A 72,089-nucleotide genomic window follows, 5' to 3' on the forward strand; every position below is an offset into this window, starting at 1 on the left:
CAGCCCCGAGGGTCTTCCAGGACAGGGCCAACCCATTGATACAGACAGACTCCTATCTGTGGGAGAGGTACCGGTTCAGCAGGCAAAGCATAGTGTATCTATGCAGCTTGCTGGAACCACACATTATAAAGGTCACACGCCGCAGCCAGTCTCTGACCACTGTGCAGTCAGTCTGTGTTGCACTGAGGTTCTTTGCTAGCGGTACATTCCTGTATAGTGTTGGTTATACTGAGAGGCTAAGTAAGGCAACTGTTTGCAGAGAGGTGAAAAGGGTCTATTTTCTAATCATTTTGATTATTTCTAGCATCACCATACATCATGCATAGGGCTTGATTTGTTCACATTAACATAGGTTATCTTTTATATTTATGAATTAACCATGACACAAAGCAACCACATTAAAATGGGACACATACCATTGTGGTTTGTCTGTTCCTCATCCTATAGCACATTCCATATATTTAAGGGGATTTTCCTTATTTTGATATAATCAGGGATAGAGCTTACAATTGACTCCCAAATGAGAAATAGATAACTGATTCACTATCACCTGCATTCACTTAATAGTTTTCCTCATCTCCACTGAACTGATAGATTTGCTAAATGGAATTTTCTACAATCAATAGATAAATGTCATGTGATTATTTCCTATAAACTGATCATTTCGGAAATGTCATAATCTACAATCAATTATGTGATAAATGCGATGATTGACGTAAAATAGTTTGATTAAATGCATCATTTGAACTTTACATAGGAATCAGTAGATAAATGTGATAAATAGTCTCTCAATAGGTATTAATTTACACATTTGGTGAATTTCATTAGGCATACTTGAATTGTTAGATTTAATAGGTGTTATTATCTACATACAGTACAGGCCAAAAGTTTGGACACACCTTCTCATTCAATGCGTTTTCTTTATTTTCATGACTATTTACATTGTAGATTCTCACTGAAGGCATCAAAACTATGAATGAACACATGTGGAGTTATGTACTTAACAAAAAAAGGTGAAATAACTGAAAACATGTTTTATATTCTAGTTTCTTCAAAATAGCCACCCTTTGCTCTGATTACTGCTTTGCACACTCTTGGCATTCTCTCCATGAGCTTCAAGAGGTAGTCACCTGAAATGGTTTTCCAACAGTCTTGAAGGAGTTCCCAGAGAGTTCCCACAGAGGTGTTTAGCACTTGTTGGCCCCTTTGACTTCACTCTGCGGTCCAGCTCACCCCAAACCATCTCGATTGGGTTCAGGTCCGGTGACTGTGGAGGCCAGGTCATCTGCCGCAGCACTCCATCACTCTCCTTCTTGGTCAAATAGCCCTTACACAGCCTGGAGGTGTGTTTGGGGTCATTGTCCTGTTGAAAAATAATTGATCGTCCAACTAAACGCAAACCGGATGGGATGGCATGTCGCTGCAGGATGCTGTGGTAGCCATGCTGGTTCAGTGTGCCTTCAATTTTGAATAAATCCCCAACAGTGTCACCAGCAAAACACCCCCACACCATCACACCTCCTCCTCCATGCTTCACAGTGGGAACCAGGCATGTGGAATCCATCCGTTCACCTTTTCTGCGTCTCACAAAGACACGGCAGTTGAAACCAAAGATCTCAAATTTGGACTCATCAGACCAAAGCACATCCATTCCTTGTGTTTCTTGGCCCAAACAAATCTCTTCTGCTTGTTGCCTCTCCTTAGCAGTGGTTTCCTAGCAACTATTTGACCATGAAGGCCTGATTCACGCAGTCTCCTCTTAACAGTTGTTCTAGAGATGGGTCTGCTGCTAGAACTCTGTGTGGCATTCATCTGGTCTCTGATCTGAGCTGCTGTTAACTTGCGATTTCTGAGGCTGGTGACTCGGATGAACTTATCCTCAGAAGCAGAGGTGACTCTTGGTCTTCCTTTCCTGGGTCGGTCCTCATGTGTGCCAGTTTCGTTGTAGCGCTTGATGGTTTTTGCGACTCCACTTGGGGACACATTTAAAATTTTTGCAATTTTCCGGACTGACTGACCTTCATTTCTTAAAGTAATGATGGCCACTCGTTTTTCTTTAGTTAGCTGATTGGTTCTTGCCATAATATGAATTTTAACAGTTGTCCAATAGGGCTGTCGGCTGTGTATTAACCTGACTTCTGCACAACACAACTGATGGTCCCAACCCCATTGATAAAACAAGAAATTCCACTAATTAACCCTGATAAGGCACACCTGTGAAGTGGAAACCATTTCAGGTGACTACCTCTTGAAGCTCATGGAGAGAATGCCAAGAGTGTGCAAAGCAGTAATCAGAGCAAAGGGTGGCTATTTTGAAGAAACTAGAATATAAAACATGTTTTCAGTTATTTCACCTTTTTTTGTTAAGTACATAACTCCACATGTGTTCATTCATAGTTTTGATGCCTTCAGTGAGAATCTACAATGTAAATAGTCATGAAAATAAAGAAAACGCATTGAATGAGAAGGTGTGTCCAAACTTTTGGCCTGTACTGTATATTTTGTCCCTTTGATGCGGGATTTATATAACATGATATTATGCTGAAATGCTGAATTTTCTTTGTCACTTGCGCATTAAGCCTGTTGGCAATATTCCACCACGCCACCTCCCTTGCTTTATTAATTGCTGCAGTATTGCCTTTGTTCGTAATCATGTCCTTATAGTCCTCATACACTTCCATAAGGAGCGTTTGCTCCGCCGTAGAAAAAGCCTCCGCTCGCTCCTTTCCTTTGCTTTTTTGACATTTTGCAACATATTCGGCACTCGACGAGTGTGCGCTTTTTATTTTCCCTGCGCGTGCATGAGTTGAGGCTTAACAGGTGAGGCCTGAATTAGCGTCAATTGGAGCCAGCTGATTTCACTTGATGGAACGGGTTGGAGCTAGATTGGGAGTTGGCGATTAGTCAAACTTCAAGATTACACCTTAGTCTGGATATTCTTAGCTACGCTGATGGAATACCCCCCTGGTCAGGTAAAGGAATAAGACTGTAAGACCCGATTCCAATCCGATCCCTTACAGACTCACTGATTTAGAGGCGCGTTCATGTGAAGTGCGTGAGTGTGTGAGGGCTGTCCCATTGTCAAATCGTCAAGTCAGTGAGTGAGCCCTTTATGCCCCCTTATCGTAGGCAAAGAGCATGGATACCAAGAGGCGAAGCTCAATACAACGCCCCATAGCAACAGACTCGCCCATGGTTTCGTCCTACCGCCGCCATTTTGGACTGTCAGCAGACCGCAACAGACCCACTTGCACACACAAACAAACTGAAGTATATTGCTATTAATTATGCTTACAATGCTACTGCTTTTTCACGTTTTTGTAAAGCAAAATATAGACTTAAAAAAAAAACAAAACGAAGAAAAACGGCCTAGATGGCATCTCTACATATTACACCCACTTATGAGAAGATTAATTAGGCTCCTCCTTCAAAATCACCCCATAAGACAATCTACCAAAAATTAAATAAATAGGCTAAATTAAAAAAAATCAATATTTTAACTAGAAACACATTAATGGCGACGTCACATAGTCAGGAATAGGTAGATTGGCTTATGGGGTGATTTTGAAGGAGTAATTAAGTTAATCTTCTGTAAGTGTTATCCTCCCTCAAAAACTGGCATGTTAAATTGATATTAAAACACTTTAAAACTTACATCTCAGGAGTACCTGTCGGGATCCTTCGGGAAACGGTGGAAGGCCAGGTGCGGGGTGTTCCACTGATAGTTGTTGCTGTTAATTGCACTACACTGTTTTACTTTTTTCATCCTCTCTCCTTGACAGCATATTGTCTGGGCGCAACAGTCCAAGCTCGACACTCCAAAATGGCGGCAGCGCCCCTAGTGGCTATTGGCAAAAATTCAACGGCGCTTCGCCTCTTGGTATCCATGCTCTTTGCCGTAGGTCAGCATCGATGCGGACTTACGGTAAGGAAATTACCCACAGTTCATATCGTTGTGACGTCAAATACAGGTGTTGCCCTCGGAACACCAGAAGTGTTATAAAAAACGAAAACACGGATGGCAGATATGCCAACCGTGTTTTTTGCCAGAACAGTAACGTTATGGAAGGGGAACGAAAAAAACAGATAGATAAACAATGAAACATTACATTAACAAGGATTTAAGATGGTACATAAACACACATGAAGTCAGAGGAATACCAGTGGTTATATTCCACACACAAAGAATATATATAGCCTATATATATATATATATATATATATATATGTATATGTATGTATGTATGTATATATATGTGTATATATATATATATATATATATATATATATATATATATATATATATATATTCTTTGTGTGTGGAATATATACTGACAATAACCGATAAATGATCACGCCCAGAGCCACCAGTGTCAACAACATTTTGTAGAGAGGGGGATAAGTGCTGTCCCATTCCTATTTGTAGCATCCGGAGCCCTTTCAGAGTCTCACACTCAATCACTTACAGCTGACGTCAGTTAAGTCAGTGAGGGTTCAGGTCTTGAGTCTTTAGGGGCCGGATTGGAATTGGGCCTAAGTCTACTGTTTGGTCCACACTCCGGAACAGAAGGTGGCGGTAATGCACCAATAAGCTGGATGCCAACCGCCGTTAAACAAAAAGAAGAAGAAGACGAAGAAGAACGGGGGATTGGGAGGGGCCGGATGTCAACATTTGAAGCCCATAGTAGGTTAAAGTCCGTAAACTGTGCTGGTAATGACGGTGTTGCAGGTAACTACATCAATACACGAATCATATTCGCAGACCGCAGAGAAATGTTAGTAAAGAGTTCACATAGCCTACCGTATAATTAACAGCAATTAGCAAGCAGCTTTCATAGCGGTATTCTTTTTAAAGTGTACTGTGTTTGGTGTGTGTGTGTGTGTGTGTGTGTGTAACGATGTTTTCCTACTCGTCACGGTTTTTAAAGGGCATGTTGCTGTTTGGATGACATGGTATATTGCTCGTGTGTGTGCCTGTAAAAGTAGTTTAACTTCACAGACACAAGTTTATAGCCTCCACGGAGTCAGTAAACTAAACTGTAGCCAGATAGATAGATAGATAGATAGATAGATAGATAGAATTTGGTGTTATAAGAGACTGTTCTTTTTCTTTCGTTTTTTTTTTACCCTCCCCAAAGATACAAATAGTTTTCCTTGAGCCCCCTGTTTGACTGGGGGGAAGTGCATGAGCCTCTCTCCACCATAAATTAGTTATAAGATAACTCACTCTCTGATATTTGAAAGTTAAAAGTTAGCAGGTAAAAGTTGAAGATAGTGTTAAAAAGAGCCTTGGTCTTACATTCTTGTCATGCATACTGGTAAGTTGATGTGCTTTATTTACAGTTTGTTTTGAGCTAAATCTTAAATGAGACATAGAAAACGAAGTGATTTTGATGAAATATTACTATTTTAGGCTCAGATTTGTTTTGTTTTTTTCGTTCTCAGAATTTTAAAAGTCCAATGATAATTTCTGTTTTTTCCTTGAAAAGCAGTGGTTAAATAAATACAAAATAGAGCCATTTAAAGTTGTATGCCCCTCCCCTAAGCAAAAAAGCAACAACAAAATGAGTCCCCCCAAGTTAATAAAAAAAATATTTGACATGCCTCCCCCTTTCTGTGGTGTGTGTGTGTGTGCGCGTGTGCGCGCCTCTTCATCCAGCATCCTTAGAACCATTTCAGCTGTATACCTCGCAGCCACAACACACACACACACACACACACACACACAGTACATACAGTAATGTTAGCTAGATCAGTTAGCTAGCGTTAATTTGTTGATACATGATAATTAGACATACTCTTTCACACTCTTTGATAAGTACACACATTTCTGAGGTAAAAAGTGAAAGTAATACTTACATGTAACAGATCTTGCTGTGCAAAATAATCTTCTTAAAGGGTGACACTTAAGATATAGTCTGTGTGGTCCACAAAATATAAATTCCTGACAGTCACAGTTGATAAGATTCAAAGGTTCCCATGAAATTCCATAGGAAATGAATGTGGGTCATTTTTGACCCGCCTATGGAAGCTTGGGTAGTAATACAAAAACTAGAATTTTGTAAAATGTATAAAAGGTATGCTAAAAATTTAAATGGCATGACATCAATAACATGTTTTTGAGGAATAGCTGGAAGATGAAATGATAACAACTTTTCATTACAAAGATATTGAAGAAATATATAAGAATAAGAAAACAACCTCACTGGGTCATTTGTGACCCACTTATGCACCCAAGGGTTAAGGAAATGTTCTGTTCTGCTCTGCTCTGCTCTGCTGTGGGTTTTAAAAGGTCTGAGATGACTGAGGTGAGCCATCAGCAGTGGGGAGAGGTGGCTGGCCTGGGTGCTGTGGAGATATGGGTCCTCCAGTCCTCCCAGGTGCGGGTGGAGGTTGTTACCCTGGGTGCCATCATCAGGTCTGTGTGGAGCAAAGGGAAGGATGGTCAGATGGAAGACGTAACCCTGGGCTTCAATGATGTGGAAGGCAGGAAGATAGTTGTTTTTCTTTACATAGACCACATAAAAAAAGAATCAAAGGGAATGAAATTATTTCTGAATTTAAAAATATTTGAGAATGATTTTTGTTGATTTTATCAGTCAGTTTGCTGGGCTACCCCACATGTCAAAAGATCACAGAGAAAATTATCTGATTATAGTTCTGCAATGTAGAAATGAAGTAACTTCTGTATTAAAAAAGTTCTTGTAGCTTTTGAAATCTAAACAGAAAATGTTTACTGTAATATTCATGGTGTTTGTAATATGACATATTTGAGATGTATTTATTATATTTACATTTAATTTGCTGCTGCATGATGTCATGCAGGAGCAATTGTGTTTGGTTATTTTTAATTTCAGTAAAAACATTTTAGGCAGCAACTGAATATGCCCAGGAACACGGTCTTGTGTTGTGTTGTGTTGTGTTGTCAGGCTATATGTCAGATACGCGGTACCTGGGAGCTACGGTGGGCCGTGTGGCCAACAGGATTGCAAAGGGACACTTTGTGGTGGAGGGAAAAGAGTACCAACTGGATATCAATAATGGACCTAATGCACTGCATGGAGGGCTGCGGGGCTTCAATAAGGTAAGACTTAGTGAATATGTGTTTGTTTATCATTCCCTTGAGTGAGTGTGTAGAAAGCTCATAGTAATTTCTGTACAATCTGAGTGGAAAAATACCATTTCTCACTCTGTACTTGCCTCACAAAGGTTTTCCGACCCAGTTGCAGGTACATGAGGTTTGTAAAGACTCATAAAATAAGTTGCCACACACTCAAAGTATATAAATGTAACCTGTTATTCCATTAGGTTTGGCTAAGGCATGGCAGTCTGTCCTGAATGATGTTTTCATACCAGAAAGAAAACATAAAGAAATACTGTAAAGTCATGTTTCCACCAAAAACTTTCAGATTAGTACCCTTAGAACCATACGTAGCCTGTACGGACAGGCACCCAAGATCTGGTTAGCCTTTCCACCGTAGACAGTACTCTGAAATCTAGGCAGGGTTGTTGTCACTGATTGCTCTGTCCAGCTTTCGCTGTATGTCCTCATCACCAGGGATACAGAGGAACGTCTCATTTAACATCACACACGTGCGCACGCAGACTCTACACCTATTATACTGTTATTATGACTGTGTGTCTTTGTGCCACACATTGAGCTGTGCATGTTTGTGTGACAGAAGTCCTGTGGCTTCTATTTATTTATTCTCCTGTAGATCAAACTGTCATGAGGCCAGAACAAACACACATTTATTATTGCGCTGCCTGAAGTGATTGAGTGCACATCAAAGGAAATTATGTTTTAAGCAGAAGCTGTAAAATGAGAGAAAAGGGACAGTGTCCCCATCAGCAGCTGGCAGCAGACATAAAGTAGTTTCACACTGCTGGTTTGGCTTTATTAGGGAAAATTGCAGTGGAGGAAGAAAAATCCCTGTAAGAAAAGTTGGAACTAAAAGAAATGAGAATTAAAGTGGTCCTACTATACTGTTTCTGTTCACACATGGAATTAAATAGAACAGGATTTTTTAAGATGATATCAATATTGATATTTGAGTGGAAAATCGAGTGATGATATATCGACTTCTTTAAACACATAAAATAAAGAGGTTTGGGATAAGGATCCCTCAAAGTCAAGATATAACATCATTTTACAAGCATCTAGAAGGGTTGCAAATTCTGAGCACTTAAAGCTATAGTGCGTAACTTCTGTCACCTCCCAGCGGATAGTGCGTTATTACAACTAATAAGCCGGTGGCACTTCCATGTACACAGAGTAACACTCGCCAGTCGCCACACACCGTACCCAGTACACGGAGTAACACTCGCCAGTCGCCACACACCGTACACAGTACACGGAGTAACACTCGCCAGTCGCCACACACCGTACACAGTACACGGAGTAACACTCGCCAGTCGCCACACACCGTACCCAGTACACGGAGTAACACTCGCCAGTCGCCACACACCGTACCCAGTACACGGAGTAACACTCGCCAGTCGCCACACACCGTACACAGTACACAGAGTAACACTCGCCAGTCGCCACACACCGTACACAGTACACGGAGTAACACTCGCCAGTCACCACACACCGTACAGAGTAACACTCGCCAGTCGCCACACACCGTACACAGTACACGGAGTAACACTCGCCAGTCGCCACACACCGTACAGAGTACACAGAGTAACACTCGCCAGTCGCCACACACCGTACACAGAGTAACACTCGCTACACACCGTGTACACAATGCTACACAACGTGGTGAACACCAGGCTGCTAACATTACATTACGTTCATAGCACCATTTCCAAGAAAATAATAAAGTACTAGGTCCAGTACATGTAACAGCAACTCATACTACTTATAATATAATTATAAACCAAGTCACTTACTTATCCAACAGCAGCAAGGCAACATCCATGTCTGCCCTCAGCCCAGTTTCTTCCTTCAGGGCTCTATACCAAGGAAAAGCGACGCCAATACAAATCCCTTCTCTTGCCTTCTCCGTCGGTCACTTTCCTTCTTTGATAATAGACCTTCAGCCGAACGTCCAGGCTTTTTCTTTGTAGTGGGATCCACTTCTGAACCGTGTCTCGGCCGCTTCTCTGCCATGTTACTTTCACTTTCTGCCTGCGCTCTACCTCTTGCTGTGACACTCTCCACTCTTCCTCCCCCTCCCTTCTTGTTGTGAGGAAGCATTTCCTGTGCGCCAGCGCGGGAATGTTGCCGGTTGACACGCAAACTAAAAATGATATCTATTGAAAAATACCGCGAGATGTTAGAGGAGCCGATCGGCTTAATCAGCATTGTGTCATCTCCTCTAGTAGTGGCTTGGGTGAAACGGACATTTACAGACCTGTAGAAGTTACGCACTATAGCTTTAACTTAATAGATTAGTGGTAACATTAACAACAAAAATGCATTAAGCAAATGATGAGGAATGGTTAGTAATATTTTGTGTGCATTGACTTTGGCAGAATACAACAGAGCACCAACAGAAATAAGAATTTTCTTTCAAAATGAAAACAAATGTATTGATATAAAGGATTGAAGGATGTGTTTACATTAGGGATGGGAATCACCAGAGGACCCACTATACGATATTATCACAATACTTAGGTCCCAAAATGATATTATTGTGATATCAAATGTATTGCGATATGCTGACTATTGTGATAAAATATACTGCGATTTATTACCTTTGTTTCCAACTGCAAATTATTTCCTCAAAGGAAAACTTTATCAAAATCAGTTTGACCTCATAAAATAAAGTTTTCAGTCTGTTCATCTGACTTCAATCATTTTGCAGCAAAATGTGATGCAAAGCAGACAGACTGACCAACACCGTCTTAAGACCTGTCAGAAGTGCTGCATACACCTGACAAACTGAACTGTTGGCAAATTTAATGCCCTCTGTGAGGCCAGATTAAGCGTGTGAGCGAAACACTTCACATGCAGGTATCCCACTTACTGAGTGGCAACACCCATGTTTGAAGCATTGTCTGTAACAGCAACAATAGCCCATTCTTGTGCTGCATTTTGCAGGGGGTCTGCAATGTTTCCTCCAGTGTGACTTTTGTTTACTGCTCTAGTGAGATGTGAGACAGCAGCTGCCAGTTCTCTGTGAGATAATGTAAACTCACACATGAATCCACTGACTTTGAAGTCCAGGGGTCGTATTCACAAAGCCTCCTAGCGCTAAGAGCTGCTCCTAGTGATGAAATTCTAGGAAAAAAATTCTCTGAAAAATATTGTTTAGTATTAATTGGTGACAGAAAAGAATGAATTTCATTCTGCAGGGAAACGTGTGTCCTTACTGTGCATATGACAATAAACACTTTGAATCTTGAATCTATATGTTTTATCAAGACCCTGTGTGCGCTCAAAGCTGTGCCACAAGTTACTACGAAAAATAATTATGAGGAATAACAGTGTGTTCCTGTATGTGCTGTGCACATAAGGCACACAAATTAAATGAATCATCATGACCGTCATTTATCCTAATTTGTCCGCACATATCCCACATCTGCATGCACATATGAGATAGTTTACCGCACCCAAAAAATGCGTCAGGGCACAACAGAAACACATCCACCCTCCAAACCTGCGACATTTCACAGATATCAGGCAACTGACAGGTGTAATTGAGCTCAGCTGGAACCTCATCAAGGGTCGCTCCACCAGCTACTCTATATAAAGGCGTTGCCACATCACACATGTGTGAGATACCATGGCTGCTTTACAGCATATTCTCGCTGCTATCCAACAGTGTCGCTGTGTGCGAAGCCAAACCGTATATGTAAATGCATTTGTGCGTCAGCACTTCAGCCCACTCGAGGTGCTGACAGACCGGGCTGTCCAAATGAAGTAACGGCTGCCACGTGCTTAGATACAACGCCTCATCAACTTAGTGTCTCCACACATTCACACATACATGTCACATTAACTCTTTTACAACTGTCAGCGTGCTGCCTGTGTGTTTTCATAGTTTATACCTGCTGTTTTGTCTGATTCTCAGTGTAGATTAATATAGTCCATAAATCTGTCAATTTTGTCCTCCCATGAACTGGTCACGTTAAGATGATCTTTAGCAGAGACACAGCATTGATGAATGCAAGTAGGATACAATGTGGTCAGGATACAATGCTGGGACCGTATTCCTAAAGATTCTTAGCACAAAGAGTTGGTCCTAGTGGCCAAATTCTGAGAAAATTCTTAGAAACATGATGTTTTCTAAGAATTTCCCCTCAAAGTTAAGAGTAGATCCTGGTAAAGATAAAAGGTATTCCTAAAGAATCTTAGCTCTTAAGAGAGCTCCTAAGATGAGATCTGTTAACAGCAGGGAGGAGGACTTTTAAGAGGCTTAGGAGTTTCTTAAGCAGAGGAGAAAATGGTGGAAAGAAGAGGCAGGGGAGACATTCTCCAAACACTGAATGACAGTGAATTAATTAAACGCTACGGATTGGAACGTGCAGGAATCATGTTTGTGGTTGATCTCATTAGAGATGCGCTTACTTCTCCAACCCATCGCCACAATGCAATATCACCAGAAATGAAAGTCATCACAACACTGAGGTATTTAGCAACAGGAAAAATGCAACAATGCAGCAGTGATGACTTGGGTCTGTCACAACCCTCCATCAGCAAGGTCATCAAGCAAACACTGACAGCACTATCACAGCCTCATATTGTGACATAGTTTGTTTCGTTTCCGCTGGATATCCACACTTTACAGGCTCACAAAAGGACATTCATGGACATCACAGGATTCCCCGGTGTTGTGGGTGTAATTGATGGGACACACGTCCGTATAATTGCACTGTCAGAAGATGAAGCCGTCTTCGTGAACAGGAAGAGATTTCACAGTATCAATGTTCAACTTGTTTTCAATGCTGACTATAAGATTTTGGGAATTGTTGCTAAATGGCCAGGCTCAACACATGATGCCAGAATATTCTCTGAGAGTGGCCTCAGACAGCTTTTCGAGGGACATTATGTGCCAGCCAATTGCCACTTGTTAGGGGACAGTGGCTACCCATGCAAACCATGGCTCCTAACACCTTACCTCCATCCAGACCAAGGGCCACAACTAAACTAAAACAGGTAACCCAAACAATATAGAATTATGCATGGAAATAAAATGTAAAGAGCATGTTGGAGTATCCTAGTAGTTTAAATATTTCCCTCAAATAATGTACATTGTCATGTATTAAATTATTCACATTATTTCCAGTTGTTTTGAATGAAATTTTGATTATGTCTGTATTAACTTGTAGGGCCCATAAGACAACAAGGGCAGTAGTGGAGTGTGGCATTGGCCAACTGAAGATGTGCTTTCATGTTTGACCCTGATAAAGTCTGCAAAGTCATCATAGCCTGTGCCATACCACACAACATTTGCAAGGCTAGACCGATTGCAGAACCTCTCGAGGGTGATGAAGACAGCGATGATGATGATCATGGTGATGAAAACATTCACACTCCACAGGGGAACTTGGCCCAGAGTGGACTGCCTTACAGAGCCCAATTACAAATTTACATTTCAGGCCAGCTATAGTATATGTAATTTAAGAACTTGGTGACTGCAGTGAACTAATACACCAACTAATATTTACTACACATAGCCTACAATTGTTAAATACATGACACATATTACACACAAAGACACATTAATACACAATATCTATTTGCCATGGGATTTATTTTTTAGGAGATCAGTTTTTAGTCGGTAGTACTCCTCCTGTAGGCATAGAACTCTTTTCTGCTGTCTGAGGACATCCATTGTCATCTCCGATCTTCTGTCCTGCAGGGATGGTGTTGGAGCAGCAGGCAGGAATGGTGCTTGAGCAGCGGCTGGAGCAGTGGCAGCAGCAGTAGCGGGCAGGCTGAACTGTGATGTTTCAGGCTGAGGGTTATACACCTGCAATGTCAAAGGACCCGGTTCCTCTGATGGCTCCATGCTACAGAAAGGGGAATACATTTAGTTTATTTAATTATTGTTTTGTTTTCATTGATTTCGCAGAATGAGCATGTACAAGAGATATGAGAAATGGCTTAAGTAATGAATAAATATTGTTCTTGATATTTTTTTACCTGCCTATTGATATATGAAAACTCACTTCTACCTTTGTTGCATTTCATTGAGCTGCATCACTGAAGAGTCAATGCCTTCCCTCAGCCCGTTGATACTAATTCTGACTGTCCCAGGAAATTAAACACTGTTTCTGCAACCTGGGACAGCTGCTTAGGTGGTCCATCCCCTAAAAAACAATCCAGTAACCAATATGTACACATTAATTATGTATTCAAATTAACTTTGCCAGCAGTTGTAAGTAAGTGGTATATCACTCACCTGTGCATGAAGATTCACGTTTGTGTGCTGCAGTCTCCTCTCTTGCTTTCGACTGCAACACATACCCCCTCTTCTCGCACTCCTCACTTGTGCACACAACCAGCGGAAAGGAGGCATTTATCTGTTGTGCTGTATTTTCCCATGCCTGCTTCTTGGCTCGTAGTGTGACACTGGGGCCAAATCTACCTCTCAAAACACTTTTGTTCTCATTGACCAATTGAGCCAGAAGCAAGCACTGTTCCTCTGTCCAGTTGGGTTTCCTACTTCTTTTCTTCTCCATTGCTGTTCGGTTTGTGGAAGATTTGAATGCCAACCAATACTGCTTTATATAGGCCGGTTAGCAATCACAGAAATTGATGAAATCTGAGCCATTTTACCCTTGTTAATACCAAATGGATGAAGTGCAAAAATTACCAGCATGGTAAATGAATGTAAGCAAATAAATATAACTATCAGTATGTGAATACTGTGCAAGTGGGCCTGAGTTTTCACACATTTTGTAAGATAATTTTAAAGTATAGCTTACTATTTATTTAACAGAGATTTTCTTTTTATGTAAAATATTATATTATATAATTACACAGTCTTCATAGAGATTAGATTCTATGATTAAGTCTATTGATTTGACGGTCCATTCTATGCCCATTATCACCAAAAGTGTATTTTTATCTAGCTTTTAGGATCAACCAATCACACCTTTTGAAATGATGACTCATACCTAGCAACAGGGTCAAACACGCCTCCTCACTAAGATAAGAGTTTCTGTCCATTCCTTGCTCAGAGTTCTCTAAAAATGTTCTGGAATCACTCCTAAGCTAAGACTCCTTGCTAGGAATATTTAGGCTAAGTTAGGAGCTCTCTGAGAGGATTCTCAGAATCTTTAGGAATACGGGCCCAGGTCCTACAAGTTAATATGTCCTTTCGTCCGTCTATTATATTTTTGTTTAAATATAATACATTTCGTCATGATTCTCTTACCAAGACTACTTCTTATTTAGTTGTAGTCTTGTTTTCATCATGAAAATAAGTCATTAACAAGTATTTATTGTCGTAGTTATTCATTAGAATTATTAGAATACACATACACACGAGCAGCAGGGAATTAGTGCGTTAGATAGCAGCGCTGTGTGTGACTTACGTGCTGATTAGCTTATTGATTTAATTTCGGCGCTGCGGTAGTGGTCAGCTCCTGTTAAGAGCTTCTTAGAGAGTGGTCTTAAGAGCGATCCTAAGAAGGGCATTAAGAACTAATCTGGAAAGCACTCTTATCTTCGCGACCCTTCTTAGCTAAGACGTTCTTAACTGTGCTCTTAAGTCTTAAGATCAATCTTTACTGGGAAACGCAGCCAATGACAACACTTTCACAGTCAGCAGTTCATTTTATTTCCACTGGGGGTCCACACCTTGCAGGCTCACAAAAGGGTGTGTCTCTGACAACCAATCACATCTGTTAAAAGAATGCATTATACCTAGCAACAGGGTCAACCATACCTCCTCACTACGATTAGAATTTCTGTCCCTTCCTTGCTCAGAGTTGCTCTGAGAGCTTTCCTAAATCACCACTAAGCTAGGACTCCTTACTGAAAGTTTTTAGGCTAAGTTAGTAGCTCTCTGACAGTATTCTCAGAATGTTTGTGAATACGGCCCCTGGTGTGTGGAATGTGGAGGCTAACAGTTTTGACCATGTTGTGGAAGCATGTTGAAAAGCTTGATGGTTGTAGCGTGTTAAAACTGAATTGCTGAATGGAATAATGGTATGGACAATGCTGTCAACCTTCTATGTTTTGGTGAGCATGTATATATATATATATATATATATATATATATATATATAGTTTTGAGAATAAATGGATCACCAAATCCAAAGAGATAAAACGCACTGGACATTGGTTTATTGTTAGCCCACAATATGTGGCCGGAACAAGTTCACCCATTCGCACCTCAGTGGCTTGTTTAGACATTTTGTTTTGTTAAAAAATCACTACAACATCAGACTTGGCTCTAACTTGTTGAGGCATGGACACAGGACCTCTGGGGGTATCCTGTGCTAGTAGTGGATCCTTTGAGTCCTGTGGCTTATGAGGTGCAGCACATCCCACAGATGCTCAATCAGACTGTGATCTGGGGAATTTGGATGCCTTGACCTCTAAGTTGCGTGCCTCAAGCCATTCTTGAGCAGTTTTTGCAGTGTGACATGGTGCATTACCCTGCTGGGAGGGTCACTGTCATCAGTGAGTTGTGATGCCATGAGGGGGTGTACTTGGTCTGTGGTGTTTTGGTGAGTGGAGTGTGTTTACTGTCTTCAGGTCAAATTTCACCAATTTCAAGTTAAAATATGTCATAAATATTATCTAGTTTTTATTGGAACAGGGCTTTAAAATAGCTATGTACACACAACAAAACCAGTAGTTTTTCAAAGAAGTTGCTACATCTGTGGTGTTTCAATCATATCTGACTCAGCAGAGAATAGTGAAGTGTCTACAAGCTTCTATGGGTAAAGTTTTACTCTAACTTCAGTTTGGATTTAATCCACAAAACTGCCAACACTGTTTTACTGCTGCATGCCATATTATTAAAAACCAATGTTCACTGTGGGTCAGATTGTTTTTTAAATATATTTTTTAGGGCATTTTGCCTTTAATGGACAGGACAAGTAAGTTTTGAAAGGGGGAGAGAGAGAGTGGGGGGATGACATGCAGCAAAGGGCCACAGGCTGGACTCAAACCCAGGCCGCTTGCGGCAACAGCCTTGTACATGGGGCGCCTGCTCTACCCACTAAGCTACCGACGCCCCGAATGTGGGTCAGATTTGACCTTATTTTTGGCTTATTTTAACAGCTAGCAAAATGTGGCCTTTGGACCACAAAAAACTAAATGTAGATTTTGTAGTTATTAATAGATAACAAGTTCCTTATGAGGTAAAACTCTATATTAGGTTTTTGAGTATAAAAATGGTCAAATTCGACCTGCTAACACAAGAGGAAAGAGACTTTCTAGCACAATATGAGGGTAAAGTGGCATCCATATGGATGCCAGTACCAAAGTTTCCCAGCGAAATATTACATTATAACGAGATTATCAATATTATTCACTTCACCTGTCAGTGGTTTTAATGTTTTGGCCGATCGGTTTATAACCACTTGATTTTTCTCAGTCAGACTGGTGAAGCCTGGAGAGTTATTTATCCACTGAATATACACAAGTATTTTTCCTAACACCATCACTCTATGAGACATATCTACCTGTGTGCTTCCTGTGTTGTCTTTTATTCCATGTGACCTGTTATTAATCTCCTGTAACAAAGACTACTTTCACTTTTTAATCCTGTATGTATATACTGTATAACATTGTATATTTGTTTCTTCAGGCTATCTGGCTTGCGTCAGCAGTGGAAGGTGGTGTACAGCTGAGTCACACTAGTCCAGATGGAGACCAGGGTTATCCTGGGGAGGTCCAGGTCTCTGTCTCCTACACCCTACAGGTAAGCACACCTACTCATAACTTCACACCTTTGAAGCTGCTCACACTTCGAAGCATCGAAAAAAAAAATTTCTGTTCATCAACTGAGATTTGCCTTTGGCTGGTATGATCTGACTGACGTGAGTGCTGTACCACCTGTTGGTCAGCACAGAGCTCTGGAAACCAAACAGCTTTAGGTAAAACTAAACAACCTTGGATGTAAAAGGTCACAAATTTGATAGATGTTGAGTCATTACAATATTTGTCATAAAATTAGGAAGAGGACTTTTTGACTTGGTTGTTAGTTGTTCCACTGAATTTCAGAAACGTTGTCAGATCCAGATTTTCGCTGGTTCTAGGGCTGTAGCTTGAACTACAGATTGCAGCTCTGTATTTTCATATGCCTGGCACCATGGGAACTCCATCAAACTTCTATCACTGTGTTGCCTGTGTCTCTCCGAAAATGTCTTAGAATCATATTTTAGTGCACTGTTTGGCTGTAATACAAGCGTTTGTGAACCAGAAGGGGGCACCAAACTGTTTCTTGTATTGTGATCACCGAGGCTGAAAATACTGACATCAAACGGTAAAACTAAGCAGCGCTGATCAAATATGAACCAAGATTCTGTTACTGCATTTCCTTTTTCTCATTTTAAATGTTTTCAGAAACATATGTCAGCTTCCTTTGTAACATTAATTCAAGATTGATACCAGGTGACCGCCATATTGTTCTCTATGTGAAAAAGGCAAAGCTGCTTTACTTCACCCACTAGTGGGAGCTATTCTTGGTCAGATGTGGTGCAGTACATTGTGGTAGTTGCATAGGTTTTCTACTTCTTGAGCAAAAGCAAATACCACAGCCCCTTTCTCTGTTTTCTCTGATCATGTAGCAACAATTTCAAAAGCATGTGTGTCTTTCTACTGCATAGTCAGCCTCATTTTATGAGAAGAGCATCTTTCCAGCAGTGACGTACTTCTTTAATACTTAAAAATCCAGTTTTGCAGATCAGACATTGAAATGATTTTGCATGTAGACAAATGTTTTTTCAGAGGCCACTTCAGTAACATTGGAGTTGTGTTTGCAGGGGGAAACACTAACTGTTGAATACCAAGCACGGTCTACCAAAACCACCCCTATCAACCTCACCAATCACTCCTACTTCAACCTGAATGGACAGGTAAGGCCACATGATCAGCCGTATGATCATCCACTATGTCAGTGACAGAGAAATGTGAAGAAGGACCACAATCAATTCTAAAATTTTTTACTATAGAATGAAGGAGACTGAAGCTAGAGGAAGGGAATACTAAAGGAGGACAAGCTGAGAAAGACAGATTAGGTTAGTAGTAAGTTCATATTTATTCATTCAGGAAATCTCATTGAGATCAAGTTCTCTTTTGAAAGAGAGACCAGAGAACAAGTGACAGGCACACAAGATCACAACTAGACACTCACACAAAACCACACATACAGCCACACTAATTAAAACAACCACAAATATTATTAGAAATATAGGATAGTCCCTCAGAGGACTGAGTGTCTCTAACTTCCTGCTGTGTTGCCTGTTTAACCTGTAGTGAGGTGCTCAGTACCAGAAAGCAGTATAAGTATTATAGTAGAGTATGAGGACCTTTTAAAACCTTCCTCACCTGTTATCTGGTGTCATGGTTATCAGCTCTGAACTCAAGGATGTTCAACATCTCAGCAACTTAGGTTGTCTTATAAATGAAGACAGAGTTATGCTGTTGCCTTCTAGATAAGGGGTGTCAAAATACAGCCTGCAGGCAAGAACTGGCCTGCCAAAGGGTCCACTTTGGCCCACTGGATGACTTTGCACACTGATGCACTTGTGAAGGCGAAGAGGTGCCAGGTTTCAGGAGCAAAAAGCTGAAAAAACCCTATGAATACTTCAATCAATCAAACGATTTTATTTATAAAGCCCAATATCACAAATCACAATTTGCCTCACAGGGCTTTACAGTATACAACAGAGAGAGAGAGAGAGAGAGAGAGAGAGAGAGAGAGATGCAGGACAGACGGTAATGACAGTAGCTTACAACAACATTAATGAAAGTAATAATATTATCGTTATAGTTCTGGCTACTGTGGTACAATATGTTGAAAGTATATATTAATATCTGGCAGTATACATGTGTGATAATAATCATATGTGTATAATAACAGTAGAAGTATGACTAATGACTAATGATGGCAGCAGCAGCAGGAGGCATCTGGCAGGACCACGGCAGCAGCACAACCACACACGTCACACTGTCCAGGCACCGCTGTGATATGAGTTAATCTGAGAGACAGTGGAGCACAAAGGCTCCGGAGAAGAAGCCGAGTTAGTGACATCCAGAATGGCCGAGTTAGCAAGATGCAGTAATAGGATACGAGAGAGAGAGAGAGAGAAGGAGAGAAGGAGAGAAGGTGCCCGGTGTATTATAGGGGGGTCCTCTGGCAGACTAGGCCTAAGTCAGCCTAACTAGGGGCTGGTACAAGGCAAGCCTGAGCCGGCCCGAAAGTCTTGTAAATGTGGAGACGGTGTCTGCCTCCCGGACCGCAACAGGAAGATGATTCCACAGGAGAGGAGCCTGATAGCTGAAGGCTCTGGCTCCTGATCTACTTTTGGAGACTTTAGGGACCACGAGTAACCCTGCTTTCTCAGAGCGCAGTGTTCTGGTGGGATAATAAAGCACTATGAGCTCTCTAAGACATGACGGAGCTTGACCATTTAGAGCTTTATAAGTTAACAGTAGGATTTTAAATTCAATTCTGGATTTTACAGGGAGCCAGTGCAGAGAAGCTAAAACAGGAGAAATATGATCTTGTTTCTTAGTTCCTGTTAGTACACGTGCTGCTGCATTCTGAATTAGCTGGAGAGTTTTTAAGGACTTACTAGAGCTACCTGATAATAGAGAGTTACAGTAGTCCAGCCTAGAGGTAACAAAAGCGTGGACCAATTTTTCTGCATCTTTTGGGGTCAGGATAGGCCTAATTTTCGCAATATTACGCAGATGAAAAAAATGCAGTCCATGAGATTTGTTTTAAATGAGAATTAAAAGACAAATCTTGATCAAATGTTACTTCGAGGTTTCTTACGGTAGTGCTAGAGGCCAGAGCAATGCCATCTAGAGAAACTATGTCATCGGATAAAGAGTCTCTGAGTTGTTTGGGGCCAAGAACAATAATTTCAGTTTTGTCTGAATTTAACATCAGGAAATTGGTGCTCATCCAGGTTTTTATGTCTTTAAGGCAGTTATGGAGTTTAGTTAATTGATTGCTTTCTTCTGGCTTCATCGATAAATACAACTGTGTATCATCCGCATAACAATGGAAATTTATAGAGTGATTTCTAATGATGTTGCCTAAAGGAAGCATATATGGGGCATTCTACCGAATGTGTGCAAAGTCAGGCTGGAAATATTTTGAAATTTTGTATGTTTTATTTCCAAAACTTTGTCCCTATATATATTGTACCATATGTAAAGGTCACATATCTAGTAAAATGACTGTAAAGTTTTATATTGTATTTTCAGACTGTTCTGGAATGTTTTTCCTCTCCCAAAATTTGTCACTACCGAAACATATAGTATTATTAAAAAAATATATATCAACCTGTTATGCTTGTTCCTCTCCTTGTCTAAAGATTTAAATTTTTACAAATTTTGACTGAAGGTTTTCACAATTAAATCTATAAAAATTAATATTGTAACAAATATTCGAAGTTCAAATTATAGAATTCTTCAAAATCTAAATGCAATCTTTTTTTGTAAAATGCATAACGCTGATCAGATTGATTTCAGAGTTAATAACTAATGAAACAGACCATAAATGTAACCGATTAGCATCATAATACTTTAGTTGATAACTCAATATACTTTATTTTTTACAAAACACCCAGTGTTTTGGTAGTGACTGTCCTGTTTCAGTAGTGACTGTCCTGTTTCGGTAGTGACCATTATTCTGTTTTTAAGGTTGCATCATATTTCCTCAAATGTATGCCTTATGGTGGGAATTACAAATTCAAAGACAAATGTCTTGTGGTCAATAAAATAATTTAATTTTTGAGAGAGCAGTGCAGAGTAGAGTAGAGAAGAGCGGAGCAGAATAGAGCAGAGCATAGTAGAGTAGAGTGGAGAAGAGTATAGTGGAGCAGAGTGTAGTAGAATAGAACAAAGTAGAGCAGAGCAGAATAGAGTAGAGCAGACAAGAGCAAAGTAGAGTAGAGCAGAATATAGTAGAGTAGAGCAGAATAGAGTAGAGAAGAGTAGAGTATAGAGCAGAGCAGGGTAGAGTAGGGTAGAGAAGAGTAGATTATAGAGTAGACCAGAGTAGAGTAGAGCAGAGCACAACACAGTAGAGTAGAGCAGAGCAGAGCATAGTAGGGTAGAGCATAGTAGAACAGACCAGAGTAAAGCAAAGCAGAGCAAAGTAGAGTATAGTAGAGTGGGGTGAGATAAAGTGAGGCAGAGTGAGACAGGCAGAGTGAGAAGAGGCAGAGTGGAGGCAGAATAATAGATTATGGAGTAGACCAGAGCATAGTAGAGTGAGCAGAGCAGAGTAGAGTGAGAAGAGTAGAGCAGAGATGGAGTGGAGCAGAGAAGAGCAAAGTAGAGTGGAGCAGATATAGTAGAGTAGAGCAGCAGAATAGAGTAGAGAAGGTAGAGTATGGAGCAGAGTGGGGTGGAAAGAGTAGATTATGGCGTAGGCCAGGTAGAGTGGAGCAGGTATAGAGTGGGGCACAGCACAGTAGAGTGGGGTGAGAGCAGGCATAGTAGGGTAGAGCAGAGCAGAGCATAGTAGAGTGCAGCAGTGAGACAGAGACCAGGTAGGCAAAGTAGAGGCAGAGTGAGGCATAGTGGGGTGAGGCATAGTGAGACAGACCAGAGTAAAGCAAAGTAGAGCAGAGTAGAGCAAAATAGAGTAGAGCAGAGTATAGTAGAGTAGAGCAGAGTAGAATAAAGTAGAGCAGAGTAGAACAGAACAGAGTAGAGAAGAGCAGAATAGAGTAGATTATAGAGTAGACCAGAGTAAAGCATAGCAGAGTAGAGTAGAGTAGAGCAGAGTAGAGTAGAGTAGAGAAGAGCAGAGTATAGCAGAGTAGAGCAAAGTATAGCAGAATATAGTAGAGCAGAGCAGAATAGAGTAGAGCAGAATAGAGTAGAGTAGAGCAGATTATAGTAGAGTAGAGGAGAATAGAGTAGAGTAGAGCAGAGTATAGTATAGTAGAGCAGAGTAGAACAGAACAGAGCAGAGTAGAGCAGAGTATAGTAGAGTAGAGCAAAGTAGAGCAGAGTAGGACAGAGCAGAGTAGAGCAGAGTAGAATAGAGAAGAGTAGAGTATAGAATAAAGCAGAGTAGAGTAGAGCAGAGCAGAGCAGAGAAGAGCATGATTTTGGGCCACAAAATTATGGGGTTTAACTACTGACCATTCTATTTTGTCACTACCAAAATGATCATGTCACTACCGAAACTTTACCATAGATTTCGGTAGTGACTGTTGCGGTAGTGACATTCCTAGCTATTTTTCAGGATAACTAAAGAATGCTGGCAGTCACATGGCTAACAAGCACATGTTTGAAGAGTTGTTCACACAGAAAAACGTAATAAACACATAAACATAAACCCCCCAAATTTTTACATAATTGAAGAGAACATGTGTTCGGTAGTGACAACTTTAAAAGTTACACACTCATTTTCAGACTTTGGAAGACATTTATTTAAAAAATGATGGGAGTCAGCGACTTACCATGCAGACATCTGGGATGGGGTGCAGTACTACCCCCCCCTTCTCAGAAATTCAGGGGTGTGGCTCAAATCCAGACACAACCAGAGCATTAAAACTCTTGTGTTTCGGTAGTGACATGAAAACAAGGGACACTATTTTTTTTAGCATAGTTTTTTAATTTAAAAATGAATCCCACAATACATCTAAATCTTTCAACTTCTGTTTAAACTTAATCACACTTTTGAAAAAAAATATGAAAAATGTTTTAAGTGTTATTTACATCAATTGAATTTTAGAGGTCAGGGTTGGGGACAGCTACTTCCCAATATAAAGTACCCTATAAATGGTGATTTTGTATATATTTAGCTTATCACTTTTTCATTTAATGTCCTGGGTTTAAATAGGTCATAACATAGTCTTTGTAAATATCTATGTCTGAATACTCAATTATATCGTTTTTGTTGTTTTTTTGTTAAGGGACAGCACTTTGCACAAAATCAGTAGAATGCCCCATATAGAATAAATAGGATTGGTCCGAGCACAAAACAAACGAACTCCAAAACAAACTTTAGTACGTAAGGATGATTCATTATGAACATCAACAAACTGAAAATGATCAGATAAATAAGATTTAAACCAGCTTAGTGCAGAACCTTTTAGGCCAATTAAGTGTTCCAGTCTCTGTAGCAGAGTTTGATGGTCAATAGTGTCAAACGCCGCACTAAGATCTAATAAAACAAGTACAGAGATGAGTCCTTTGTCTGAAGCAATCAGAAGGTCATTTGTAATTTTAACTAGTGCTGTCTCAGTGCTATGATGCACTCTAAATCCTGACTGAAATTCCTCAAATAAATTATTATCATGGAGAAAATCACACAGCTGGTCTGCGACTACTTTCTCAAGGATCTTTGACATAAAGGGAAGATTAGATATTGGTCTGTAGTTGGCTAACACCTCTGGATCCAGGGTGGGCAAGTTTAATTACAGCTACCTTAAAAGACTGTGGTACATAGCCTGTTAATAAGGATATATTGATCATATCTAATATATGAGTGTTAACTAAAGGAAAGACCTCCTTAAGTAGCCTAGTTGGGATGGGGTCTAAGAGACACGTTGATGATTTAGATGAAGAAATCACTGCGGTCAATTCTTGAAGAGAAATTGGGGAGAAGCAATCTAAATATATATTAGGTTTTACAGCTGTGTTTGAGGTTAGATAGGTACTATCTGAGGACAGGAGGTCATGAATTTTGCCTCTAATAGTTAGAATTTTGTCATTAAAAAATCTCATAAAATCATTACTGCTAAGGGCTAAAGGAATACAAGGCTCAATAGAGCTTTGACTCTCAGTCAGCCTGGCTACAGTGCTGAAAAGAAACCTGGGGTTATTCTTGTTTGCTTCTATTAATGCTGAGTAATAGTTTGCTCTGGCATTGCGGAGGCCCCTCTTATAAGTTTTGAGACTGTCTGCCCAGATTAAACGAGATTCTTCCAGTTTGGTTAATCGCCAGTTCCTTTCAAACTTCGCGATATTTGTTTGTTGTTTTTTTTTTATAATTTTTTATTTAGAAAGAGCACTTTCAAATGGCAATGTCATAATCAGGTAAAATAATCAGCATAAAACATATGTATTCAATGACATTATCAAATAAGTAGTCACAGATCATCTGAGTATATCTCCATATAGCTCTTTCAGATGTTTTTGAGCCTTTATGTAAACATTAAGTGTGAATTATTTACAAGAACACGGGGGGCCTTCACATTGGAGAGGTATAGAAACAGAATATCAGTACATCCATATAACAAAATAAAAAGTTCAGGTTAAAGGTCACAAAAAATTGCCTAGGTCAATACAACACTGTTTGCCTGACCTTTTCCAATAATTTAAGAGAAGTCTGGTCTTATGGGTTTAACATACTCAGTCCATTTGCTCCAAATTTTGTAAAATCTATCTTTCTGGACTTGAAGGGAATATGACAGCCGCTCCATTATGTAAATTTCATAAATAATGTCTATCCATCCATCTATAGTGGGTAAGTGGGGTTTGAGCCAATTTCTCGTAATAACTTTTTTGCTTCCAGCCAGGAGAATTAGAACCAACTTTTTATCGTTATTTCTCCATCCGTCAAATTGAATATCTCCCATATAAACTGTATCCATAGTAAAAGGAATATTGACTCCAAATATATTGTTAATATGTTTATGGATTTCCTGCCAATAAGGAACAATGACTGGGCAGTTCCAGAAAACATGATAATGATTGGCGTCGTCCATCCCACGTTGTCTCCAGCAGCTGGAACCCCCTCCCCCATGTCTCTTTTGTAAAGGTGTAATAAAAAACCTAGCAACGTTTTTCCAACAGAATTCACGCCAATTAGTGGAGCAAGTTGAAGTCCATTGTATGAGACATATTCTTTTCCAAGCATCCTCTGTTATAATCAAATTGCCTTCTTTTTCCCACTTTTCTTTTATATACCACGTATTTCCTGATTTGGGATGGAGTACATCTTTATATAGTTTAGAGATGATCTTAGTACATGGAGATTCTGATACTGACAAAAGAATTTTCAGAATTCCTGTTTCTACTTTACCTACATTTGGTCTCAGATTCTGGTTGAAATAGTTTCTAACTTGGAGATATCTATAGAAATCCTTTTGCTCAAGATTGTATCTCTTCTTTAAGAATTCAAAACTATGGAATGTCCCCTCCTTAGTAAATGAGTAATAGTTTGTTAGGCCTTTAGCAGCCCATTTTTTAAATCTGCCATCAGATCTGTTTGGAATAAAGTCAGTGTCATAGGCACACCATCGCAGTAGTTTAATTGAGTCATTTAAATTACAAGTTTTTACAATTTCCTGCCAGGTTTTCAATAATATATTTAACCAAGGGTTGCTTATGTTCAATTGTTTATTTAAAAGTTCATTATCTGCAATAGTAGCTTCAATAGGTATCCCTTCTAGTAAGGCATTTTCAACTTCTTTCCAACGTGCAGAATAATCTGGGGTACATAAGCAGATCAATGGCCTCAGCTGTGCTGCTAAGTAATATTCTCTTAAGGAGGGGAGACCCATACCCCCCCTCTCTTTACTCAGTTGTAAGGTCTCAAACCTGATCCTGGGTTTTTTCCCCTGCCATAAATACCTGGATATCATCATATCCCATTCTACGAATTGTTTGGTTGGTATTGACACTGGAAGATTTTGGAAAAGATAGAGCAATCTTGGCAGAATGTTCATTTTAATGGACTCCACCCTGGAGCTTAAGCTCAAAAAAGGGATAACATTCCAACGTGAAATATCGGATTTCAACTGGGAGTTTAAGGGGTTATAATTCAAATCAAATAATTTTGTAATATCCTTTGTTAAGTTTACCCCTAAGTATCTGATTGATTCTGCATCCCATTTCATTTTGTATTTGCTTCTGATGTGATTAGGTGGGCAATAATTAAAGGTGATTACCTGTGTTTTTTGTATATTAAGTTTATATCCTGAGTACATCCCATATTGTTCTAGCAGGTTCATAAGCTTTGGAAGTGACTGAGTGGGTTGTGATAAATATATCAATACATCATCCGCAAATAAGGCCAATTTATTTTCTCCTGATGGCATATTTATTCCTTTAATGTCTGTATTTTGTCTGATCCATTGAGCCAAGGGCTCAATAAATATAGAGAAGAGGAGAGGTGAGGCACAGCAGCCTTGTCTGGTTCCTCTTTCAAGGATGAATGGATTTGATAAGTCACCATTAATTTTTATTTTTGCAGACGGTTTGTCATATAAGGCTTCAAATACTTCAATAATAGATTTATGAAAGCCGAATCTTTCTAAAACTTTATACAAAAAAGACCACCTGACCGAGTCAAAAGCCTTTTCGGCATCTAGGCTAATAATGGCTGATTCTATTCCTTGTTCAATAATCTGATCTATAATATGCAAAGTTCTCCTAGTATTATCCTGTGTTTGTCTTTGTCTCACAAAACCAGTTTGGTCGAAGTGGATCAGATCTGGTAATATATTATCAATTCTCTTGGACAGTATAGTTGTAAATAATTTGTAGTCAATATTCAATACACTAATTGGCCGGTAATTGCTGCACTCCAACTTGTCTTTTCCATCTTTTGGTAACACAGAAATAATGGCATATCTCCAGGAGGCCGGAATTTCTTTCTTCTTCAACACCCAATTAAAAGTTCTCAATAGTACTGGAGCCAGTGATTCTTTCATAGTCCACCACTCAGAGGTGAAGCCATCTCTGCGACTTCTCTGTTTTCAATTTACTTATTGCTGCATTTAATTCTCCTATTCCTATTTCAGACAATAGTTTGTCATTTTGTTCGTTGGTAACGGTAGGTAAATTAAGAGTGGCTAAAAATGATTCAATCTGAAGGTCATTATTCATTTTTGGTTGGGAGTACAACGATTTATAGAACATTTCAAAACTTTGCTGAATTCTCTCTGTATGTGTCTCAATGTTCCCAGAGTAAGGATTTCTTATTTTATGTATTGAATTGTCTGCTTGTTGTTTGCGTAATCTGTAAGATAGGAGTTTGAGAGATTTTCCACCAGCTTCATAGTAACGTTGTTTTGTAAATAACAGCATTTTCTGTATTTCTGAAGTATTGATTTCATCTATTTCCTTTTTTATTTTGTTCATTTTTAATCTGGTTTCCTTATTTAGAGTCTCTACATGGTCTCTTTGTAATTCTTTTAATTTCTCTTCCAAATTAATGAGCCTTTCTTTTCTGAGTTTCTTTTCATACGACGAGATAGCTATTATTTTCCCTCGGAGTACCGCTTTCAGTGCATCCCAGAGCACAGATGGCGACACCTCCCCATTATCATTTAGCTCCAGATATGTTTTAATTTCTTTCCTAATTTTTTCTTTAATCTGTGGGTTGTTTAGAAGGTTTGAATTCAGGCGCCAAGGTAAAGATCTTGGTTTATTGTTTAAATTTATTGACATGTATATAGGGCTATGGTCAGATAAGGCAATCGGACCAATATCACATTGCTTTATTCTGTGAAAGTCCTTACTAAAGGTGAAAAAATAATCTATTCTGGAGTAGACTGCGTGGGGTGAGGAGAAGTGGGTAAAATCTCGGCCAGACGGGTACAATTCTCTCCAAACGTCGATAATTCCCACTTCTTTCATCAAAGCATTCACTTTCTTGCTGATTGCATTTGAGTCCGACTTTCTATTGGAGGAGTCTAATCGAGAATTCAAACGAATATTAAAGTCTCCTCCACTGATTAAGATGCCCTGGCTTTTTGTAGTCATTATTTCAAATATTTTCTTGTAAAATAGCCAATCACTTCCGGGAGGGACATAGACATTTAGGAGGCTCATTAGGGCTCCGTTGATTCTCCCAGTAACCAAAACAAATCTTCCTTCTTTGTCCCTAATTTCTGACACGTGTTCATATTTAACTTGACCAGATATCAATACAGCCACTCCTCTGCCGTCCTGATTTGTGAGAAGATGAGTATATGTATTTGAAACCCATTCTGTTTAACTTATTATGCTCTAAATCACTTAAATGCGTTTCCTGTAGGAAAGCGATTTGAATTTTTTCTTTTTTTAATTTGGATAAAATTTTCCCTCTTTTGATTGGACTGTGTAAACCATTAACATTAAAAGAAGCTACTTTTAAAGTTTTACCTTGCATGTATGTGAACAAAAATCAGCCTCCATATACTTCCTAGGAAAGCCCCCCTTCCCTGAAGGAACTGACAGGGAGTGAACATGGAAAAACAACATTAAACCCAAAATGTAAAACAGATAAACATGTAATATAACAAAGCTGTGTATGGCTTCCACTTCAGAGGTCTTTGTTGTGACCCTGTTCAAGTCTCTAGGGAAAGCCCCTCCCCGTGTCCAGAAGAGGGGGCCCTTACTCAGGTTAGCTGCACCAGAGTCCCTTATTGCCCCCTGTGATTCTTACATTTTGTAAATAACATTATTAACCAGAATAACCAGGTAATATAGCCTTTTCCCCATTTAAATTTAGGTTTTTATATTTGTAAATGCACCTACCCGATCAATCAGACATTGGGGGGAAAAACATCAAAAAGGGGGGCTCATCTACCAGACAAAAATGACCAATCTTAGCTTAAGTTGTTGGAGGTGAGGACCGCCTGAAAGACTGCAGTCTCTCCTTGAAGTTAGACTCTCGTCTGGGGTGGGATGCGCGTCTCCCCCTTCGCTGGCTGCTCCTCTTCCACGTCAGCTGCTGCAATTTGTCCATCAGAGTCTCTGGAGGTTTGATGATCTCCACCGGGTATCCTCTGTTTGACATGTCAATTGCCGCTTCCTCGGCGCTCTCGTAGATCCGGGTTTCATCATTATATTTAACTTTAAGCCGCGCTGGGTACAGGGTTTGGAAAGGGATCTGGCGATCCTTCAGGATCTTGCGTATTTCTGTATATGCCCTTCTTTTCTGAAGAATACGCGGTGCGTAGTCGTTATCCAGGTTTATTCGCCTCCCTTGCCAGGTAAAGCCCCTTTTCTGCCAAGCTGCGCGAGAACATTTTCCTTTGTTTTGAAGCTGAGGAATCTCACCAGTATGGATCTTGGTGCTGCGTCCTCAGGTGGCTGTGGACCGAGAGCGCGGTGCGCTCTCTCCAGCTGCAAAGGCATCTCGTCGGGTATGTCGAGATTTTCGCGGAGTAACTTTTCCACAAATGAAGTCATGGATTGAGACTGCTTTTCGGCTCCCTCGGCGACCCCGTAGATCCGTATGTTTTCACGTCTAGAACGGCTCTCCTGGTCGGTTATTTTGGCATCTAGCGAGTTGTGTAGCTTTAGCATTTCTGCTAAAATATCCTCAGTGTTTTGGACTCGTTCCTCGACTTTCATTATTCGCTCTTCTGCCTTGTCTAGTCTTACGTTAGTCTTTAAAATTTCCCCCTTAATGTCCTCCAACTGTTGCTTGTTGTCCTGGCGAAAACCCCTCAGTTCCCGAAGGATCAAGACCAGGTCAGCCTTCTCTTCACCTGGCGTTACATTAGCTTGTTTGCTAGCGGTGGTCTGCGTGTCACCTCGTGGTCTTTCGTCGTCATTTATTTCTGGCTGCTGAGTCCCCTTCTTGCCCTTCTGCCTGGTATCCATCGTTACCCCCGTTTTAACAAAGTCTATAAAGTTGAAATTTCGCTTTCTTGGGGGTAGTTCAATGACTTTCTAGAGGGTGCAGTCGGGAGCTCCTAAACTAAGCTGCCATCTTGTCGGTGTCCAACCCGGAAGCCCCGCGATATTTGTTTTAACTCACGGGTTTGAGAGTTATACCAAGGAACGAACTTTCTTTGCTTTGTTAACTTCTTTTTAAGAGGAGCTACAGAGTCGAGTGTTGTTTGCAGCGAGCCTATGGCGCTATCAACAAAATGATCAATTTGGGAGAGGTTAAAGTTGGTATGGGAAACCTCTGTTACTGAAGGACTTGGTATTGAATTTAACAACGGAGTAATCATTTCCTTAAATTTTGGGACAGCACTATCCGACAAACATCTAGTATAGTAACTGTTGCTGAGTGGCGTGTAATCAAGTAAAAAGAAATCAAAAGTAATCAGATAATGATCCGATAGCGAGGGATTCTGTGGAAAGACTTATCTGATTTAAGAACTAAACTGGATAAAAACTCTGAGAATTCAGATACAGATTCAGAATACGGGCCAGGAGCACGGTACACTATAACAAATAAAAGTGGTTGTGAGGTTTTCCAGGTCGGATGTAAAAGACTAAGAACAAGGCTTTCAAATGAATTATAATCTAGTTTAGGTTTAGGGCTGATTAACAGGCTAGAGTTTAAAATGGCTGCAACTCCCCCTCCTCGGCTGCTGCCTCGAGGAATGTGGGTATTATTATGACTGGGAGGAGTGGACTCATTTAGACTAACATATTCATCTTGACACAGCCAGGTTTCAGTGAGACTGAGTAAATCAATATGATTATCTGATATTAATTTGTTTACTAACTCTGCTTTAGACGATAGAGACATGATATTTAACAGTCCGCATTTAATTCTCCTGTTTTGTCTTTCTGTCACAGAAGAGGTTTTAATTTTTATGAGGTTGTTATGCACAACTCCTCTTTGTTTAATTTTAGATTTAAATAATTTAGGTGGTCGGGGGACAGACACCGTTTGTATAAAACTATGAAAACTATGGCTGGGTAACTGAACTAGAAGCTCAGAGAGGCGTATAGGACTGTGACTCTGAGTCCTGGTCTCAACTCTGGGTTGTCAGGGATTTAAATTACTACTTTTGTGGTCATATTTAAAGATATAAAACAGTGTAAAGAATATTGTTAATCGGTACATCATAAAACAGTATCCTTGGAACCCTTATGCAAAGACTTTGCCAAAACTTAAGATTTGCAAATGGTTTGGAAGGCAGGGAATAACTTCACCTGCTTCCTCAATAGCTTTGTCTTTAGTAGGGCTAGGTATTGCCACTGATTTCCTGAATTGATTCGATTTCGATTCACAAGGTCCCAATCAAATTTCCGATTTGATTCGATATCCATTCAATTGGGGATATTTCAATTACAATATCAATTTTTGCTAGTGTTAAAGAGATTCTCAGAGCACAAATACTGTAAACGTTACATGGGATTATTTTTTTTAAAAAAAGAAGAAACTCAGAACAGGATTAAAGGGAAATTTCGGTTTATTTCAACCCGTCTCCTATCATCCTAAATTTGTTTCAAGTGACTAGTGACATAGAAATAATAGTTAGCATGTTAGCCGTTAGCCTAGATACAGCCGTAGTGTCAGACCTGTTAAAACGTAATTGAACGGGCATCCTTTCAAGTGCCAAGTTAGTCCACTAAACAAGCTTTTTCTCTACAAAGACCACCTCATATCGTTAGGATAAATGTCAGAGAACATATTGAAAACAACATGTAAACGTGTTGTCTTACCTTACCGGTGTGGTGCCATGTTTGTTGTTTACCATTTAGCTAAGGCTGCAACCAGTCCCATTCCTTGCAACAAAGGTATTCCTCTTCTGTGGGCATTGGGGTACAGCATTCACAGGTAACGTTACATCACCAATCTCCAGAGCTAAAGCCTTCCAGCAGCCATTCCTCCTCTGTTGTATTTTACCTGTTGTGCCTCTCTCTCTCTCTCTCTCTCTCTCTCTCTCTCTCCTGCTCCGTTCTTCAATTTCTCGAAGCTCTTCGTCAGTGTATTCTGGCTCAAATAAATAAGGGCGGCCATAAAACTCTGCAAAATCAAATTCCTCCTCCACAAAGTCTGGCAAAAAGTCAGCCATTATTCTATAAATCTTTCATAAAATAAATGAATGAACCTTTCAGGCTACTGTCCGGTTCTGCCTTGCAGCTGCTGCGGCTTGTTCTCGCGAGATTTCAGGCACGGCATGAGATCGCTGCTTGTTCTCGCAATATTTCGGCTGTGCTTTGGGAAGCAGAGGTAAATGGTAAACACACGTAAGGTAAGACAACAACTCTGAAGACCACCTAAATGTGGAATGTAGGCTTTCCACATCAAGAGGCGATGGCCGCCCTTATTTATTTGAGCCAGAATACACTGACGAAGAGCTTTGTGAAATTGAAGAACGGAGGAGGAGAGAGAGAGAGGCACAACAGGTAGAGGACAAGAGGGGAGGAATGGCTGCTGGAAGGCTTTAGCTCTGGAGATCGGTGGTGTAACGGTAATGTTACCTGTGAATGCTGTACCCCAGTGCCCACAGAAGAGGAATACCTCTGTTGCAAGGAATGGGATTGGTTGCAGCCTTAGCTAAATGGTAAACAACAAACATGGCACCACACCGGTAAGGTAAGACAACACGTTTACATGTCATTTTCTATATGTTCTCTGACATTTATCCTAACGATATGAGGCGGTCTTTGTAGAGAAAAAGCTTGTTTAGTGGACTAACTTTGCACTTGAAAGGATGCCCATTTAATTACGTTTTAACAGATCTGACGCTATGGCTGTATCTAGGCTAACGGCTAACATGCTAACTATTATTTCTATGTCACTAGTCACTTGAAACAAATTTAGGACGATAGGAGACGGGTTGAAATAAACCGAAATTTCCCTTTAAAACTAAATATTTTATAACTAAATGTTATTTATAGACTCACTATATAAACTCAATTTCTCACTGGAAACAAATCCAAAATGTCAATAAAATAAATTATATTTCTAACATCAGAATACTGACTGAAGTTTAGAAAGAATAAAAAACACATCTGTCAGTATCAGTCCTCCTGTCCTCTCTGCCCCTCCCTCTGGTGCTGAGGAGAGTCACTGCCTGCAGGTCACATTACCGTTGGTAAGTCTTGACATACGTTGCAAACTAAGCTAAACCATTTATGGATGGGAACAGTTGATGTTTCAGCTTATTAATAACAATTTGCTATTAGCTGAAAAGCGCGCTGTGCTTGTTTAAAACATAATAATTAGAATACTGGATGTATAGATGGATGGATGGATATTGGATGAACTGAAAGGTATCTGATCCCTACACTTGTCACTCTTCTGTGGTTTTGTGTGTGTGTGTGTGTGTGTGTGTGTGTGTGTGTGTGTGTGTGTGTGTGTGTGTGTGAAGGGTGCAGCAGACATCTATGACCATCAAGTGTCCATCAGTGCACAGTCCTACCTGCCTGTGGATGACACAGCAATTCCTACAGGTAAAGATTCACGTGTTGTCTCACAACAGAATGAACACAGCAAAGACAAAGTGATACATTTAAATGTATTAATGTATTAAGTATGTGAAAGTATGAGCATTTACATGTGAACTTAAAGGTCCAGTGTTGAGGATTTAGGGGGATATATTGGCAGATATGAAATTTAATATAATAATAATGTTTTCTTAAGTATAAAACCTCCTAAAAATAAGAATCATGGTGTTTTCAGGATGCTGAGTAGCTCACTTGGTTAGGCAGGCGCCCCATGTAGGACTATGTCTTTGTCGCAGTGGCCACAGTTTTGATTGTGACCTGTGGCCCTTTGCTGCATGTCATCCTCCCTCTCTCCTCCTTTCACACTACCACTGTCCTATCAAAAAAAGCCCATCTGAGACAAGCAGGAAAAACACTGATTTTTAACGTGAAACTGCTTTATTCAGTGTATTTACCAGTTTATATTACCTGGAGTCTCAAATATAAACATTGCTTATGCACAAAACAAGGCCTGAAAGAGGCGTTCACCACTTCTCATGCAAACGTTTTGATGTATAAAAACATACTTGATGGGAAATTGTGAACACCTGTAGGGAAACTCTGACCTTCATACGCATATTTTGAAGGCAGGGGATATTGGCAACGGTGAGGTGGTGAATTGAAGCCACATTGTAGAAATTGTGCGAGATATCATTATATGTATATGTCTCGCACATTTAATTTTCGCTCATATAACTTGTTTTTTATAGAGCGACTTTATCATAAACATTCAGTCCAGCTGTGTTATTAATGCATATGCTAGTGAGCCATAACTTTTCCATAAACACCTGTCAGTTGTAAAAATGATTAGCTTACTCAAATCTCACATTGAATTTTGCTCATTATTTCATCATTGCTGTCTCACCATCACATTCCATTCCATTCATTCGTGGTCAGCAGTGGAGTGCACATCAAATAGCATTAGATAATTGCAAAATAGAGCAAAATTTTACAATAATATCCTCTAGTACTGTAAATATATATCAGCAAGTACAATCTGAGTTTTCAGTTTTTGTGTATAAAATCACTGCATTGAACATGAGTATGTGCACACAAAGCACATTTGAGACATTGCAGTCGCTGCCACACACTTTTCCTTCTCCAGTCATCTACCTACATTTTCACCGCCTGCATATATGGATTGTGTAAATCAATAAAGTCTGGAAATAAAGCCATCACCAGCTCTCGCACAACTTTCATCTTCAAATGATATCCTAGTGTCGGAGATATACTAATTGTCATGATTGTTGAGAACACTGGGGGAACCCACACGCAGGACACAAACAGTTGGGGGAAAAAATAAGGATTTATTCCAACAGAAGGAAAAAATGGTGAATGGTGGTGAGCAGGGTCCAAGGGTCAAGTGAGAAGGGTGAGGGGGATGATGAGCAGGGCTGGCTGGGGAGCAGATGGGTGGATGGCTGGCAGGTTGGTTGGAGAAAGGAGAGGCAGATGCGTACTGGTCCTGGAACATACGGAGAATCAGGATTAACAAAAAGGCGGAAACAACACGGGGAAATCACAATCAATAAATTGTCCTTTCTTAAAGTCTGGCCTGAGAAAACTACCACAGAGGGTTGAACAACATTCTGGCGATGAGTGGGTGAGAACCAGGGGTAGATATAGACTGGAGGTTGATGAGCTTGATGGAGGGCAGGTGTGTGTGATCAGCCAGGTGAGTGTAATCAGCCAGGAGCCAGGGAAGGGAAGCCACAAGACACAGACAGACACTGGGGAAAGGGGCAGGGAAAACGCAGGAGAACACTGGGAAATGCAGTCCAACAGCACACAGCTGCAACAGTACCCCCCCCTCAACGGACGCCTCCAGGCGGCCTAGGCTTGTCTAGGTGTCTCTGGTAGAAGTCCTGGATAAGGGACACATCCAAAATGTCCTGACGAGGGACCCAGCACCGCTCCTCCGGCCCATATCCTTCCCAATCCACCAGAAACTGACAACCTCGGCCTCTGCGGCGCACGTCCAGTAGCCGCTGGATGGTGTATGCTGGATGATCATCAATGATACGCGGGGCTGGAGGGGAGGGGGCTGGAGGAGAGAGTGGACTGACAGAGACTGGTTTGAGCTGGGAGACATGAAAGGTGGGGTGTATCCTCATATGAGAGGGCAGTTTAAGTTTAACAGCAGTGGGGTTGATAATTGATTCAATCTTGTACGGTCCAACATATTGGGGGGAGAGTTTCTTAGAACTGGTCTTTAATGGGAGATTTTTGGAAGATAACCAAACACTCTGACCTGGTTGATAGTCTGGGGCTGGTGTTCGATGGCGGTCAGCCAGACGTTTGTTGCGGTCAGCAGAGCGAAGCAAGGCAGCACGGGCATCCTTCCACACCTTATGGCAACGACGGAGATGGGCTTGAACAGACGGGACAGAGATGTCGTCCTCCAAAGCTGGAAACAAGGGTGGTTGGTAACCCATTACACATTCAAATGGTGACATACCCGTGGCCGTGCTGGACTGGGAGTTGTGTGCGTACTCGACCCAAGGCAAGTGAGTACTCCAGGAAGAGGGGTTCTTGAACGCCACACAACGGAGTGTTGCTTCCAGGTCCTGGTTGGCCCGCTCTGTTTGACCGTTGGTCTGTGGGTGATAACCTGAAGACAGACTTACAGTTGCTCCCAAAGCTTGAAAGAAGGCCTTCCACACTTTGGATATGAACTGGGGGCCACGATCCGACACAACATCACTGGGGATTCCATGGAGGCGGAAGACATGGGACACAAGGAGATCAGCTGTTTCTAGGGCTGTGGGAAGCTTGGGGAGAGCAACAAAATGAACAGCTTTGGAAAATCTGTCTACTATGGTGAGTATGGTGGTTTTACCGTGAGACAGAGGGAGACCGGTGATGAAGTCCAAAGCTATGTGGGACCAGGGACGGCCCGGGACTGGCAGTGGGCGGAGGAGACCAGCGGATGGGCGATGGGATGCCTTAGAGCGGGCACAGACTTCACAGGCAGCAACAAAGGCACGAGTGTCAGCAATCATGGAGGGCCACCAGAAACGCTGCCTCAGCAGGAACAAAGTTCTATTGACCCCGGGGTGACAGGTGAACTTGGAGGTGTGTGCCCACTGCAGGACCTGGGAACGGACAGACTCGGGCACAAAGAGACAGTTAGTGGGTCCGTTACCTGGATCAGGTTGATCTCTTTGTGCGCCTTTCACCAGGGACTCGATCTCCCATGTCACTGCTGCCACTACACAGGTTGATGGGAGGATGGTGTCTGAGCTGGAGGGAGCCTCTTCTGGAGAGAACTGGCGGGAGAGAGCATCCGGTTTAAGGTTACGGGAACCTGGACGATAGGTGAGGGTGAAGGAGAATCTACCAAAGAACAGAGCCCAGCGGGCCTGTCGAGAGTTTAGGCGTTTGGCTGTCTGAATGTACGCCAGATTTTTATGGTCAGTCCAGACAATGAATGGCTGCTTGGCTCCCTCCAGCCAGTGCCTCCATTCCTCAAGGGCAAGTTTGACGGCCAGCAACTCTCGATTTCCCACGTCATAGTTTCTTTCTGCTGCAGATAGCCGACAGGAGAAGAAGGCACATGGGTGCAACTTTTGGTCAGTGGGGGAGCGTTGGGAGAGGACAGCTCCAACTCCAGTGTTGGATGCGTCCACCTCCACAATGAATTGCCGTTCAGGACAAGGGTGGATCAACACAGGGGCAGAAGTGAAGTGCCTCTTAAGCTCCAAAAATGCCTCTTCGGCTTCTGTGGACCAGGAAAAGGGAGTTGAAGGGGAAGTGAGCTTGGTGAGAGGTGCAGCCACCCGACTGAAGTCCCGAATAAAGCGACGATAAAAGTTTGCAAACCCAAGGAACTGCTGGAGTTGTTTCACTGTGGTGGGTTTGGGCCACTCAGCCACTGCTCGGATCTTGTCAGGGTCTGTCCGCACCTGTCCACGCTCAAGGATGTAACCCAGGAATGAGATGGAACTGATATGAAAGTCACATTTTTCAGCCTTCACAAAAAGCTTATTTTCCAAGAGCCTCTGGAGTACCTGTCTGACATGCACCACATGCTCCTCTGGGGTGCGGGAGAAGACCAAGATGTCGTCCAGGTAAACAAAAACAGAACGGTTAAGGAAATCCCGCAGCACATCATTGACAAGGGCCTGGAAGACAGCTGGGGCATTGGTGAGGCCAAACGGCATAACTAAATATTCAAAATGTCCCAGGTGTGTTGAAGGCAGTTTTCCACTCATCTCCCTCCCGGATCCGGACAAGGTGGTATGCGTTCCTGAGATCCAGCTTGGAAAAGATGGTGGCTTCCTGAATGGGCTCAAAAGCAGAGGAGATGAGTGGTAAGGGGTATTTGTTCTTTACTGTAATGGCGTTGAGTCCACGGTAATCAATACACGGCCTGAGGGAATGATCCTTTTTGGAGACAAAAAAGAAACCAGCTCCAACTGGGGAGGAGGAAGGGCGGATGATGCCAGCTGCCAGGGAGTCGTGAATATATTTTTCCATAGTCTCCCTCTCCAGTCGAGACAGATTGAATATCCGGCTGGAAGGCAAAGGAGCCCCGGGAAGGAGGTCAATGGAGCAATCATAGGGGCGATGAGGGGGCAGAGAGAGAGCTTGCTGTTTACTGAACACCTCTTTCAGATCGTGGTAAACTGGTGGGACTGAGGACAGATCTGGGCTTTTGGAAGGAGGAGGAACAGTGGCCTCTACAGGGGCAAGGGCTGACTGCAGACAAAGTGAGTGGCAATGGGAGCTCCAGCTGACTAGTTTGCTGGCTGACCAATCAATGTGAGGATTATGAACCTTTAACCAGGAATGGCCAAGAACTATGGGTGTGAGGGGAGAGGAGATCAAATTAAACTGAATAAACTCACGATGGTTGCCAGAGATAATAAGTTGCAGGGGTTTGGTGCGATGAGTGACACGGGCAAAAAACTCACCATTGAGAGCAGTGGCTTCTAGCGGGGCTGTCAGGGGTTCACTGAGAATACCAGCTTGTGCTGCCAGCTTTGAGTCCAGGAAGCTTTCGTCAGCTCCAGAATCCACCAGTGCGCGTAGGGGCAGGGATTGTCGGTTCCAACAGAGCGTTGCCTCAAGCTGCATTCTGGAGCGGGGGGTTGAATGGGAGGAGGTTGGGCCCACCAGAATCCCCGCTGCTACTGGTGAGCCTCCTCTTTTGGCCGATGGGGACAACCAGCAAGGAAGTGGCCCTTTTTACCACAATAGGTACACTCTCCAGCTAGCATTCTCCTCTGACGTTCTGCTGGGGAAAGACGAGCCCGACCAAGCTGCATGGGCTCTTCACTGGGAGGTGGTGAGGACTGGGGGACAGGGTTGGAATAAACAACTGAGGGACCAGAGTCGGGCCTACTGAGGGGAGGGAGAGAAGGACGGGGGAAGAGTGAGGAGGACTGTCTACTACCTCTCTCCCTGCATCGCTCACGTAAGCGGTTATCCACACGGATGGCCAAGGTGATCAACTCTTCGAGCCCATCTGGCTCTTTCTGGGACACCAACTCGTCCTTGATGGTTTCATTGAGGGCATTCTGGAATGCTCCCTGGAGTGCCTCCTCATTCCAGTCACTCTCAGCTGCCAGACAACGAAACTCTATGGCCATTTCAGCCACAGAGCGGGAGCCTTGACGGAAGGAAAATAGTCTTTTAGCAGCATCCTTGCCACGGACAGGGTGATCGAAGACTCTTTTCATCTCCTCCTTGAAGTCTGAGAAGGAAGAACAGATAGGCGACTGCTTCTCCCATACGGCTCTAGCCCAGCTCCGTGCAGGTCCACGGTGACAGCCAATCAGGTAAGAGATCTTAGCCTTCTCAGTGCAATAAGTACGGGGCTGTTGGTCAAACACTAATGAACACGGCAACAGAAAGTCACCACAGGTTCCTAGATCACCATCATATGGCTCAGGAGGTGGAACATAAGGCTCACGTGGCGGGGGAGAGGGGCTGTGGTCTGGCTGGGCTGGCTGTGATGGGCTGAGAACCGCTTGTGGGCTCTGGGCAGGGAGTTGGCTCCGCAAAGCAGCAAGGTCCTCTGCCATCTGTGTTACCTGAGCTGTCAGAGATTGCAGGATCTCGTTGTATTGTCCGAGAAGAGTGCCCTGGCCGGTGAGAGCTTGACGGAAGCTGTCTGCGTCCGCTGGGTCCATGGTGTGGCCAGAATGTTCTGTTGAGAACACTGGGGGAACCCACACGCAGGACACAAACAGTTGGGGAAAAAATAAGGATTTATTCCAACAGAAGGAAAAAATGGTGAATGGTGGTGAGCAGGGTCCAAGGGTCAAGTGAGAAGGGTGAGGGGGATGATGAGCAGGGCTGGCTGGGGAGCAGATGGGTGGATGGCTGGCAGGTTGGTTGGAGAAAGGAGAGGCAGATGCGTACTGGTCCTGGAACATACGGAGAATCAGGATTAACAAAAAGGCGGAAACAACACAGGGAAATCACAATCAATAAATTGTCCTTTCTTAAAGTCTGGCCTGAGAAAACTACCACAGAGGGTTGAACAACATTCTGGCGATGAGTGGGTGAGAACCAGGGGTAGATATAGACTGGAGGTTGATGAGCTTGATGGAGGGCAGGTGTGTGTGATCAGCCAGGTGTGTGTAGTCAGCCAGGTGAGTGTAATCAGCCAGGAGCCAGGGAAGGGAAGCCACAAGACACAAACAGACACTGGGGAAAGGGGCAGGAAAAACACAGGAGAACACTGGGAAATGCAGTCCAACAGCACACAGCTGCAACAATGATCATTTTGGTGAGGTGTGAAGCAATCAGTGTAAATACTATAAACTTTAAACACTGCAGTGATACTTGGCTGTTGCAATGATTCACCTGTGAAGTCCCATTGATCAGCAGGCTCATTTCTGTGTATCAGCGTTCATGAGGTGCTTTTTGCCCTGACCTTTAATGGTTGAATGTGGGCGTGTAGAGGGCAGGATATAAGGCCGATCCACATGCGGCCAATTCCAAGTTGATTTGGGAAGGAAATTGCGCACTGTCTGGTGTATTCAATGTTTTATAAATCACATTATTTTTTGGCACACACTATTTTCTGCTTTTGTCTGCATGTACACTTTTAGTGTGGCTCCTATGCAGTGTTCTATAAATGAAGAAGAAGACTTTATTAATTGCTGAGGGGAAATTCAGTTTTTTTTTCATCTGTTGTCACATTCACACAGGCCCGAAATACACACATGTGCACAAATAGGACTATACATGCATTTAATGGAGAGATGTCAGAGTGAGAGGGCTGCCTATGGACAGGCGCCCCAAGCAGTTAGGGGTTCGGTGCCTTGCTCAAAGGCACTTCAGCAGTGCCAGCTACCAGTCCATACTCCATATTTGGTCTGGATGGGGACTTGAACCAGCGAACCTCCAGTTCCAACCCAAGTTCCTGTGGACTAAGCTACTGCCTCCTCAATGAGACCCTGAGAATGAAAAATTAGACTCCTGGTCCATTTGTTTTGGAGAGGAGACCTCTGTGGATAATTCGGCTCCTGGTAAAAACCTCCTGAACATCTGGATCTTAAGTTGTCAGACAAAAAAGGTGAGCACACATTAGCAGATGGTGAGCAAGCCACCCATCTCTGACATGCCAAACAGCAACAAAGAAACACTGATTTGTAACGTGAAACTGCTAATACAACACATTCAGTACAATATAACACAGAACAGAATGCTCTTTGTATTTTCTGAGCTGCAGTCTTTGTGCCTCTGGTTCTATTTCCAGAGGTCAGGTCCTGTTGTTTGAGATAACTGATCCATCGTTCCTATGTGGTTTGTACAGTATGAACTGTAATTATGGTGTTTTTGTCATTGTTCATACAGAAGCACTTGTACTTTAGTGTGGGAGTGTGTTCCTTCATGCTCTGCCACACAAACATTCTCATTACCCTGCAATTAGCTCTGGTTTCCCCTGGAGACAGAGCAGCTAATGACTATTTATTTATATCACACAATCTGTGTTACAGTGGAAATCCACCTCAAGGACTGAAGAAGAACATGACTTAAAAATGAGCAATCAATTCTGTTCCATTCCCAGTTAAGCATAGAGGGCTGTATTTATGTCTTCACAAAATGGGCCTGCCAAATGTCTCTGCCTCTGTGCGCTCTGACCATTAAGGCCTGAACACACCAAACTGACATCGGAGAACTAGCAGCGACGACAGCCCCCTGCTGCCTCGCCTCTTGTCGCGATGTCTCAGTCAGAAAGTTGCGCATGACAACAAACCGACAACCAACAAACGCATGTGTCTTCTGTGCCTGTGTGAGAGGACATACCCCTCCATACCAGCAGACGGCAGTCGTCTGTAATCATTAATCAAATAGGGTAACCGGAAAATTGTCTTGACATTAGTTAGCCAGTTAGCACATTAAAAACACAATCCACTGTTGAAAGAACAGAGCATATTTGCCATGTGCCAGTGAGCAATAACACAAACCATCAGGAAACGAGGGCCAATGGTTCCGGACACTCCACACCAATGAGTGTGTCAACTTCGACCAGCTGCCAACTGTCTACTTGGTGTGTCAGGGCCCTTAAATCTCGAACCGGAGGATAGTTTGGCATGGGACAGCTCAAAGTCTGTGTGTTCACACCTGGCATTAGAATAGGTCTCCACATGCATCGCGAGTGACAACTTGTGATGAGATCTCACTTCCCTGCTCTTCATGCAAACAGACATGAAGGCTAGATCATCTCTGTTTGTGAAGGCCCAGTGCATTGTCGCTCTGGGCAGCAGTAACTCAGTCCATAGAGACTTGGGTTGGGAACCGGACGGTCGCCTGTTCAAGTCCCTGTCCGGACCAAATATGGAGTGTGGACTGGTAGCTGGAGAGGTGCTAGTTCACCTCCTGGACACTGCCGAGGCGCCCTTGAGCAAGGCACCGAACCCCCCCAACAGCTCGGGGTACCTGTCCATGGGCAGCCCCGTCACTCTGACATCTCTCCACTTAGTGCATGTATAGGTCCTGTTTGTGCATGTGTGTATTTCGGACCTGTGTGTAATTGACAGCGGAGTGAAAAAATTATTATTATTATTTAATTTCCCCTCAGGGGATTAATAAAGTATATTAAAAAAAATGTTTGTTTTTTTCACCAGCGGGAGGCAGCAATGCACTCCCTGTGCCTACTCTGCTAGAAACAAGAGGAAGAAGAAGTTTACAAAGACCTTGGCATGTGGGCAGCATCAAAAGAATACAAAAAGGGGCTATTCCTTGACAAGTTTAAGACAAAATAAATTACCCAAGCTGTTTGACGCACTCGTAATTAAAACTTCAAAACAACACCATTGACCAGCTATTGAGCTTGCAGTTCCGTCTATGCAGAGGATGTCAGTTGGGTTGGGTAGGTGGTCCGTCAATAGGGTCAAGGAAAATTAGCGTACACACTGCTGAAAGAATGTGGCCATGATACGGTCCAGACTGCCTCCAAATGAAGTCTGAGTGATCAGATCTCAAGACACTTTGAGGATGCACTGGGTGCATTTACACCTGTACTTAGAGCTGGCCACTTGTAAACTGATCAACCAATATGCATTGTAATACCAGGTGTAAACAGGGCCTGAGAGGCAGCACAAATCTGTAAATGCTGGCTTGGTGTTACAGTGTGTTTGGTAAAACAGAGCTTTTGCAAAATCATGACAGAAGCTACCCACTGAGGGGCTGTGTGATAGGCCACCTTCACTCACCTCTAACATTATCGGATCATTAATTTTAATGTCAGTACAGTCGAATACGCATCAAAGCTATTTTCTGTAACCAAGACCTGTGTTATTTTTTATCATACGATGCAGCCATCACAAAATAATTATTTTATCAGTGCCATGCTGTAGCAGGTTAGCATATAACCTTCTGCTCTCCTGTATGTCACATTACAGAGCAGGAGGAGACTGAACAGAGGTGTAGCAAGCTGTTAGTGAGCAGAGTAACTGGCTGTGTGTGTTGTCTGGTCACAGTGAAGTTAACAAGACAACTGTCTTTGTAATCTCTAACCTTTTCAGTGATCTCTCAGTCTAAATCCTCAAGGACAACACATTCCAAAAAAGTTGGGACAGGAGCAACAAGAGACTGGGAAATTTGTGGAATGCTCAAAAAATCCCTGTTTTAAACATGTCACAGGTAAACAGGTTAACTGGTAACAGAATAAAGGGTCATGATTGTGTATGAAAGAGGCATCCTCAAAAGGCTGAGTTGTTCACAAGCAAGGACTGCGACTCTATGAAAAACTGCATTGGCAAATAGTCCAGTGTTTTAAGAACATTTCTTAATGCACAACTGCAAGGATTTTTGGATTTCACCATCTACAATCCATATTTTATCGAGAGATTCAGAGAATCCAGAGAAATCTCTGCACTCTCTCACTGCATTAAAAACCAACATGATTGTATAAAGTATATTACTACATGGGCTCTGGAACACTTTGGAAAACCATTATCAGTTAACCAGAGGTGGAAAAAGTACTGAAAAATTTTACTCAAGTAAAAGTACCTTTACTTTGATGAAATTCTACTTAAGTACAAGTAAAGCTACACATCTAAAAATCCACTCAAGTAAAAGTAAAAAGTAGTTAGTTAAAGGAAAATCTTTACAAATATAAGAGCATAATGACATTAAACATATTAACACAACATTTAGTGTGTCTTTTGGGCAGTACAACTTAGTCAGACCATCACATGAAACAATAAAACATTGTCAGATACAGTTGAATTGAATTCTATGATGAACCATAGAATTCAATTTAATTCAGTTTAGAGCATCACCATCGCAATGTGTTCTTGTACAATAGTCACATTGTGAGACTCGCAGTATAAGTTCATCATATCAATATAATATTAGTCAAAGGCAATATGCCATACTTATTTTGCTGGTTAACACTTTAGGTTGTGAAGTTCTCAATTTCCATGACAGTTTGATTGTAAAATGCATATTTCATGCAAATACAGCCTTTCCAAAGCCCAAATGATGACTTCTTTCCAAATAGAGCTATTCAGGTTATTGCAATACACTGTATATTGCAATACATATTGCAGTATACAAAATCATCGCATTGTCAATTTTGTCTAATATCGCACAGCCCTCAATCAATTTGACTCACCACCACAACTATTAGACAGTTGTTACACAGAGCAACTTTTTGAGCAATGTTGTTGGTCATTATTCTGTCTTACCAGGCAGGCACAGCTTGCACTGCATAATGAAGCAGTTTCCTCACGTAAGTTTGAAGGCAAAGAACATGGACATCATGGACGTCAGCCAGTGGTTTTGCATATTACCCAGAGGGCATTTTGGGCCATGTAGAAGGCTACTTAAAATAGCCCATTTTATGTTCTTTTATAGCCCTTTTTATTGTATTTTTGTTGTAGTTTAGCCTATCTTATTGTTGTGGTTGGGGCTGGGCTAGTTTTGTGTGCAACCGTAACCAAGAGTGTCATATCATTTAGTGACTTCCCTCAATAGCGAGAATTGGAAAGTTAACCTCACGGCTGTTTGCATGCCATAATATTTGATTCTGCAGTGCTGTGCTTAGCTGTACCTAGTTAATATAATGCAGTAACATCAGGCTATCTGGTAAGATCACCAATTGAGACATCCATTTTAATTAACATCCACGGGTCGGAGTAGCAGCGGTTGGAAAAATGACACAAATATGATCAGATTAATGGGAGGTTGGGCTAATGGATCTCAAAAAATAGGACTCTATGGTCGGACTACTGGGTAGTCGAACTATAGGGTGGTCAAACTCCAGACACTCCAATTAATCAATCAGATTTTATTAAGTAAACAATCTGGAAATCCATCGGTTAAAAAAAAAAACCTCTGGAGGCACATTCCGGAGTTTTTCGACTAACGGAAGTGCAGGGGCCTTGGCGATCGCTCACGCCCTTCACTTCCGGTGGTGCCCCCAGGGAATCGCCGTGTTGTTTACAAATACTAAGGGTAGAAAACCAGCAGAGTTTAGCTATATATCACATTTTTCACTGTGTAGACTAATCTGATGTTTGTTAAGTCAATAGACACAATGACTGAACAAACGTTACTATTTCTGTGTGCACGTTTTGTAAATAATAACAATAATAACATCGTAGATTAGCTGGGCTAACCGTTAGCTGTTAACGTTAGCCGTTAGCGTTGTCTGTAATAACCATAGACTGTATAAAAATAAGGTAATAACTCAATAAACGGTCTGTGAATAAAATATTTTTTCCAGCGGATATCTTAGTTACATCATGATTGAGCTAGCAAAGCAGTTTTGTGTTGCTATGTGTGGTATTTATTCAGTTATGGGAAATCAATGTAAATTGCAGAATCTGTCTTGAGAGATTAGTAAGTAAATAAATAAGGTAAAATAAATAGATGCGTGACGAAATAGAAGAATATGTGAGCTAAAAAGAGAGATTAACAAAAATAAATAAATAAATATACAATAATCATAAATATAAAATATAAGAATAAAATTATAAATAAATTAATTAAAATAATAATAATAATAAAATGATAGACATATATAATAAAATAAAAGACATTTCAGTTAAAAGCCAGGCTAAAAAGGTAGGTCTTGAGTTTGCTTTTAAAAACATCAACACTCTCTGCAACCCTCAGGTCTTCAGGCAGACTGTTCCACAGAGGTGGACCATAGTTATGAAATGATGCCTCACCATGTGTTTGTGTTCTAACTTTGGGGATGATTAAAAGGCCACTACCAGAAGACCTGAGGTCTCTAGAGGGTTCATACGATAAAAGCAAATCTGATAAATAGGTAGGACTAAGACCATTAAGAGCTTTATAAACCAATAAAAGGATCTTAAAATCAATTTTGAAGCACACAAGAAGCCAATGCAGAGACTTCAAAGCTGCAAGCAGCGATGAACGGGACCTCAGGCTCTCGCTGTTGACCTCCAGCTCACGAGAGTGTGAATTAGCCTATTCGTAAGAGTAAATGTCGATAAAACAAGCAATGTCAATAGAACGCAAGGTCATTTTTGGCAATGAACCCATGACTTGGGAGTAGAACTTTGATGGCTTCTGAAAACCAAACTACTGACGACATCAATCAATCAATGAATCAATCTTTGTCAATCATTCTCTAATATATTTTGCTTCCATTTCTCTGCCTTGCTCTACTCTACTTCAACGCTACTTAGCTCTCTTTCTCTACTCTACCAGTAGACTACTGCATCCACCTGTTGCACAAAATGCACACAGTAGTGTTTCCCCTAGGATGGAGTTGTAGCAGCGGAGGTGAAGCACACACATGAAAAATGATTTTCACATGTGTGAAACTTTTTTGTATGCTTGCAAAGCACAGCCTGCTGGAATGTTTCTATGTATCTACTGGCACCAGAAGGGCTTTAGGACTAAGTACATACAGTACATGTGTGCACAGTAATGAGCAGGTGAAATGTCTGTCTAGCTTACATATGATATATCTCAAGATTTGGGAACATACAATTTTATTGAATATAATAAAGTAAAAAGTCACTTCACATGCTGCTGTTTTGTGCTATCACCTATTTAAGTGTTGGAAGTTGTTATTTACGTGACAACGCCTGAACGCAACACAAGCTCAGCATGAGTGCCGTGCTGCCAGCGTGTTTGGATAAAATTCATACAGTTAAGAATTTTTAAAAATTTTAATGCAAAAGAATGTGATTGAGTGTCTACATGCAGATTAAAATCACTTCAAAAGAAGTGTATTCATTAAATGTAATTTGTTTAAAACCAAGTGACGCTGAGACAATAAATGCTGTACCCTCACCCTTTTTACCTGTCTTGGATGAATAGGAAAAACTGTAGTTGAGTGGTGAGGCTTCAATGAATGTAGCAGGTCCATCCTCAGTTAAAAACATACAATCAATGTTATTATCTAAAATCAAGTCACTAATAATAAAAGTCATGTTTAAAAGAGATCTGACAATTAAAAGTGCCATACTCAGGATCACTGGTACGGTTTTCTTGCGAGATGGGTTAGCAGCTGTTGATAAGTGTGTGTACTGAGATCTGAGGTGGTTAGTAAGTTTGACTGTCTGGTTGAGTAAAAGGTTGTTTAAGTTTACTCTACTGCGAGTTCACCCAGATTTTGTAAGAGGTACAGAATTTACCAGATTGAATTTCAAACATGGTCTGTTAGGTCTTTTAGTTAAACAGACTGGAATGGTGGCTATATTGTACGGTGAATTTCTAAGTCCACGATTAATTGTTGGCCTATTAAAAAGAGAAGTGTGACGACTGAAGAAGCTGTTGTTAGGGGGCCCTGGCTCCACATGATTTATGGAAGAGGAACATGCAGAACCAGTTGGATTGGCGCTAGGACCCTGGGGATGTCAATAGTAAAGGGACTGGTTAGAAGGGGTGGACGTTGAGGAGATGTTATGGCTGTCTGGGATGTGTGGAGGGGACGCGCCCAGGTGAGCGGCTAGCACACTTCATCGCACTGCACCATCTAGGTTTTTTAAGTAGTATTCTCAAGGCATCGTTATATGTCACTTGAAGTTTCTGCATGCTTCCTTTTTTATAGCTACCTCACAAATGAGCACTATATAGTGGTGTACAATAAGATCGAAATAAAATCAACTTTACACTCTCAGAACATATGCTGAACTTGCGTACCAGGGTGTTCGCCTGAGCGTACAACCTGCGGCACTGTCTGTAGATATCCTCTTGAAATTTTATATGTTTGTCCTCATTGGTTCTGCTGATTAAAACAACACTCTTACTGGCATTATATTTAATATCATTTTCCATGCCATACTCAGTGCATATTGTAAGGAGCTGCTGAAGACCAGCACTACTCGGGCTAAGTACTACCAGGTCATCTGCATACATTAGGTGGTTCACCAACATATCACCAATCATGCACCCAGTCTTACAGGCATTCAGTCTCTTGGACAGATAATCAACATAAAGTTTAAAAAAAAAATAGGAGACAAAATCGCCTCCCCATCTGACACCATTGCTTACCCCATTTCACTTGCATAGTTTGGTTGGCATAAGCCAGAATTCGCACTAAATACCCAGGCACCCCTCTTTCTTGCAATTTTATAAACAATTTTCTATGGTCAACACGATCAAAAGCTTTAGAAGCATCAATGAAGCACATAAAAACAGATGATTTCAGACCTCGATATTTGTTTAGCATCTCTTTCAATGCATATATGCACAGGTCAGTTCCATGTTTGGCTTTAAAACCAAACTGATTATCTGAGGAGTGGATATATTCATTTATTTTATCAAACAAGATCTGTACACAATTCCTGGAAGCTGAAATCATCCCAGTTCTTGCATGGCCAGCATACTCACCGGACATGTCACCGATTGAGCATGTTTGGGATGCTCGGCGTATACGGCAGCGTGTTCCAGTTCCTGCCAATATCCAGCAACTTCGCACAGCCATTGAAGAGGAGTGGACCAACATTCCACAGGCCACATTCAACAACCTGATCAACTCTATGAGAAGGAGATGTGTTGCACTGCGTGAGGCAAATGGTGGTCACACCAGATACTGACTGGTTTTCTGACCCCCCCCAGACCCCTCCAATGAAGCAAAACTGCACATTTCAGAGTGGCCTTTTATTGTGGCCAGCCTAAGGCACACCTGTGCAATAATCATGCTGTCTAATCAGCATCTTGATATGCCACACCTGTGAGGTGGGATGGATTATCTCAGCAAAGGAGAAGTGCTCACTAACACAGATTTAGACAGATTTGTGAACATATTTTTAAGTGTAAGTTGCTATAATGCTGTCTCCATACCTCTGCAATATTGTCTGTACCAGATGTCCCGTCTACAGTACATGGTAAAGATGCTTTACAGAACTCTTACTTCTTTCCAGAAATCAACCACGTTATTGTCTAGCAATTTCTTAGCCATGGAATCAGCCCTCATGGCTTTCTCATTTTTAGTGATTTACCTGATAGCGTACTTATACCTAGCATTTGTGCGCTGCTTATTCTCAAGCTCATATCCTTGTCTGGGTCTGCCTGCATCATCCCATAATTTGAAGGCTTCTCAGGCTTCAGCTTGATATTCGGCTACAAACTCTTTCCACCCAGGTCAGACATTATACTTCTTTGATTTATGCTTTAAAAATGGCTTGCTGCCTTAAAGCATCCTCAGAGTACACATCTCTGCACATGACAGCATCTCTACATATATGAACATTACTTAGCAAATCATTAGTGCCATAATAAGTTAGGAGGTTATTCTTTGTGAGGGATGTCCAGTCTATTTTTTCAGTACTGAGACTACCATCTCCTACCACCGCAGGTAAAGTATCAATATTTTTCGCAACATGGCAAATGGTATGTGGTCTGCTGTTGACATACCATACAAAATGTCCATACCCCCCAGTGAGGCATGTGCATCAGCTGTACTGATACAGCGGTCCAGCCATGACGTGGTGTGCCAAGCCTCACTAATGTATGTATAACTATCTGTACGCAGAAACACTTTGCTTGACAATATGAGATTATTATCCTCACAACATCGAACCATGTGATTAGAAAACAATGATTTGCTGTCCAGGAGATCAGCATTCATATCCCCAATGACATATATATTGGAGCAGGAATTATCTTGAATTAAAGAGTTGATGAATGCAAGCCTATGTAAATACTCATCCTCATTATCACGGCACTCATAGGGTGTATACACATTTAGAACCATAAATTCCATCATGGACAAAGTGTATTGCCATACACCAATCCACACCAAGCCTTATCACATTTATCAATGAGTCCAGCTTCTTGGCAACACCCCCAGGTATTCTCCCTCTAACTAACCCCATGGAGAGATCAGTAGTGGATTCCCCTGCCCCGTGGAAGTTATTATTAAGACAGTTTAATTTCTCTAAGTCCTGTCTTGCTAAAAAAAGTCTCTTGCAAACATAGTATATCACAAGTGTCTAACAAATTGTCTACAACCATGCGGCGAGCTTTATCCCCTGTGCACTGGCCCATACGCAGGCCATGACAGTTGTATGAGACAATAAGCATAGTCATTTATGTTGATGGGTGAGTGCCCATTGCACCAGCAGGCACCTTTCTTACCATCGCGGCCGATGCCGTATTTGCGCTGACAACTCCAGCCCTGCGTGGCTCATAGAACCGCCGAACAAGTGCCCCCTCCGGCCAGAGCTCCGGAGTGTACATTTCACCAACTTCGTTGCACTCTCTCTCTAACCACCTTGGTCCACTCTGGAGAGCGAGACACAGATGGCAATCCACCCGGAGAGCGGCCCATCACAGGCCCTTCCGCGTTCACGGCCCTCCAACCCAGCGCAGACATCTCTGCCCGCTCCGGAGTTCTCTGCGTCATGGCCCTTCCTCCAATGCTCGGTCCCGAGGGTCCCTGTGCAGTGGACTCCAACTCCGTCGTTGCACCAGCCAGGTTAGCCACCTCTGCAGCCACACCTGTGCTTGGCCTAGCTGAACCTCCGTCCACAGCCAGCTCAGCGGGTCACTCCAGTGCACTTACTCTGCAGTTCACGTTGTCTTCTAAAAGTTCTTCCTCGTTAAAATGTGTAGATAAAAGAATCAGGATCTAAAAGTGTAGCGTAAAATATGGCTTGCAACTGGATAAAAAGTCATCTTTTTGACAGAGCTTTTCACACGGACAGCACAGACGCCAATGCATGTGCACCGAACATCGGTCAGACTATGGCAACACCGTTTATGTCAGGTTATTTCACAGAACTGCCTGCTTCAGCGCCATACTGGCAGCAGGAAAGGTTTTCTCCTGATGACTTCTCCATGAAGGTCATATTTGTGCAGGTCACTGCACAATAGAACAGTGCACCACCACTCCAGTGTCTGCTAAATATGTCTGCAGGTCTTTTGCAGTCAAACAGGGGTTTTGATTTGCCTTTCTAACAATCCTTTGAGCGGCTCTCTCAGAAAGTTTTCTTGGTCTTCCAGACCTCACCTTGACCTCCACAGTTCTTTGTAACTGCCATTTCTTAATTACAATACACACTGAGGAAACAGCTACCTGAAAACACTTTCCTATCTTCTTACAGCCTTGAAATCAGTAACGCAGTATATTAAGAATAGTTTAGTGATGCCAATGTTCATCACAGTGTTGATTTTAAATTTACTGAATTTTGTTCTGTGATTTCTATGTGAGGATAAAATTGAGGCTGGAAGAGCTATTTAAGATAGAACTTGTGCTAAAACATTCAAAAATGAATTGTACAATAGCTCTCATCCTGTGGCTGGCTGGATTGCAGTCTATGAACAAGGAACATAATATCAGTTTGTGCTTTCGTTTACTTGCCGTAGCAATCACTTGCTGCATTATATTGCTTACAGCCTGCGTTTCTCAATGAATCCAAAAGCCTTCCTTTAAGATTTCACTCCAATGCAACTATGCTGCTGACTGATTTATCAGTGCAGTCCCATGATGATGCCAGATGTTGCTGAGATTTCTCACAGGAGAACAGACCATGTCTGATCACCTAACCTTTGTTTAGTTACACACAGTAACTTATCAATAACCTGATCTTTCCTCAGGAGAGATCAGACCCGTGGACGGCACGCCCTTTGACCTCAGAAAGCCTGTTCTGATTGGCCCTCGACTGAAGGAGGTTCCAGGTCCAGGGTTTGACCATAATTTCTGTCTGTCATCACCCGGAGACACCTGGACAGAGAGACACGCTGCCAGGTTTGCTGAAGAAGACCCATTAAAACACACTACACACAGTCATACACTTTATACACAGCAACACGCATACTTGTGTCTATAATAAAGTCTTTATTTATCTCAGAGTGTGTCACCCAGCCAGCGGACGGGTCCTGGAGATTTCTACTAGCCAACCAGGAATCCAGTTTTACACTGCTAACTTCCTGGATGGTTCTATGACAGGAAAGGCCAGGGTTAGGTACAGGAAGCACAGCTCCTTCTGTCTGGAGACACAGAATTGGCCTGATGCGGTGAACCAGGTATGGTTATGATGATGGATAGAAACTCATCCCAAGCTGTTTTATGGAGGGATGTGTTGTTAAAACCAACTATTGTTGGTTTCTATATTTTGTTGAGAAGGTTGTTATTACAATACACAATATGTAAAAACACAGCAGGATCAAGTGATAAAAAAACTCATGATAGGTCTCACTGTGACGTGTGTATGTCTTCAGGCTGCATTTCCTGACTGTCTTCTGCGTCCTGGTGAGGAATACAGACATGTCACTCGCTTCACCTTCACCACGGTCTGATGTGACCTCTACTAACAGAAAGACAGAGAAGAAGAAAACTGGGTGCTTTTCAGTGGAGAAGAATTTCTATCACTTGATTGTACACATGATTTTTCATAGTATAGAGTATCATGGACCATACAGTTCAGCAGCTAGTGCCTTTCTCAGTGGAAATTCACTTCCCCTCTGTGTAAGTGTGTCATGAGATGCTGAGTTTTAACAGGAATAAAGTTACTTACCTGTGCTGTGAGTCATTGTGAAAAGGGAGAAATTGTTGCCCGTGTATGTCAAGTTTGGTGGGGTGACATGATTTTCATAGTCCAGCCTGACCAAACTCTGTTAGTTAATGTGATTAATGGTCATGTGCAATGCTATTATTCCAGTAAACAAAAAATTAATAAAATGCTTAATCACTCAAGCTGGTTATTGCCATTTGTTCCTATTTGTTCTTTTTACCATCAGATTGGTCCTGTCCACTGAACCATCTCTCCTATTTATTGATGCAGTGTGAAGAATTCAAGAGCAGCCACACTGAGGCTTTACACTTTATTTATGTTATGTAACATTGCAGTGTTTGTGTGTCTTCACCTGTGTGTGTTTAACATCTAACTATTTTGAGAAAATTAGGTGAGGAGGCGGTTTGGGTGAGAGGGCATCCTACTACTCTGCCAAGAGACGTGTTGTCATGGCAACCTTTAATCGATTACTCAGAGGCACTTAGCAGCAGAGATTTCATAAAATGTGATAGAAGTTGTAAGTGTCACTGGAGAATTGAGCAGACAACTGATGATGTCCCTTGCTTGACTGTAGGGTGCAGGGTGTAAGATGACTCTTATAGTTAGCATTTCTTAATCCCTGAAATTGATTCTGCCACAGCTAATTTTGGTTTATCCTCCTGTGACCCTGCGTCCTCATATGAGGACATTACATTTTGGGTTTTCCCCACCTCATACTCATTTGGCTTAATTTATACCTGTTGTCCTCATTAGTGGACACCTTTTTTGTGTCATTAGTGATAGCAAAAGCACAATACACTAATCCATGTAAAGACAAGACGGTAACCATCTCTGCTAGGTCAGTCTACAGCGGATCCCGACTTCATGGTTAAAACTTGTATATTTATGCTCAATTAGGTTTGTACTTTGATATGGTAATACATTTGGCCAATTTTAGCAAGTGGCTAAAGTAAGAGTAACAAGCTAAGGCTGGGTTAATTAAGTAGTAATCGTTTGAGAACATCAAGACTCCATTAGTAGTGGTATATCCCACACTCTTTCCAACGGGCGGGGCTGCTTGGCAGCAGTAGCAGCGTGTCGCTGGAACTGCTGACCACATCGCGCATCGCAGGGTAAGATGTTCACACACACAGACACAGTTTAACTTACACAAGTTACAACACATCCCATTTACTGTTACAACAAGCCCCAGGCCCAGGCTGATAATATAAACTGTCTGCACCATTTTTCCTGCATTGTTCAAAAGCCTGCTCAATTATGAGTGCTGCTAAGCTAAAAGCTAATGATTAAGCTCAGAGTTTAGTGATAGTCAGAGAGGACAGGAGAGAAAGAAGAGGGAGAGGACAGGACAAGAGCAGTCAGTGGCGGGGCAATGGGTACCTGTCTGTAGGCTCTCCACCTGTCAGTGAGACAAACATGAATGACGTGCAGTCTAACTGACAAGGAGCGGTCATTACGCACGGTTGTGGCGGAGCGGCTCGTATGGGTACCTGTCTGTAGGCTCTCCACCTGTCAGTGAGACAAACATCAAAGACGTGCAGACAAGGAGCGGTCATTACGTGCGACTATTACGCACAGTTGTGACGGAGCGTAGCTAATGGGTACCTGTCTGTAGGCTCTCCTCCTGTCAGCGAGACAAACATCAAAGACGTGCAGACAAGGAGCGGTCATTACGCGCGACTATTAGGCACGGTTGTGAGGTGCGCAGTGGCAGATCTCACAGCACACTGTTTATAAACCAGTTTACCAGTTTAATTGCAGGAAATGTTTAGTTTTAGTTTAGTTAGTATAGACATTCACTCTGCCTGTTGGAGAGACAGAAGATTAAAGCGTCAAATTGCGGTAAAAGATGCTGTATAAAAGACAGGCTACAACTTTTTTTCCCTTGTCCCCCCCCCTGGAATTATTCTCTAAAATTTTACTGTTTATTGTCCCTCCCAACTATGAAATGGGATTTTCGCCCCAGATTTCATGGCATTACATTCATACTTTTACTTGAATAAATGCACTTCCACAATGCAAATCCACTTACATTGCACCACTGCTAACATAAATGCACACGCTGAACTATTTTTCCAACCCCAGTCAATAAAATTTTAATGATTGCAGTTGCAAAGTATTCTATTTCTACTCAGTATTAATTAGTAACAACTACTAATATTATTAACATCACAATTCATAATTCATCTGTAAACTAAAAAAAAATTAAGGGTAAGTAAGGTGCCAGAATTTATATATATATATATATATATATATATATATATATAAAAGCATCAAAACAGAGTATGTTATTCAAAAATGTTTCCTGGGCCCCCTGGCAGAGATCCAGTGTAAAGCACTCCCATATGGTTCCGTTCAGTTCTGTTCACATTTTTTTCTGTTTCCACTGTGAGAAGTTGTGAATGATACCAGTGGAGTCATTCCTTACTGTTCCCATTTTTGATCACCCCTCTGTTGGGGTACCTAGCACACAGATCTGGTACTAAAAGGTGGAGCTAGAAACACTGCAGTCTGTTGATTGGTCAATAGCAGACAGTCACTCTGCTCAGGGCTGAGTTGTGGCTGGTTTTGAGGCTTATGTAACTACTGTTCATACTGTGGCAAATCTTACATACATTAGTAAAATATAACTACAAAATGAAAGGATGTTTTGCTGTCTCCAGCAGCAGCAGCAGCTGTAGACTTAGAAAAAAAATAACTGAATTCACTGGGCTGACTGCTGGTGACTTTTGAGTTGGAGCGTTTACCTATAATGTTACTCAATGCATGAGTTGATGACGTGAATCTATTAACACACCTTAAAATTCAGTATAACAACAAATATAACAACTATCTCAAATTAGTTTGCCCCCTAAGTGCGGTTCGTTTGGGCAGGTGTGAACACAGCAATCGCACTCAAGTGCACACCAAAACAACCGAACTGAGACCTTCTTGACCTTCTTCTTCATGCTTTGCCTCAAATGAACAATACAAGCAACATAGTACACGATGGCCAGCGCTAAAATCAACCTACGTAATTGTCCCTCCATTGTGACATTAGAAAGTGTCGCATTTATCTTGCAAGTGTACTCTTCTTCAACGTTTTGTTTACTTCCTGGATTTTTCCCGCATGGAAATTCTGACCAATCAAAAGCAGCTTTCTCGAGCAAGGCATTTGATCTGGTCCGCTTGTAAATGCTGCTGTGAGAACACGAACCAAATCTAGGCAATTATGCAACTTTGTAACAAAATTAGTCCCTGAATCGGACCAAAGCAAGTGAACTCTAGATCTGAAAGCACCCTAAAGAGTTACTTTTGGTTCCAAAGGTACTATATCGAAAGTGTTTGGTGGAAACGGGGCGTAAGCCCCCACTGTCTTAAAATCCTAGACATGCTCCTGGGTCCTTCTTATCCCAGATAGCTAGGAGAAATTAAGAATGCATACCTAACAAAAGCTCAGGTCTGAGAAGGTCAAAATATTTACATTAGTTCTCATGTGTTACTATGTTATTGTTGATTCTAACTGTAAATCACTTCTACCACATTTGCCCTTAGCTTCACAATCTTAAAACAATAGACAGGTGGCCATATTAACAGTGAAACAGGTTTTGCTGGCTCATTCCACCTGTTCACACTTGCAGCTCCTTATGTGCTTTCAGTGGGAGTACATTGATGCTGCACGACGGGGTTCCATTCCCCTGAAGGGAGTTATTTTTCAACTGTCACCGGCTCGCTATACATTATCCCGCTTAGAACATAGCTTACTACTAAAACATTCAGTGATGTGACACAAAATAATGCTGGGGACATGTCATTTTTTAGCCAAACGTCAAGCGTTTTGTCCTCTCCAAAAATGTTAAAAGTGATGTCCTGAATGCTGCATTTTGCCACTCTGATCCTATTTGGCCTGACAAACGTTAACTGATAGTGTAATTAGGTTTTAGCTTCAGGTAAAGTGTGGAACATGTAAGGGATGATACTACCAGCTGATAAAGACACTTCATGATGCACGTCAGATGACGCTTCTGAAGAAGACTGAAGTGACAGTCGAAACATGTCAAGGTAAACTACATCACCTTAAAAAATCATTGTCTGGTAAAAAGAAACTTTCTACACTTAACATTAACTGATTTTGATGCTCCTCAGTCTAAGGCCATTGCTAGGGCGTCCCTAGCAATGGAGCAGCAGATCAGTGGTGATACCTCAAGAAATAAACACTGCAGAATTTTATTGATTGACCAGTCAGAATCATGTATTTAAGAGTGCCATGTTCTAAATTCTTGTAAAACAAGGGCTGTGGATTTTGTTTCTGCATGTTGGGGTTCCATTCCCCTGTCTGGAGTTATTTTTCAACAGTCACCGGCTCACTATACATTATCCCTTACATATTCCACACTTTATCTGAAGCTTGTATGAGACTTGGGTAATCTGAGTTAGTCACGTAAAGTGAATATCTTCTAAAGTTACAGTCTTTTTAGAATAAAATTCCCTCTTTGTGTTTGTGTGGGGCTGCAGTGGAGGGACATTGACAAAAAATGTTAATGGTTTATAGTTGATACCCTTCAAACCTCAATTAGCTCACTCAACTTATTTTATTTATTTTTTTGCAAACGGCTTGCACTCAAAACTTACAGTTTAGTGCAGAGGTCTTCAACAGGGGGTCTGCGACCCCTAGGGGGTCCGCGGAGGTACTGCAGAGGGGTCGTGACATTTTTGGTTGATTAGACAATTTTTTATATTTTTATTTTTTTTTTCCCTAATTTTTTAACACAAATTATAATATCTTTAAATACACATTAAAATTAATCTAATATAGCATATGGATAAATGGAGGCAGAAGATCTTATATCTATCTTCTATCTTTTATCTTTCAGTCAGAAATGCACACAAGCAAGACTGTAAGCAAAATCACAATCAAAAATCAAAATCAAACGCAACACGGGCTCTGCTCCATTAGTGCTGTGCTGCTGGTTCAGGCTGGGCTCGGTTATAATTGTCTCATTCGGGTTGGTTCCGTCAGGAAAATGCGACCCGAGTCGCGCTCTAGTGTGCTCACCTGTGTGTGTGTGTGTGTGTGTGTGTGTGTGTTTTCTTTGGCTTATGACCTGAAACACATTGTCTCACGGCATGCTCTGAAACTCCACACATTTAGCTCCAACGCACTAAAATATGTTAAGTGCACAATGATAGTGTTCTTAATTGGCCTTAAACTAATTAGGCAAAATCAGCTTTATAAATTTTAGTCAAATTAACTCAAAACTTCAAAATGGTTGACCTAACTTAAAGAAAATTGTGTCAAGCTCACAAGGGAGAAGTTTTTGTGTCAAGTGCAGTTACTGCCCAACAAACTACCAGCACATCAATGTAAAACTCCAGGATATACACCCCACTAAAGGTGAGCCCTCCTCGGCCGCGGAGGTCAGCTGTAGCCCTACACTGGCTATGCAACCAAAACTGGATTTTAATCATGGAGAGCTGCAGGCTACAATGAAGTCATAAAACTTGTGGCTGGATATGTGGTGGATGAAATGTTGCTCCATGAGCAGAGGTGGGTAGAATAGCCAAATATTGTACTCAAGTAAGAGTACTGATACTTTAGAACAATATTACTCTAGTAAAAGTAAAAAGTAGTCATCCAAATAATTACTTTAGTAAGAGTAAAAGAGTATTTGGTGAAAAAACTACTCAAGTACTGAGTAGTACTGTTGAGTAACGTCTGATTTATTTGTAAAATAAGAACATGAACGTAATCAATCAATCAAAAATAATAATCTGCAAATTCATGTATTTTAAACGATACCCCTTTAACTAAAACAAAAATGAATTAAGTCTTTACAAACATAACATAATTCAAGGCACAAGAAACACAATATATTCTTATATGTACTGTACGTACATATATATATATATATATATATAGATAGATAGATAGATATACACGCACACACATATAATATATATATATATATATATATATATATATATACAGTACAGGCCAAAAGTTTGGACACACCTTCTCATTCAATGCGTTTTCTTTATTTTCATGACTATTTACATTGTAGATTCTCACTGAAGGCATCAAAACTATGAATGAACACATGTGGAGTTATGTACTTAACAAAAAAGGTGAAATAACTGAAAACATGTTTTATATTCTAGTTTCTTCAAAATAGCCACCCTTTGCTCTGATTACTGCTTTGCACACTCTTGGCATTCTCTCCATGAGCTTCAAGAGGTAGTCACCTGAAATGGTTTTCCAACAGTCTTGAAGGAGTTCCCAGAGGTGTTTAGCACTTGTTGGCCCCTTTGCCTTCACTCTGCGGTCCAGCTCACCCCAAACCATCTCAGTTGAGTTCAGGTCCGGTGACTGTGGAGGCCAGGTCATCTGCCGCAGCACTCCATCACTCTCCTTCTTGGTCAAATAGCCCTTACACAGCCTGGAGGTGTGTTTGGGGTCATTGTCCTGTTGAAAAATAAATGATCGTCCAACTAAACGCATAAACCGGATGGGATGGCATGTCGCTGCAGGATGCTGTGGTAGCCATGCTGGTTCAGTGTGCCTTCAATTTTGAATAAATCCCCAACAGTGTCACCAGCAAAACACCCCCACACCATCACACCTCCTCCTCCATGCTTCACAGTGGGAACCAGGCATGTGGAATCCATCCGTTCACCTTTTCTGCGTCTCACAAAGACACGGCGGTCGGAACCAAAGATCTCAAATTTGGACTCATCAGACCAAAGCACAGATTTCCACTGGTCTAATGTCCATTCCTTGTGTTTCTTGGCCCAAACAAATCTCTTCTGCTTGTTGCCTCTCCTTAGCAGTGGTTTCCTAGCAGCTATTTGACCATGAAGGCCTGATTCGCGCAGTCTCCTCTTAACAGTTGTTCTAGAGATGGGTCTGCTGCTAGAACTCTGTGTGGCATTCATCTGGTCTCTGATCTGAGCTGCTGTTAACTTGGGATTTCTGAGGCTGGTGACTCGGATGAACTTATCCTCAGAAGCAGAGGTGACTCTTGGTCTTCCTTTCCTGGGTCAGTCCTCATGTGTGCCAGTTTCGTTGTAGCGCTTGATGGTTATTGCGACTCCACTTGGGGACACATTTAAAGTTTTTGCAATTTTCCGGACTGACTGACCTTCATTTCTTAAAGTAATGATGGCCACTCGTTTTTCTTTAGTTAGCTGATTGGTTCTTGCCATAATATGAATTTTAACAGTTGTCCAATAGGGCTGTCGGCTGTGTATTAACCTGACTTCTGCACAACAGCTGATGGTCCCAACCCCATTGATAAAGCAAGAAATTCCACTAATTAACCTGATAAGGCACACCTGTGAAGTGGAAACCATTTCAGGTGACTACCTCTTGAAGCTCATGGAGAGAATGCCAAGAGTGTGCAAAGCAGTAATCAGAGCAAAGGGTGGCTATTTTGAAGAAACTAGAATATAAAACATGTTTTCAGTTATTTCACCTTTTTTGTTAAGTACATAACTCCACATGTGTTCATTCATAGTTTTGATGCCTTCAGTGAGAATCTACAATGTAAATAGTCATGAAAATAAAGAAAACGCATTGAATGAGAAGGTGTGTCCAAACTTTTGGCCTGTACTGTATATATATATATACACACACACACACATACACACACATATCTATATTTATATGTTGTATATATATATATATATATATATATATATACATATACATACATACATATGTGTAATTATGTACTCAGAGGTGGGTAGAGTAGCCAAATATTGTACTAAGAGTATTGTTGCTTTAAAACAATATAACTCAAGTAAAAGTAAAAAGTACAATTTATCCAAAAAGTTACTCAAGTAAATGTAACTGAGTAAATGTAACTAGTTACTACCCACCTCTGTCCATGAGTGACTCTCTGGGCCCTGTTTAGATGGTCTAAAGCGGACGGCGGAGGGCGCATAATCCATGTCGCAAGTGTCATTGCTATTTAGATGCAGGCACAGTTGTCATTTTCACGCCCTGCGCCCCCGTTATCTAACTAGCAAATGAACTTGCACTCCTCTGGGTGTGTTGGTCTAAAAATGAGGAGTGGTCAGGCGCAGTCATGGCATGTTGCTAGTTAGATGACGTAAAAAGCAAATGCACCAGTGACCAACAAAAACCTGGTCTAAAGTCAACGGTGCAGTATTTCGCTGTTAAACAAGTTAGTAATATGCGTCTCTAGGCGGGTGCACAACGCACGTGCACTCCGCTCAGACACACACGGAGCAGCCACACATATGCAAAAGATAACAAATAAAAATATGATTACAATATGGAAGGTTATTATTGTGCACATTAAAATATTGATTGGAAACATGTCTTAATGGTCAGTCATTAATCAGAATGATCTAATCGCAGTAATAATGATCATCATAATTTGTAATAAATAATAATGATAACTCTAAATTGTCCGTAGGTGTGAATGTGAGCGTGAATGGTTGTCTGTCTCTATGTGTCAGTGCTGCGATAGTCTGGCGACCTGTCCAGGGTGTACCCTGCCTCTCGCCCAGTGTCAGCTGGGATAGGCTCCAGCCCCCCCACAACCCTCAAGAGGATGAAGCGGTTATGGATGGATAATTTGTAATAATGACAAATGAAATTGTGAAATTATCTGACCAATCAATCATTTTTTTGAGTGAAAACCAAAGCCCACACATTGCATTTATCTTAACATGTTATACTAGGCTGCATTATATTATATTATTATATTGTTGTCTGAGTGTAGAGAGGACACACATGCAAATAAGAGGCAGAACACAGCTCTAGGAAACATGTGAAAACAATCAACAAATGTGGGTGGGGGAGAAACCGCTGAACAGGTCCTAGCTGCAGGATCAGCACCTTGGGGAGTTCCACGGCAGTCCTGACAGCTGTGCTCTGTTATATGATGAAAACAGGTTTGAATAATATTCCACAGATATTTAGTAAGATCTTACTTATAGTAGTGATCCCACGCCTGCTTTACCTCGGGGAGCTTGGTTGCCTGTCTGCTGTCCCTGTAGATCTGGTTCTGACGGGCCTTCAGCTCCCGCACGAGGAGATCCATGTCCTCAGCTGTGAAACGCTCACTCTTTCCAGTTGGTAGGTCCGCCATCTAACTAGCTCTCCGCCGTGTGCTCCAATCACGCCTCTTTTAAAGGGAATGAGAGGTGACACTCTGATTGGCTTATTGAATGATACGCCCAAAACACACCCATGACTAATTCACAGAGTAAGTCCAAGTCTTTTAGACTCTCCGCCATGGCGCACAGTCTGAAAACGCGCTGTCCAACTAGCAAGTGACTGGACATGCCCATGTGCCACACGCCTGGTGCTTCGCGTTTTAGACCATCTAAATAGGGCCCTCTGTCTTTCAGGCAGAGCTTTGGGAAAATACAGGTCACAAGCAACTGTAGACCTCCAGGTAAAAAAAAATTATTATTTGCACGCTATCTAGTCTTAGCTACACTTACTGGCAATTACCCTGATATTCACATAGAGGTGCACATCTCAATCTGTGGAGATGTGCAAATACCAATTTTATGGGGTGCAACAGAAAAGTGCTATAACGAGTAGTGTAACAAATTACTATTGGCAGGGAGTAATAAGTAAAGTAATATTACTTTTGAAAAGCATAACACGTTATGAGTAATATAACACATTTTTAGAGTAATGAGCCCAACACTGGTCAAGTAAACTGTTTATGTCAGTTTGACAATCTGGGGCATTTGTGTAGACGTTACATTAAAATTTTGTGTCATGAATGGATTGGGGTTGGGATTTACAGTGTATATTTCATACAAATTTAGCTGGGTATTGGGTAAACCAATAAATTTCATTATTACTAATACAGAACTGCTAGTAGCAGCGCACGACTGGGAAGATTAAAAGAAAATATATAAATACAGTACAGTCAGGAAGTATTCCCCTTCACTAAAACTGTTTCAAATCGTTTTACCCTCCTCAATCGTAAGTCAGTGCCACATAATGATGAAGCCAAAACAGGATTCTAATTTTTCTTTGCATTTATTGATTTATTGAAAGGAAAAATCACATTTCAGGAAAAAAGTTATCATCAAAACCCTTTGGCTCTCCATCGGAGACTCACAAGAGATAGATGAAAAATACTTCCTACCTTTCTTTTTCATAATCTTCACCTGTTTTACTGTCCTGACACTGCTACTATCCCCACCATCTGCTTTTCTGCTCACAGTGTTATTAATACATGACCATTGATTTTCAGTGCTGTTCCATCGTAAGTTGCTCCAGAATAATGTGATCATCCACTAAGCAGTGCCAAACAGGTAGGTGTGAATCAGTCCACGTGCTTTACAAAAGAATGCTGAAAAGAAGTATTGATGTGAAAGGAGAGAGAGAGAGAGAGAGAGCCTGCAGCAGAGAGAGAGAGAGCTGATTAGGTGGTGAGTGGGAGGGAAAACCTGGCTTTTAGATGGACAGTAAGACAAAGAGAGTGGGACTGTGCATGAGTCATGTGATACCACAGTGGAAGCAAGCTTTTTATGTTAAAATTCAGCTATTTATTATTTTACAAAGTAATGTCCAATTAATGGGGATCACACAAGACTTAGGTCTGTCACGGTGCTAACCTGTGCCATATAACAGCAGGCTGCACAGTACCTGCACTCTTTAACTATGAAGCCACACTGTTTGAGCAATTTCAGAAAGTGTCTCATTGTCTTGCGAGAATAAGCGGGGATGTCCCTGACAAAGATATTGTCTTCCTTCAAAGATGTGCAAATTACCCGTGATGCCAAGGGCACTAACACACCGCCATACCATCACAGATGCTGGCTTTGAACTTTGAGCTGATAACAATCTGGATGGTCCTTTTCCTCTTTAGCCTGGAGGACACAACGTCCATGATTTCCAAAAACAATCGGAGATGTGGACTCGGCAGACCACAGCACACTTTTCCACTTTGTGTCAGTCCATCTCAGATGAGCTCAGGCCCAGATAGGTCAGTGGCATTTCTGGTTGTTGTTGATCTGTGGCTTTCACTTTGCATGGTAGAGTCTGAACTTAAATTTGCAGATGCAGTGACAAACTGACTGTTTACTGACAATGGTTTTCCAAAGTGTTCCTGAGCCCATGTAGTAAAATCCAATCATACATAATCAAAATGATCATATACAATCATGTTGGTTTTTAATGCAGGGCTGCCTGTAGGGTCAAAGATCACAGGCCTTCAGTGTTGCGTTGCAGCCTTGTCCTTTACATGCAGAGGTTTCTCCAGATTCTCTGAATCTTTTGATGATATTATGATCTGGAGATGGTGAAATTACTAAATTTCTTGCTGTTATGTGTTAATAAAAGGTGTTCTTTAACTGTTGGATGACTTGCCATAATATCTTTTCACAGAGTGACCACCCTTGTTTGTAAACAATTGAGCCTTTGGAGGATGCCCCTTTCATACACAGTCATGATACTTTAATCTCTTTCCAGTTATTTTGTTTATATGTGGATTGTTCCAAACATTTTTATTATTTTCCAAACGTTTTTTGAACATTCCACATTCCGTCTCTGTACTGTATTCATGTGAATATAGGTGAAAATGATTTGCAAATAATTGCATTCTGTTTTTATTTATGTTTTTCGCAGCGTCCAAACTCTAATGGAGTGTAGCTGACACTTTTATCCAAAGCAACTTACAATGACCATGTGGATTCAACCCAAAAATGTAAGTGCATCAACTTCATCAATTGTGCTGAACTATGTCAAGCGCTTCATTTAGAAACAGTAAGCGATAAAGGCTTTGTTTGTTTTCAGATTTTTTTATTGGCCAAAGCGCAGTCTGAACAGTTTCAGTCCAAATGGGTGAGTTTTCAGTGAAGATGTGTAGAGTTCCTGATGGCCTGATGTCAATGGGGAGTTCATTCCACCATTGTAGAGCCAGGACAGTGAACAGTCATGACTTTATGAGTATTTTGTCATGTCCTAGATGTAGGACGTGTCTGACTAAGGTCATGTCCTATATGTAGGATGTGTCTGAGCCATTCACAGCATGATAGACAAGTACCTGACCAAGTGCCTTGAATCTGATTTGAGATGCCACATCAATCAACCAAATTTTCTTTGCATGAGCTTCCATCCATATTACCTGAACGTCATGGGTGTGAACTGTCAAAGAGGAAATGAGCACTTTTATTGGGCTTCACAGAGGGAACTAAGACTGTACCATTTCAAGTTCAGTGTGGGTGGGGGTGGGTTGCTTTGTTTTGGGGGATATTCTTTTTTTCCAAGTACCCCAAAAAATTATATTGTTATATAGGACTTTTTGTTGTTGTTTTTATGTAGAATTACTATTTCTTTTTCTCAAATGACTGGCAAACATGCAGTGTCAGGTGGACGTTAAGATCATGTCTGATCATGTCCATTTTGTACGTCTGGTGGATATGCAATTTGGTTCAATGTTTAATCCTTTGATGCCCCCAGGCACATTTTTGTGTTTTTGGCTTTTAATTTCTAACATATTTTATCAATTTTTCATGCATATTGTTTATAATTGATACAGGTTGTGCATTTTTGAGTGTTCTAAATGTTTTTCATGTTTTTTTTATTCTTAGCCTATTATAAACAACGTGAATTGATTTACTCACGTTAAAGACCCAACACACATAAATGTGCTCATTGAAACCCATTCAAATCACTATTTTTCATCCTGCTCGAATAAAAAGTATAAAACATGCATCTTCTCATTTCTCTGCTTCATTTGAAGCCTGAAGCTTGTAAGTGTGTGCCTGAGGGATTTCCTTCTACATGATGTCATTTTTACCATATATGGCAAATGGAGGAAATACCTGCTTTTTCCAATAGATGACACTGGCACTATTCTCCTCTCCCTCCACTCTCCACACAAGATCTGAGGCATTAAGTTTGTGTGAGTGTGTGAGTTTGTGTGTGTGGGAAAGTATGCATGTGAGTGTGCGTGTGTGCACATGCATGTCTCCAGCATTCACATTGCATTACCGTGTGACCGAATGCGTACAAGCGCAGGTAGCCTAGCTTTCAAGTGGCTGCTTTTCTATATCCCCCGTTTCATGTGCAACTCTTCTGCAAAAGTTAAAAGCACCACAACATTTTTTATTATAAAATACGTAAAACACACATCTACACAGGCCCCCATGTGCAGCTTTGAAATAACCGAAATGCAGGACCTTTCCCAGCACAACAAATATACAGTCGCCGTGAAAACCAAAACAGACCCCGACTTTGTTTACACAGGTGCACATGAGTATAGAGGAGGAGAGCTGCTCATTTCTTATCTGGCATGATGACACTACACTACAGCACTAAAGAGGCACTAGAAATGATCGTGGAGCCCGATCCAGAGCCCATGGAACACAATGATCTAACCTCTGAATCCGACACCGACACAGCTGAAGAGGATGAGGAGTACCTCCTGGGGGCTGGCTCATCCTCCACCAGCTCCCCCGACTTATCTGATGGTGGGGAAGGGGAGACACCACCGGACCTGTCCTGGAGGTCCAAAAACAGGGAGATCCAGTGGGCACCCACACACTCGGAGACCCTACAATTTAACCCTTCAGGCACAGGCCTACCCGCTATGCCGTGGCCAGAGTTGGTGAAGTGATAGACAGTTTTCATTTATTTTTCACCCTAGAGGTCACGAAACTTGTCCTAGATTACACCAACCTGCATGGGAGAAGGACGGTCCCGGACTGGAAGGACCTCAATGCCACCACTGTGCAGGCTTACTTTGGACTGCTTCTGCTGGCCAGCGTGTATTGGTCCCGCGGTGAAGCAACCCGCAGCCTGTGGAATGAGCAGACGGGCCGGCATGTCTTCAGGGCGACCATGTCGGCCAAAACGTTTGGATTGATAAGCCGAATCCTGCATTTTGATGACCGGCTGTCCAGACCGCGGCGCCGGGGAGCGGACAAGCTTGCTGCGGTCCGGGAAATCTGGGATCTGTGGACTGCCCGGCTCCCCCTGATGTTTAATCCAGGTGTGGAAATTTGTGTGGATGAGCAGCTCGTGCCATATCGGTGACACTGCGAATTCAGGCAATACATGCCCATGAAGCCGGCCAGGTATGGCCTCAAAATGTGGGTCACCTGTGACGTACAAACATCATATGCATGGAGGGTGTCTGTTTACACCGGCAGAGAAACTGGTGCGCCGGCAGAACGAAACCAAGGACGGAGTGGTGTTGGAGATGACAGAGGGGCTGAGAGGGGTGACTGTGACATGCGACAGTTTCTTTTCCTCCTTCGGCTCCACAGAAAGATCGCCATGGTTGGCACCATGCGTAAAAGCCGACCAGAGCTTCCCCCTGAGCTCCTGAGGGTACAGAGGAGAGAGGTCCTCTCCTCCATCTTTGCATTCACCCAAACTCACACCCTAGTGTCCTACATCCCAAAGCGGGGCAAAAACGTTGTCCTGCTCAGCACCAAACACCGGGCGCCGGAGATCAGCGGCGAGAAGAAAAGGAAGCCCCAGATCATACTGGACTATAACTGCTGCAAAGGAGGAGTGGATACCATGGATGAGGTATTTTAATGCAATCCACAAACATATACATACACATATTTTTTTCGAAATTTATATGCTTGTCTGAGATGTTAGAAATGAAAACATTTCGTCATCGTTGTCTCTGTCTTTGATTTGCAGATGATCTCTACATACAGCTGCAGGAGAAGGACCAGACGGTGGCCCTTGGCTCTTTTTTTTAACATGCTGGACATTAGTGCCCTCAACGTGTACATTGTGTGGATGGTCATTGATCCAGCATGGCACCGAGGAAAGTCCCCACCAAAGGAGGCTGTTCCTGGAGGAGCTAGGGAGGAAACTAGTCAACCCCCAGATGGTCCGCAGGGAACGCCTCCCACTGACACCAGGCGCCCTCAGCCTCATCCTGGAAGCTTAGGCTGGCACAGGCAACCCCACCAGCACCAGCACCAACCACCACAACTGTGAGGAGGCAGTGTGCACTCTGCCCCACACGGAGAGTTGTGTTCTGCACATGCAAGATCTGTAAGAAACATGTTTGCAAGGAACATAATGGCACAGTTTGCAGCTCCTGCCTCCCCTGAACAGATCATTCTGTTATGTTTATTTTGTTATTGCTGATATTGTTATTGTTATTGTTATTCAAGTTACAGTTATTTATAAATGACAGTGACAATGCAAAAAAAACCATATTAATGTCACTGCTAATATTTCACATATAGCAGGCTGCAATCTTCAAACCATAACTTTGCATGAAGTATATTGAAAAAAAATCATTTATTGTGTTTTTTAGACCATAAAACGGAGTTGCATCATGACAAAAACTTATTATTTATTAATTTAAAGTGATAGTTCAGGTTTTTGGACATGAAGTTGTGTGAAACGCTGACCATCTGTAGCTCTGATGTGACGGTGTCACTACTGTCAACGAGCCTCCTGCTCTGAGAAATGGCCCGTAGCTTACTGGAGAAAAAGTAGTTCTGAAGATATAAGGGGGACACGTAACCAAAAGGTTTTAAGCTACAAAAAAGTATGCATGTGTTTTGTTAGACTATTTCAATAATTTTAAAGCATCCCCGCATTACATCAGACCTTGCTATCAATTGGGACTATTTTCTGGCCAGTATCACTCCGCTGTGCAGGCCCGCAAGACAGCGTGCCAACAGAAATCAATTAGACAGTTCATCACCACGCCGTGCAGGTGCGCAGGATAGCAATGACAAACGAAAACTTCATCGGCTGTTTCCAACAGAGAACCGGTAGGGTATTATTAGTGAGGAAAAAGATGTACTAGCCCTATATATACCTACTACTACAGCACGAACACCGGCTCAGGCTCACGACACACCCTCGTCAGCTGCTGTAGGTAAACAGAGGAATACCAAAATGGTGCGAACTTGTGATTTCCCCAGCTGTGGGAATAAAAACATTGGCGGCTCCCAATTCCATCGGTTTCCTGTTACAGATGAAACCCGTAGGCAACTTTGGCTTGTGTCAATTGGGATGACCCTCACTACCAAGGCGGCGAGGGTGAAGCAACTGCGTGTATGTCAAGCTCATTTCAGCTGCCCACAGATCCCGACGGACAGAGAAAACGCAATTTCCGCACTGCTGTGCCCAAAGAGAGATATGGAGTCATGGGAGACATGGAAAGTTGGACCCAGGCCAAACTTACCCGGCTCACGGCTCACAGCTCATGGATGGCTCCCACTACAGAGTTCACGAACCTAAAGACTGAACTCCAGTCCATAGAACACCTCATTAATGAGCTCCTCCAGCGACAGTCTGTGCTGTGTTCCCGGCTGGCAACGTTCGAGGCTCCGGATACTCGGCGGTCTCCGGCCCCGGCTGCGGTTGCGGCGGCGGCACCTGTTGACGTTCCCAGCTCAACCTCCACTCCATCCTGGGCTTGTGTCGTTAAAGGCCGAAAAAAGCGTTCTCTGCCCCTCTACGACCCATTCGGCCCCGGTGTCAACGATGTCACTCTGGCAAACTTTTTCTCCCCGTTGACGAAACTTCACTCTGAGCCGGTCTCTCCCCCTCCAGCGCGCAGTGCAGCCCGAACTCGGAAGCACTCCGCGCCCTCCAGTGTCTCCTCACTTTCGGGCTCAGCATCCCCCCCACTGGCATCTCTGGGCTGCAAACGACCCCGTCTTTCACCCCTGCAGTCCACATGGCATCCTCCTACATTGCCTGCTGAGGCGTCCCCTTCTCCGCCACTGGACGCGGATGACCCGCCCCTTCCACCTCGTTCAGACCACCTGTTGTCCCGGCACTTCCCCCCACACAAACCACGGACAAGGTAATCACTGGCCACGCCCCCCTGTGCTCTCCCATCTCACCAAGGCCTCCCAAGATTCCCAACCCGAAACTAGCAGTTTACAATGATAACCTAGGAACTGAAAAACCAGAACTCTTAATAATTGGCGATTCAATCATCAGATTTGTCCAACTTCTGGTTGCTATCACCTATTGTCTTTCAGGTGGCAAGACAGCTGATTTTATCGAGCTCATTCCTGCACTTCTTGACCTCCATCCCTCTGTCAACACAGTCATAGCTCACACTGGCACAAATTATGTCATGTCTAGGCAATCATCAAAACTGCAGGCAGAGCTTCAGTCCCTGTCCTACACAACTGAGAGCCTGGGGAGGCACTGTGTCCTGTCTGGGCCCATTCCCACCCTGCAGGGCAGCACGAGACGTTTCAGTCGTCTCTTCAACCTCCACCTGTGGATGCAGAACTTTTCTTCAGCTATTGGTCCTGGTTTTGTGAGCCATTTTGACTCTTTTTGGTCCAGACATGATTTCTTCAAAGCAGATGGACTGCATCCTAACAGGAAGGGATCAAGGAGGCTAACCACAAATTTTATTGATTTTATTGCCTTTTGCTTGAACTGACATCTTTCCCAGCAGGTCCCCACCCAGCACTCTGGCTCATCCTCATTTAGCTCCGCCCTTGACTATGTGGGCCCTGCCGGTACTAGTGTCCATTCCAATTCAACACCAAGCTCCAGCTTTAATTCCGCCAACAGTTCTTTTATTCCTGTGAGGATCTCTGAGAGGCAGTGTGTAAAATCAAATGTGCGCTCTCCGCACAGGTCCGGCCTTGTTGCAGTTAATATCACCTCCCCAGTCCCCATCGAAAGCTCAGCCCAGTTCTGCTTACTTAATGTAAGATCTCTCTCCAACAAGTCTTTTATTTGTCAGGATTTTATTGTTACACACAATGTTGATTTCTTCCTGATCACTGAGTCATGGCTAAATTCTGATGACCGTGCCCCCCTCACTGAATCATCTCCTCCTGGCTACTCATTTTTCCACCAGCCTAGAATGACAGGCAGAGGAGGGGGGCTCACTGTTATCCATAGAAGTGGGTTTACCTGCTCCCCCATCACGCTGGGCTCTTTTTCCAGCTTTGAGTGTCTCAGCTTCATTTTAAAGAACGAACTGCCATTTTTATGTGTTTTAATTTACAGGCCCCCTAAATCAACTGCTGGTTTTTTATAGGAATTTTCAGATCTTTTCTCTCTCATTATGTCACAACATGACAGAGTTCTGATTTTAGGGGATTTTAATATTCATGTCTGCTGTCCATCTGCCTCCTCTCTAATTTCACTACTCTTATAAACTCTTTCAATCTGACTCAATCTGTAAAGCAACCAAGCCATGATAAAGGACACACCCTGGACTTGGTCCTCTCCCAACGGGTTCTGCTTGGAGGATGTGTTTTTGACTGATTTTGTGGCCTCTGATCACAACGCAGTACTTTTCAAGGCCGCTCACCTCTCTCCAGTCCCTACACCCACCTCACAAATCTGCTCTCATCCTCTTAGCTCACTCTCTGCTCCAACTTTTTGCCATGCCTTTTCTTCAATGTGTGGTGCTATCAGTAACCATCTACAACTCCCTCTCTCTGTAGATGAATTGGTCAGTGATTTCAATAACTCCTGCACTACTATTTTAGACTCTATTGCCCCTGTAAGGTACAAAAAGAAAACTCCTTCTTCATGTCCATGGTTAAGTGACAAGCTTAGGCTTTTAAAGAGACAGTGCAGGAAAGCAGAGCGAAAATGGAAACAGGACAAGCAGAGTGGCTCCCTCGCCTCCCTTAAAAGTCTCATGTCGTTTTATCAACATCAACATGCTGTCAAAGTGGCTAGAAACACTTATTTTGCTAACCTGATCGCTAACCAGGGCCATAATCCCAGAGTACTTTTTAAAACTATTTATTCTGTGACTCGACCTGCACCCAGCCAGGCTCCTGACCCCTCTCCAGAGAAATGTGAAGAAATTCTTCTTCATTTTGTAAATAAGATCGTGCAGATCCGACAGCAGTTTGGCACTGTTTTTAGAGAAGCTGACACAGACTCACACCTCCACTTTCCTTTAACTCATTTTAACAAAATTTCCCTGTCCTCCCTGGAGCACATAGTTGCAGCATCAAAATCTTCCACCTGCCTCTCAGATTGCTTGCCCACTTGGTTTTTAAAAACTGTGTTTCAGATGGTTGGTCCTGATGTTTTAGCCATTGTTAACCTCTCTCTGTCCACAGGCACTTTTCCATCATGTTTTAAACACGCCCTTTTAAAAAACCCGACTTTGGATGCCTCAGTTTTGAATAATTTTAGACCGATCTCCGAGTTGCCATTTTTATCAAGGGTTTTAGAAAAGGTCGTCTCTACTCAGCTGATTGCCTTTTTAGACAACAATGAATTGTTGGAGAAGTTCCAATCAGGCTTTCGCTCCCAGCACAGTATTGAGACTGCTCTTATCAAGGTCACAAATGACTTGTTGCTGGCGGCTGACTCAGGGCTCTGTTCACTTTTAATTTTACTTGATCTCAGCTCAGCCTTTGATACGGTGGACCATGTTACCCTAATTAGCCGTCTGGAACACCTTATTGGCATCAGTGGTGTGGCGCTCGAGTGGTTCAAGTCTTATCTATCAAATAGGTCCTTCTCTGTGTCTCTTGGTGAT

At 42.0% G+C, this 72,089-nt stretch overlaps 1 protein-coding gene and 1 pseudogene across 1 annotated transcript; both read left to right on the plus strand.

Annotated features, from left to right (window-relative positions):
- Positions 1–4,592: 4,592 nt before the first annotated feature.
- On the plus strand, positions 4,593–52,820 carry galm (galactose mutarotase). Its single transcript, XM_049601246.1, has 9 exons — positions 4,593–4,729; positions 6,293–6,486; positions 6,930–7,084; positions 16,722–16,835; positions 17,899–17,991; positions 33,115–33,196; positions 51,722–51,872; positions 51,976–52,150; positions 52,346–52,820. Exons 2-9 carry the CDS (start codon positions 6,300–6,302, stop codon positions 52,421–52,423), a joined length of 1,035 nt encoding a protein of 344 aa, XP_049457203.1. The 5' UTR covers positions 4,593–4,729; positions 6,293–6,299; the 3' UTR covers positions 52,424–52,820.
- A 13,092-nt stretch (positions 52,821–65,912) lies between these two features.
- Positions 65,913–67,529, plus strand: LOC125903901 (piggyBac transposable element-derived protein 4-like; annotated as a pseudogene).
- Positions 67,530–72,089: the final 4,560 nt, after the last annotated feature.

This window comes from Epinephelus fuscoguttatus, linkage group LG16 (assembly GCF_011397635.1).
Source record: "Epinephelus fuscoguttatus linkage group LG16, E.fuscoguttatus.final_Chr_v1".
Taxonomy (NCBI): Eukaryota; Metazoa; Chordata; class Actinopteri; order Perciformes; family Serranidae; genus Epinephelus; species Epinephelus fuscoguttatus.

Coding starts and splice junctions, on each gene's coding strand:
- galm (XM_049601246.1), top strand. CDS start 6,300: ATGACTGAGGTGAGCCATCAGCAGTGGGGAGAGGTGGCTGGCCTGGGT. Junction 17,992..33,114: donor ACTTCAACCTGAATGGACAG/GTAAGGCCACAT, acceptor GTGTGTGTGAAG/GGTGCAGCAGACATCTATGA. Junction 33,197..51,721: donor TGACACAGCAATTCCTACAG/GTAAAGATTCAC, acceptor ATCTTTCCTCAG/GAGAGATCAGACCCGTGGAC.